Genomic DNA, 69,929 nt, shown 5'->3' with positions numbered 1-69,929 from the left:
TGAGGCGGGGAATCTGAGGCGTGGAATCTGAGGCGGGGAATCTGAGGCAGGGAATCTGAGGCGGGGAATCTGAGGTGGGGAATCTGAGGCGGGGAATCTGAGGCAGGGAATCCGAGGCGGGGATTCTGAGGCATGGAATCTCAGGCAGGGAATCAGAGCCGGGGAATCTGAGGCGGGGAATCAGACGCGGGGAATCAGACACGGGGAAACAGAGGCAGGGAATCAGAGGCGGGGAATCAGAGGCGGGGAATCAGAGGCGGGGAATAAGAGGCGGGTAATCAGAGGCAGGGAATCTGAGGCAAGGAATCTGAGGCAGGGAATCTGAGGCAGGGAATCAGAGGCGGGGAATCAGAGGTGGGAAATCAGAGGCATGGAATCAGAGGTGGGTTATCAGAGGGGGCAATTGAGATGTGGGAAACTAGATGCAGAGGAAGACGCACGGAAATAGAGGCAGGCAAAGAGAGGCAGGGTATCAGAGGCAGGGAATCAGAGGCGGGGAATCAGAGACAAGGTCAGAGAGGCGTGGAATCAGCCGTGCGGAATCAGAGGCAGGGAATCAGAGGCAGGGAATCAGAGGCAGGGAATCAGAGGCAGGGAATCAGAGGGAGGGAATCAGAGGCAGGGAATCAGAGGAAGGCAATCAGAGGCAGGGAATCTGAGGCAGGGAATCAGAGGCGGGGAATCAGAGGCGGGGAATCAGAGGCGGGGAATAGGAGGCGGGGAATCAGAGGCGGGGAATCAGAGGCAGGGAATCTGAGGCAAGGAATCTGAGGCAGGGATTCTGAGGCAGGGAATCAGAGGCGGGGAAGCAGAGGCGGGGAAATCAGAGGCGGGGAATCAGAGGCATGGAATCAGAGGCGGGTTATCAGAGGGGGCAAATGAGATGTGGGAAACTATGTGCAGAGAAAGAGGCACGGAAATAGAGGCAGGCAAAGAGAGGCAGGGTATGTGAGGCAGGGAATCTGAGGCGGGGAATCAGAGACACGGAAAGAGAGGCGGGGAATCAGAGGCGCAGAATCAGAGGCAGGCAATCAGAGGCAGGGATTTAGAGGCGGGGAATCAGAGGCAGGGAATCTGAGGCAGGGAATCTGAGGCAGGCAATCTGAGGCGGGGAATCAGAGGCGGGGAATCAGAGGCAGGGAATCAGAGGCAGGGAATCAGAGGCAGGGAATCAGATGAAGGGAATCAGATGAAGGGAATCTGAGGCAGGGAATCTGAGACAGGGAATCTGAGGCAGGGAATCTGAGGTGGGGAATGTGAGGCGAGGAATCTGAGGTGGGGAATCTGAGGCGGGGAATCTGAGGCGGGAAATCTGAGGCGGTGAATCTGAGGCAGGGAATCTGAGGCAGGGAATCTGAGGCATGGAATCTCAGGCTGGGAATCAGAGCCGGGGAATCTGAGGCGGGGAATCAGACGCGGGGAATCAGAGGTGGGGATACAGAGGCAGGGAATCAGAGGCGGGGAATCAGAGGCGGGGTATCAGAGGCGGGGAATAAGAGGCGGGGAATCAGAGGCGGGGAATCAGAGGCAGGGAATCTGAGGCAAGGAATCTGAGGCAGGGATTCTGAGGCAGGGAATCAGAGGCGGGGAATCAGAGGCGGGGAATCAGAGGCGGGGAATCAGAGGCATGGAATCAGAGGCGGGTTATCAGAGGGGGCAAATGAGATGTGGGAAACTAGCTGCAGAGAAAGAGGCACGGAAATAGAGGCAGGCAAAGAGATGCAGGGTATGTGAGGCAGGGAATCTGAGGCGGGGAATCAGAGACACGGAAAGAGAGGCGGGGAATCAGAGGAGCGGAATCTGAGGCAGTGAATCAGAGGCAGGGATTTAGAGGCAGGGAATCAGAGGCAGGGAATCAGAAGAGGGCAATCAGAGGCAGGGAATCTGAGGCGGGGAATCTGAGGTGGGGAATCTGAGGCGGGGAATCTGAGGCGGGGAATCTGAGGCGGGGAATCTGAGGCGGGGAATCTGAGGCAGGGAATATGAGGCGGGGAATCTGAGGCAGGGAATCTGAGGCGGGGATTCTGAGGCAGGGAATCTCAGGCAGGGAATCAGAGCCGGGGAATCTGACGCGGGGACTCAGAGGCAGGGAATCATAGGCAGGGAATCTGAGGCAGGGAATCTCAGGCAGAGAATCAGAGCCGGGGAATCTGAGGCGTGGAATCAGAGGCGGGGAATCAGAGGCTGGGAAACAGAGGCAGGGAATCAAGAGGCGGGGAATCAGAGGCGGGTAATCAGAGGCGGGGAATAAGAGGCGGGGAATCAGAGGCGAGGAATCAGATGCAGGGAATCTGAGGCAGGGAATGTGAGGCAGGGAATCTGAGGCAGGGAATCAGAGGCGGGGTATCAGAGGCGGGGAATCAGAGGCAGGGAATCAGAGGTGGGGAATCAGAGGCATGGAATCAGAGGCGGGTTATCAGAGGGGGCAAATGAGATGTGGGAAACTAGATGCAGAGAAAGAGGCACCAAAATAGAGGCAGGCAAAGAGAGGCAGGGTATCAGAGGCAGGGAATTAGAGGCGGGGAATCAGAGATACGGAAAGAGAGGCGTGGAATCAGAGGCGCGGAATCAGAGGCAGGGAATCAGAGGCAGGGAATCAGAGGCAGGGAATCAGAGGCAGGGAATCAGAGGCAGGGAATCAGAGGCAGGGAATCAGAGGCAGGCAATCAGAGGCAGGGAATCTGAGGTGGGGAATCTGAGGCGGGGAATCTGAGGCGGGGAATCTGAGGCGGGGAATCTGAGGCGGGGAATCTGAGGCGGGGAATCTGAGGCGGGGAATCTGAGGTGGGGAATCTGAGGCGGGGAATCTGAGGCGGGGAATCTGATGCGGGAAATCTGAGGCGTGGAATCTGAGGCGGGGAATCTGAGGCGGGGAAGCTGAGGCGGGGAATCTGAGGCGGGGAATCTCAGGCGGGGAATCTGAGGCAGGGAATCTGAGGCGGGGAATCTGAGGCGGGGAATCAGAGGCTGGGAATCAGAGGCGGGGAAACAGAGGCAGGTAATCAGAGGCGGGGAATCAGAGGCTGGGATTCAGAGGCGGGGAATAAGAGGCGGGGAATCAAAGGCGGGGAATCAGAAGCAGTGAATCTGAGGCAGGGAGTCTGAGGCAGGGAATCTGAGGCAGGAATCAGAGGCGGGGAATCAGAGGCAGGGAATCAGAGGCGGGGAATCAGAGGCAGGGAATCTAAGGCAGGGAATCTGATGCAGGGAATCAGAGCCGGGGAATCTGAGGCAGGGAATCAGACACGGGGAATCAGAGGCGGGGAATCAGAGGCCTGGAATAAGAGGCGGGGAATCAGAGGCGGGGAATCAGAGGCAGGGAATCTGAGGCAGGGAATCTGAGGCAGGGAATCTGAGGCAGGGAATCAGAGGCGGGGAATCAGAGGCAGGGAATCAGAGGCGGGGAATCAGAGGCGGGGAATCAGCGGGAGGAAAAGCGTTGTGGGGAAGGAGAGGCAGAGAAAGAGGCGCGGAAATAGAGGCAGGGTAAGAGAGGCGGGGAATGAAAGGTGGGGAATCAGAGGTGGGGAAACAGGCGGGAAAACAGAGGCAGGTAAACATAGGTGGATAAATAGAGGCGGGGAAAGAGGCGGGCAAAACATAGTGGTTGGAACTTGTGTGTTTAAAATCAGGTACACAAAACAGATCAAACAGTGTTGTTGAAATTGAGGGAGGGAAAGACAGGCAAGGAAAGAGTGGAGTGGAAAGAGTGGAGGCGAAAGAGAGGCGTCGAGACAGAGGTGGGAATCAGGGGCGGGGAATCAGAGGCGGTGAAACAGGTGTGTAAACAGAGGCGGGTAAACATAGGCAGAAAAATAGAGGCGGGGAAAGTGATGGGTGAAACATAGTGGTTGGAACTTGTGTGTTGAAAATGAGGTACACAGAACAGATCAAACAGTGTTGTTGAAATTGAGGGAGGGAAAGAGAGGCGCGGAAAGAGTGTAGTGGAAAAAGCGGAGGCGAAAGAGAGCCATACAGACAGAGGTGGGGAATCAGAGGCGGGGAATCAGAGGCGGGGAATCAGAGGCGGGCAATCAGTGGCAGGCAATCAGAGGTGGGGAATCAGAGGTGGGGAATAAGAGGCCTGGAATCAGAGGCGGGGAATCAGAGGCGTGGAATCAGAGGAGGGGAATCAGAGGAGGGGAATCAGAGGCGGGGAATCAGAGGCGGGGAATCGGAGGCAGGGAATCTGAGGCAGGGAATCTGAGGCAGGGAATCTGAGGCATGGAATCTGAGGCAGGGAATCTGAGGCGGGGAATCTGAGGCGGTAAATCTGAGTTGGGGAATCTGAGGCACGGAATCTGAGGCAGTGAATCAGAGGCATGGAATCAGAGGCGGGTTATCAGAGGGGGCAAATGAGATGTGGGAAACTAGATGCAGAGAAAGAGGCACGGAAATAGAGGCAGGCAAAGTGAGGCAAGGTATCAGAGGCAGGGAATCAGAGGCGGGGAATCTGAGGCGGGGAATCTGAGGCGGGGAATCTGAGGCAGGGAATCTGAGGCGGGGATTCTGAGGCATGGAATCTCAGGCAGGGAATCAGAGCCGGGGAATCTGAGGCGGGGAATCAGACGCGGGGAATCAGACGCGGGGAAACAGAGGCAGGGAATCAGAGGCGGGGAATCAGAGGTGGGGAATCAGAGGCGGGGAATAAGAGGTGGGGAATCAGAGGCAGGGAATCTGAGGCAAGGAATCTGAGGCAGGGAATCTGAGGCAGGGAATCAGAGGCGGGGAATCGGAGGTGGGGAATCAGAGGCATGGAATCAGAGGTGGGTTATCAGAGGGGGCAATTGAGATGTGGGAAGCTAGATGCAGAGGAAGAGGCACGGAAATAGAGGCAGGCAAAGAGAGCAGGGTGTCAGAGGCAGGGAATCAGAGGCGGGGAATCAGAGACACGGTCAGAGAGGCGTGGAATCAGCCGTGCGGAATCAGAGGCAGGGAATCAGAGGCAGGGAATCAGAGGCAGGGAATCAGAGGCAGGGAATCAGAGGGAGGGAATCAGAGGCAGAGAATCAGAGGAAGGCAATCAGAGGCAGGGAATCTGAGGCAGGGAATCAGAGGCGGGGAATCAGAGGTGGGGAATCAGAGGCGGGGATACAGAGGCAGGGAATCAGAGGCGGGGAATCAGAGGCGGGGTATCAGAGGCGGGGAATAAGAGGCGGGGAATCAGAGGCGGGGAATCAGAGGCAGGGAATCTGAGGCAAGGAATCTGAGGCAGGGATTCTGAGGCAGGGAATCAGAGGCGGGGAATCAGAGGCGGGGAATCAGAGGCGGGGAATCAGAGGGGGCAAATGAGATGTGGGAAACTAGCTGCAGAGAAAGAGGCACGGAAATAGAGGCAGGCAAAGAGAGGCAGGGTATGTGAGGCAGGGAATCTGAGGCGGGGAATCAGAGACACGGAAAGAGAGGCGGGGAATCAGAGGCACGGAATCTGAGGCAGTGAATCAGAGGCAGGGATTTAGAGGCAGGGAATCAGAGGCGGGGAATCAGAGGCAGGGAATCAGAGGCAGAGAATCAGAGGCAGGGAATCAGAGGAGGGGAATCAGAGGCGGGGAATCAGAGGCGGGGAATCAGAGGCAGGGAATTTGAGGCAGGGAATCAGAGGTGGGGAATCAGAGGTGGGGAATCAGAGGCGGGGAATCAGAGGCGGGTTATCAGAGGGGGCAAATGAGATGTGGGAAACTAGCTGCAGAGAAAGAGGCACGGAAATAGAGGCAGGCAAAGAGAGGCAGGGTATGTGAGGCAGGGAATCTGAGGCGGGGAATCAGAGACACGGAAAGAGAGGCGGGGAATCAGAGGCACGGAATCTGAGGCAGTGAATCAGAGGCAGGGATTTAGAGGCAGGGAATCAGAGGCGGGGAATCAGAGGCAGGGAATCAGAGGCAGAGAATCAGAGGCAGGGAATCAGAGGAGGGGAATCAGAGGCGGGGAATCAGAGGCGGGGAATCAGAGGCAGGGAATTTGAGGCAGGGAATCAGAGGTGGGGAATCAGAGGTGGGGAATCAGAGGGAGGAAAAGAGATGTGGGGAAAGAGAGGCAGAGAAAGAGGCGCGGAAATAGAGGCAGGGAAAGAGAGGCGTGGAATGAAATGTGGGGAATCAGAGGCGGGGAATCAGAGGCGTGGAATCTGAGGCGGGGAAAGAGATGTGGGGAAACGGAGGCCGGGAAAGTTGCGCGGAAAGGGAGGCGGGTAATCAGAGGCAGGGAATCAGAGACGGGGAATCAGAGGTGGGGAATCCGAGGCGGGGAAACAGAGGCGGGGAATCAGAGGCGGGGATTCAGAGGCTGGGATTCAGAGGCGGGGAATCAGAGGCGGGGAATCAGAGGCGGGGAATCAGAGGTGGGGAATGGGAGGCAGGGAATCTGAGGCAGGGAATCTGAGGCAGGGAATCAGAGCTGGAGAATCTGATGCGGGGAATCAGAGGCGGGGAATCAGAGGCGTGGAATCAGAGTCGGGGAATCAGAGGCGGCGAATAAGATGCGAGGAATCAGAGGCGGGGAATCAGAGGCGGGGAATCAGATGCGGGGAATCAGAGGCAGGGAATCTGAGGCGGGGAATCTGAGGCAGGGAATCTGAGGCGGGGAATCTGAGGCAGGGAATCTGAGGCGGGGATTCTGAGGCATGGAATCTCAGGCAGGGAATCAGAGCCGGGGAATCTGAGGCGGGGAATCAGACGCGGGGAATCAGACGCGGGGAAACAGAGGCAGGGAATCAGAGGCGGGGAATCAGAGGCGGGGAATCAGAGGCGGGGAATAAGGGGCGGGTAATCAGAGGCAGGGAATCTGAGGCAAGGAATCTGAGGCAGGGAATCTGAGGCAGGGAATCAGAGGCGGGGAATCAGAGGTGGGGAATCAGAGGCATGGAATCAGAGGTGGGTTATCAGAGGGGGCAATTGAGATGTGGGAAACTAGATGCAGAGGAAGAGGCACGGAAATAGAGGCAGGCAAAGAGAGGCAGTGTATCAGAGGCAGGGAATCAGAGGCGGGGAATCAGAGACACGGTCAGAGAGGCGTGGAATCAGCCGTGCGGAATCAGAGGCAGGGAATCAGAGGCAGGGAATCAGAGGCAGGGAATCAGAGGCAGGGAATCAGAGGCAGGGAATCAGAGGGAGGGAATCAGAGGCAGGGAATCAGAGGAAGGCAATCAGAGGCAGGGAATCTGAGGCAGGGAATCAGAGGCGGGGAATCAGAGGCGGGGAATCAGAGGCGGGGAATAGGAGGCGGGGAATCAGAGGCGGGGAATCAGAGGCAAGGAATCTGAGGCAAGGAATCTGAGGCAGGGATTCTGAGGCAGGGAATCAGAGGCGGGGAAGCAGAGGCGGGGAAATCAGAGGCGGGAAATCAGACGCATGGAATCAGAGGCGGGTTATCAGAGGGGGCAAATGAGATGTGGGAAACTAGATGCAGAGAAAGAGGCACGGAAATAGAGGCAGGCAAAGAGAGGCAGGGTATGTGAGGCAGGGAATCTGAGGCGGGGAATCAGAGATACGGAAAGAGAGGCGGGGAATCAGAGGCGCAGAATCAGAGGCAGGCAATCAGAGGCAGGGATTTAGAGGTGGGGAATCAGAGGCAGGGAATCTGAGGCAGGGAATCTGAGGCAGGCAATCTGAGGCGGGGAATCAGAGGCGGGGAATCAGAGGCAGGGAATCAGAGGCAGGGAATCAGAGGCAGGGAATCAGATGATGGGAATCAGATGAAGGGAATCTGAGGCAGCGAATCTGAGACAGGGAATCTGAGGCGGGGAATCTGAGGTGGGGAATGTGAGGTGGGGAATCTGAGGTGGGGAATCTGAGGCGTGGAATCTGAGGCGGGGAATCTGAGGCGGTGAATCTGAGGCAGGGAATCTGAGGCAGGGTATCTGAGGCATGGAATCTCAGGCTGGGAATCAGAGCCGGGGAATCTGAGGCGGGGAATCAGACGCGGCGAATCAGAGGCGGGGATACAGAGGCAGGGAATCAGAGGCGGGGAATCAGAGGCGGGGTATCAGAGGCGGGGAATAAGAGGCGGGGAATCAGAGGCGGGAATCAGAGGCAGGGAATCTGAGGCAAGGAATCTGAGGCAGGGATTCTGAGGCAGGGAATCAGAGGCGGGGAATCAGAGGCGGGGAATCAGAGGCATGGAATCAGAGGCGGGTTATCAGAGGGGGCAAATGAAATGTGGGAAACTAGATGCAGAGAAAGAGGCACGGAAATAGAGGCAGGCAAAGAGAGGCAGGGTATGTGAGTCAGGGAATCTGAGGCGGGGAATCAGAGACACGGAAAGAGAGGCGGGGAATCAGAGGCGCGGAATCTGAGGCAGTGAATCAGAGGCAGGGATTTAGAGGCAGGGAATCAGAGGCAGGGAATCAGAAGCAGGCAATCAGAGGCAGGGAATCTGAGGCGGGGAATCTGAGGTGGGGAATCTGAGGCGGGGAATCTGAGGCGGGGAATTTGAGGCGGGGAATCTGAGGCGGGGAATCTGAGGCGGGGAATCTGAGGCGGGGAATCTGAGGCAGGGAATCTGAGGCGGGGATTCTGAGGCAGGGAATCTCAGGCAGGGAATCAGAGCCGGGGAATCTGACGCGGGGACTCAGAGGCAGGGAATCATAGGCAGGGAATCTGAGGCAGGGAATCTCAGGCAGGGAATCAGAGCCGGGGAATCTGAGGCGGGGAATCAGAGGCGGGGAATCAGAGGCTGGGAAACAGAGGCAGGGAATCAGAGGCGGGGAATCAGAGGCGCGTAATCAGAGGCGGGGAATAAGAGGCGGGGAATCAGAGGCAAGGAATCAGATGCAGGGAATCTGAGGCAGGGAATCTGAGGCAGGGAATCTGAGGCAGGGAATCAGAGGCGGGGTATCAGAGGCGGGGAATCAGAGGCAGGGAATCAGAGGTGGGGAATCAGAGGCATGGAATCAGAGGCGGGTTATCAGAGGGGGCAAATGAGATGTGGGAAACTAGATGCAGAGAAAGAGGCACCAAAATAGAGGCAGGCAAAGAGAGGCAGGGTATCAGAGGCAGGGAATTAGAGGCGGGGAATCAGAGATACGGAAAGAGAGGCGTGGAATCAGAGGTGCGGAAACAGAGGCAGGGAATCAGAGGCAGGGAATCAGAGGCAGGGAATCATAGGCAGGGAATCAGAGGCAGGGAATCAGAGGCAGGCAATCAGAGGCAGGCAATCAGAGGCAGGGAATCTGAGGTGGGGAATCTGAGGCGGGGAATCTGAGGCGGGGAATGTGAGGCGGGGAATCTGAGGCGGGGAATCTGAGGCGGGGAATCTGAGGCGGGGAATCTGAGGCGGGGAATCTGAGGCGGGGAATCTGAGGCGGGGAATCTGATGCGGGAAATCTGAGGCGTGGAATCTGAGGCAGGGAATCTGAGGCGGGGAATCTGAGGCGGGGAATCTGAGGCGGGGAATCTCAGGCGGGGAATCTGAGGCAGGGAATCTGAGGTGGGGAATCTGAGGCAGGGAATCTGAGGCAGGGAATCAGAGGCGGGGAATCAGAGGCAGGGAATCAGAGGCCTGGAATCAGAGGCGGGGAATCAGCGGGAGGAAAAGAGATGTGGGGAAAGAGAGGCAGAGAAAGAGGTGCGGAAATAGAGGCAGGGAAAGAGAGGTGGGGAATGAAAGGTGGGGAATCAGAGGCGGGGAAACAGGCGGGTAAACAGAGGCAGGTAAACATAGGTGGATAAATAGAGGCGGGGAAAGTGATGGCTGAAACATAGTGGTTGGAACTTGTGCGTTGAAAATGAGGTACACAAAACAGATCAAACAGTGTTGTTGAAATTGAGGGAGGGAAAGACAGGCACGTAAAGAGTGTAGGGGAAAAAGCGGAGGCGAAAGAGAGACATACAGACAGAGGTGGGGAATCAGAGGCGGGGAAACAGAGGCGGGGAATCAGAGGCGGGCAATCAGTGGCAGGCAATCAGAGGTGGGGAATCAGTGGCGGGGAATAAGAGGCCTGGAATCAGAGGCGGGGAATCAGAGGCGTGGAATCAGAGGCGGGGAATCAGAGGCGGGGAATCAGAGGCGGGGAAACAGAGGCGGGGAATCAGAGGCGGGGATTCAGAGGCGTGGATTCAGAGGCTGGGAATCAGAGGCGGGGAATCAGAGGCGGGGAATCAGAGGCGGGGAATCGGAGGCAGGGAATCTGAGGCAGGGAATCTGAGGCAGGGAATCTGAGGCAGGGAATCTGAGGCAGGGAATCTGAGGCGGGGAATCTGAGGTGGTAAATCTGAGTCGGGGTATCTGAGGCAGGGGATCTGAGGCAGTGAATCAGAGGCATGGTATCAGAGGCGGGTTATCAGAGGGGGCAAATGAGATGTGGGAAACTAGATGCAGAGAAAGAGGCACGGAAATAGAGGCAGGCAAAGAGAGGCAGGGTATCAGAGGCAGGGAATCAGAGGCAGGGAATCAGAGACAAGGAAAGAGAGGCGTGGAATCAGAGGTGCGGAATCAGAGGCAGGGAATCAGAGGCAGGGAATCAGAGGCAGGGAATCAGAGGCAGGCAATCAGAGGCAGGGAATCAGTGGCAGGGAATCAGAGGCGGGGAATCAGAGGCAGGGAATCAGAGGCAGGGAATCAGAGGCAGGGAATCAGATGAAGGGAATCAGAGGAAGGGAATCTGAGGCTGGGAATCTGAGGCAGGGAATCTGAGGCAGGGAATCTGAGGCGGGGAATCTGAGGCGGGGAATCTGAGGCGTGGAATCTGAGGTGGGGAATCTGAGGCAGGGAATCTGAGGCGGGGAATCTGAGGTGGGGAATCTGAGGCGGGGAATCTGAGGCAGGGAATCTGAGGCGGGGATTCTGAGGCATGGAATCTCAGGCAGGGAATCAGAGCCGGGGAATCTGAGGCGGGGAATCAGACGCGGGGAATCAGACGCGGGGAAACAGAGGCAGGGAATCAGAGGCGGGGAATCAGAGGCGGGGAATCAGAGGCGGGGAATAAGAGGCGGGGAATCAGAGGCGGGGAATCAGAGGCAGGGAATCTGAGGCAAGGAATCTGAGGCAGGGATTCTGAGGCAGGGAATCAGAGGCGGGGAATCAGAGGCGGGGAATCAGAGGCGGGGAATCAGAGGCGGGGAATCAGAGGGGGCAAATGAGATGTGGGAAACTAGCTGCAGAGAAAGAGGCACGGAAATAGAGGCAGGCAAAGAGAGGCAGGGTATGTGAGGCAGGGAATCTGAGGCGGGGAATCAGAGACACGGAAAGAGAGGCGGGGAATCAGAGGCACGGAATCTGAGGCAGTGAATCAGAGGCAGGGATTTAGAGGCAGGGAATCAGAGGCGGGGAATCAGAGGCAGGGAATCAGAGGCAGAGAATCAGAGGCAGGGAATCAGAGGAGGGGAATCAGAGGCGGGGAATCAGAGGCGGGGAATCAGAGGCAGGGAATTTGAGGCAGGGAATCAGAGGTGGGGAATCAGAGGTGGGGAATCAGAGGCGGGGAATCAGAGGCGGGTTATCAGAGGGGGCAAATGAGATGTGGGAAACTAGCTGCAGAGAAAGAGGCACGGAAATAGAGGCAGGCAAAGAGAGGCAGGGTATGTGAGGCAGGGAATCTGAGGCGGGGAATCAGAGACACGGAAAGAGAGGCGGGGAATCAGAGGCACGGAATCTGAGGCAGTGAATCAGAGGCAGGGATTTAGAGGCAGGGAATCAGAGGCGGGGAATCAGAGGCAGGGAATCAGAGGCAGATAATCAGAGGCAGGGAATCAGAGGAGGGGAATCAGAGGCGGGGAATCAGAGGCGGGGAATCAGAGGCAGGGAATTTGAGGCAGGGAATCAGAGGTGGGGAATCAGAGGTGGGGAATCAGAGGGAGGAAAAGAGATGTGGGGAAAGAGAGGCAGAGAAAGAGGCGCGGAAATAGAGGCAGGGAAAGAGAGGCGTGGAATGAAATGTGGGGAATCAGAGGCGGGGAATCAGAGGCGTGGAATCTGAGGCGGGGAAAGAGATGTGGGGAAACGGAGGCCGGGAAAGTTGCGCGGAAAGGGAGGCGGGTAATCAGAGGCAGGGAATCAGAGACGGGGAATCAGAGGCGGGGAATCCGAGGCGGGGAAACAGAGGCGGGGAATCAGAGGCGGGGATTCAGAGGCTGGGATTCAGAGGCGGGGAATCAGAGGCGGGGAATCAGAGGCGGGGAATCAGAGGTGGGGAATGGGAGGCAGGGAATCTGAGGCAGGGAATCTGAGGCAGGGAATCAGAGCTGGAGAATCTGATGCGGGGAATCAGAGGCGGGGAATCAGAGGCGTGGAATCAGAGTCGGGGAATCAGAGGCGGGGAATAAGATGCGAGGAATCAGAGGCGGGGAATCAGAGGCGGGGAATCAGATGCGGGGAATCAGAGGCAGGGAATCTGAGGCGGGGAATCTGAGGCGGGGAATCTGAGGCGGGGAATCTGAGGCAGGGAATCTGAGGCGGGGATTCTGAGGCATGGAATCTCAGGCAGGGAATCAGAGCCGGGGAATCTGAGGCGGGGAATCAGACGCGGGGAATCAGACGCGGGGAAACAGAGGCAGGGAATCAGAGGCGGGGAATCAGAGGCGGGGAATCAGAGGCGGGGAATAAGGGGCGGGTAATCAGAGGCAGGGAATCTGAGGCAAGGAATCTGAGGTAGGGAATCTGAGGCAGGGAATCAGAGGCGGGGAATCAGAGGTGGGGAATCAGAGGCATGGAATCAGAGGTGGGTTATCAGAGGGGGCAATTGAGATGTGGGAAACTAGATGCAGAGGAAGAGGCACGGAAATAGAGGCAGGCAAAGAGAGGCAGGGTATCAGAGGCAGGGAATCAGAGGCGGGGAATCAGAGACACGGTCAGAGAGGCGTGGAATCAGCCGTGCGGAATCAGAGGCAGGGAATCAGAGGCAGGGAATCAGAGGCAGGGAATCAGAGGCAGGGAATCAGAGGCAGGGAATCAGAGGGAGGGAATCAGAGGCAGGGAATCAGAGGAAGGCAATCAGAGGCAGGGAATCTGAGGCAGGGAATCAGAGGCGGGGAATCAGAGGCGGGGAATCAGAGGCGGGGAATAGGAGGCGGGGAATCAGAGGCGGGGAATCAGAGGCAAGGAATCTGAGGCAAGGAATCTGAGGCAGGGATTCTGAGGCAGGGAATCAGAGGCGGGGAAGCAGAGGCGGGGAAATCAGAGGCGGGGAATCAGACGCATGGAATCAGAGGCGGGTTATCAGAGGGGGCAAATGAGATGTGGGAAACTAGATGCAGAGAAAGAGGCACGGAAATAGAGGCAGGCAAAGAGAGGCAGGGTATGTGAGGCAGGGAATCTGAGGCGGGGAATCAGAGATACGGAAAGAGAGGCGGGGAATCAGAGGCGCAGAATCAGAGGCAGGCAATCAGAGGCAGGGATTTAGAGGTGGGGAATCAGAGGCAGGGAATCTGAGGCAGGGAATCTGAGGCAGGCAATCTGAGGCGGGGAATCAGAGGCGGGGAATCAGAGGCAGGGAATCAGAGGCAGGGAATCAGAGGCAGGGAATCAGATGATGGGAATCAGATGAAGGGAATCTGAGGCAGCGAATCTGAGACAGGGAATCTGAGGCGGGGAATCTGAGGTGGGGAATGTGAGGTGGGGAATCTGAGGTGGGGAATCTGAGGCGTGGAATCTGAGGCGGGGAATCTGAGGCGGTGAATCTGAGGCAGGGAATCTGAGGCAGGGAATCTGAGGCATGGAATCTCAGGCTGGGAATCAGAGCCGGGGAATCTGAGGCGGGGAATCAGACGCGGGGAATCAGAGGCGGGGATACAGAGGCAGGGAATCAGAGGCGGGGAATCAGAGGCGGGGTATCAGAGGCGGGGAATAAGAGGCGGGGAATCAGAGGCGGGAATCAGAGGCAGGGAATCTGAGGCAAGGAATCTGAGGCAGGGATTCTGAGGCAGGGAATCAGAGGCGGGGAATCAGAGGCGGGGAATCAGAGGCGGGGAATCAGAGGCATGGAATCAGAGGCGGGTTATCAGAGGGGGCAAATGAAATGTGGGAAACTAGATGCAGAGAAAGAGGCACGGAAATAGAGGCAGGCAAAGAGAGGCAGGGTATGTGAGTCAGGGAATCTGAGGCGGGGAATCAGAGACACGGAAAGAGAGGCGGGGAATCAGAGGCGCGGAATCTGAGGCAGTGAATCAGAGGCAGGGATTTAGAGGCAGGGAATCAGAGGCAGGGAATCAGAAGCAGGCAATCAGAGGCAGGGAATCTGAGGCGGGGAATCTGAGGTGGGGAATCTGAGGCGGGGAATCTGAGGCGGGGAATTTGAGGCGGGGAATCTGAGGCGGGGAATCTGAGGCGGGGAATCTGAGGCGGGGAATCTGAGGCAGGGAATCTGAGGCGGGGATTCTGAGGCAGGGAATCTCAGGCAGGGAATCAGAGCCGGGGAATCTGACGCGGGGACTCAGAGGCAGGGAATCATAGGCAGGGAATCTGAGGCAGGGAATCTCAGGCAGGGAATCAGAGCCGGGGAATCTGAGGCGGGGAATCAGAGGCGGGGAATCAGAGGCTGGGAAACAGAGGCAGGGAATCAGAGGCGGGGAATCAGAGGCGCGTAATCAGAGGCGGGGAATAAGAGGCGGGGAATCAGAGGCAAGGAATCAGATGCAGGGAATCTGAGGCAGGGAATCTGAGGCAGGGAATCTGAGGCAGGGAATCAGAGGCGGGGTATCAGAGGCGGGGAATCAGAGGCAGGGAATCAGAGGTGGGGAATCAGAGGCATGGAATCAGAGGCGGGTTATCAGAGGGGGCAAATGAGATGTGGGAAACTAGATGCAGAGAAAGAGGCACCAAAATAGAGGCAGGCAAAGAGAGGCAGTGTATCAGAGGCAGGGAATTAGAGGTGGGGAATCAGAGATACGGAAAGAGAGGCGTGGAATCAGAGGTGCGGAATCAGAGGCAGGGAATCAGAGGCAGGGAATCAGAGGCAGGGAATCATAGGCAGGGAATCAGAGGCAGGGAATCAGAGGCAGGCAATCAGAGGCAGGCAATCAGAGGCAGGGAATCTGAGGTGGGGAATCTGAGGCGGGGAATCTGAGGCGGGGAATCTGAGGCGGGGAATCTGAGGCGGGGAATCTGAGGCGGGGAATCTGAGGCGGGGAATCTGAGGCGGGGAATCTGAGGCGGGGAATCTGAGGCGGGGAATCTGATGCGGGAAATCTGAGGCGTGGAATCTGAGGCAGGGAATCTGAGGCGGGGAATCTGAGGCGGGGAATCTGAGGCGGGGAATCTCAGGCGGGGAATCTGAGGCAGGGAATCTGAGGTGGGGAATCTGAGGCAGGGAATCTGAGGCAGGCAATCAGAGGCGGGGAATCAGAGGCAGGGAATCAGAGGCCTGGAATCAGAGGCGGGGAATCAGCGGGAGGAAAAGAGATGTGGGGAAAGAGAGGCAGAGAAAGAGGTGCGGAAATAGAGGCAGGGAAAGAGAGGTGGGGAATGAAAGGTGGGGAATCAGAGGCGGGGAAACAGGCGGGTAAACAGAGGCAGGTAAACATAGGTGGATAAATAGAGGCGGGGAAAGTGATGGCTGAAACATAGTGGTTGGAACTTGTGCGTTGAAAATGAGGTACACAAAACAGATCAAACAGTGTTGTTGAAATTGAGGGAGGGAAAGACAGGCACGGAAAGAGTGGAGGGGAAAGAGTGGAGGCGACAGAGAGGCGTCGAGACAGAGGTGGGGAATCAGAGGCGGGGAATCAGAGGCAGTGAAACAGGTGGGTAAACAGAGGCGGGTAAACATAGGCGGAAAAATAGAGGCGGGGAAAGTGATGGGTGAAACATAGTGGTTGGAACATGTGTGTTGAAAATGACGTACACAGAACAGATCAAACAGAGTTGTTGAAATTGAGGGAGGGAAAGAGAGGCGCGGAAAGTGTGTAGGGGAAAAAGCGGAGGCGAAAGAGAGACATACAGACAGAGGTGGGGAATCAGAGGCGGGGAAACAGAGACGGGGAATCAGAGGCGGGCAATCAGTGGCAGGCAATCAGAGGTGGGGAATCATTGGCGGGGAATAAGAGGCCTGGAATCAGAGGCGGGGAATCAGAGGCGTGGAATCAGAGGCGGGGAATCAGAGGCGGGGAATCAGAGGCGGGGAAACAGAGGCGGGGAATCAGAGGCGGGGATTCAGAGGCGTGGATTCAGAGGCTGGGAATCAGAGGCGGGGAATCAGAGGCGGGGAATCAGAGGCGGGGAATCGGAGGCAGGGAATCTGAGGCAGGGAATCTGAGGCAGGGAATCTGAGGCAGGGAATCTGAGGCAGGGAATCTGAGGCGGGGAATCTGAGGTGGTAAATCTGAGTCGGGGTATCTGAGGCAGGGGATCTGAGGCAGTGAATCAGAGGCATGGTATCAGAGGCGGGTTATCAGAGGGGGCAAATGAGATGTGGGAAACTAGATGCAGAGAAAGAGGCACGGAAATAGAGGCAGGCAAAGAGAGGCAGGGTATCAGAGGCAGGGAATCAGAGGCAGGGAATCAGAGACAAGGAAAGAGAGGCGTGGAATCAGAGGTGCGGAATCAGAGGCAGGGAATCAGAGGCAGGGAATCAGAGGCAGGGAATCAGAGGCAGGCAATCAGAGGCAGGGAATCAGTGGCAGGGAATCAGAGGCGGGGAATCAGAGGCAGGGAATCAGAGGCAGGGAATCAGAGGCAGGGAATCAGATGAAGGGAATCAGATGAAGGGAATCTGAGGCTGGGAATCTGAGGCAGGGAATCTGAGGCAGGGAATCTGAGGCGGGGAATCTGAGGCGGGGAATCTGAGGCGTGGAATCTGAGGCGGGGAATCTGAGGCAGGGAATCTGAGGCGGGGAATCTGAGGTGGGGAATCTGAGGCGGGGAATCTGAGGCAGGGAATCTGAGGCGGGGATTCTGAGGCATGGAATCTCAGGCAGGGAATCAGAGCCGGGGAATCTGAGGCGGGGAATCAGACGCGGGGAATCAGACGCGGGGAAACAGAGGCAGGGAATCAGAGGCGGGGAATCAGAGGCGGGGAATCAGAGGCGGGGAATAAGAGGCGGGTAATCAGAGGCAGGGAATCTGAGGCAAGGAATCTGAGGCAGGGAATCTGAGGCAGGGAATCAGAGGCGGGGAATCAGAGGTGGGAAATCAGAGGCGGGGAATCAGAGGCATGGAATCAGAGGCGGGTTATCAGAGGGGGCAAATGAAATGTGGGAAACTAGATGCAGAGAAAGAGGCACGGAAATAGAGGCAGGCAAAGAGAGGCAGGGTATGTGAGTCAGGGAATCTGAGGCGGGGAATCAGAGACACGGAAAGAGAGGCGGGGAATCAGAGGCGCGGAATCTGAGGCAGTGAATCAGAGGCAGGGATTTAGAGGCAGGGAATCAGAGGCAGGGAATCAGAAGCAGGCAATCAGAGGCAGGGAATCTGAGGCGGGGAATCTGAGGTGGGGAATCTGAGGCGGGGAATCTGAGGCGGGGAATTTGAGGCGGGGAATCTGAGGCGGGGAATCTGAGGCGGGGAATCTGAGGCGGGGAATCTGAGGCAGGGAATCTGAGGCGGGGATTCTGAGGCAGGGAATCTCAGGCAGGGAATCAGAGCCGGGGAATCTGACGCGGGGACTCAGAGGCAGGGAATCATAGGCAGGGAATCTGAGGCAGGGAATCTCAGGCAGGGAATCAGAGCCGGGGAATCTGAGGCGGGGAATCAGAGGCGGGGAATCAGAGGCTGGGAAACAGAGGCAGGGAATCAGAGGCGGGGAATCAGAGGCGCGTAATCAGAGGCGGGGAATAAGAGGCGGGGAATCAGAGGCAAGGAATCAGATGCAGGGAATCTGAGGCAGGGAATCTGAGGCAGGGAATCTGAGGCAGGGAATCAGAGGCGGGGTATCAGAGGCGGGGAATCAGAGGCAGGGAATCAGAGGTGGGGAATCAGAGGCATGGAATCAGAGGCGGGTTATCAGAGGGGGCAAATGAGATGTGGGAAACTAGATGCAGAGAAAGAGGCACCAAAATAGAGGCAGGCAAAGAGAGGCAGTGTATCAGAGGCAGGGAATTAGAGGCGGGGAATCAGAGATACGGAAAGAGAGGCGTGGAATCAGAGGTGCGGAATCAGAGGCAGGGAATCAGAGGCAGGGAATCAGAGGCAGGGAATCATAGGCAGGGAATCAGAGGCAGGGAATCAGAGGCAGGCAATCAGAGGCAGGCAATCAGAGGCAGGGAATCTGAGGTGGGGAATCTGAGGCGGGGAATCTGAGGCGGGGAATCTGAGGCGGGGAATCTGAGGCGGGGAATCTGAGGCGGGGAATCTGAGGCGGGGAATCTGAGGCGGGGAATCTGAGGCGGGGAATCTGAGGCGGGGAATCTGATGCGGGAAATCTGAGGCGTGGAATCTGAGGCAGGGAATCTGAGGCGGGGAATCTGAGGCGGGGAATCTGAGGCGGGGAATCTCAGGCGGGGAATCTGAGGCAGGGAATCTGAGGTGGGGAATCTGAGGCAGGGAATCTGAGGCAGGCAATCAGAGGCGGGGAATCAGAGGCAGGGAATCAGAGGCCTGGAATCAGAGGCGGGGAATCAGCGGGAGGAAAAGAGATGTGGGGAAAGAGAGGCAGAGAAAGAGGTGCGGAAATAGAGGCAGGGAAAGAGAGGTGGGGAATGAAAGGTGGGGAATCAGAGGCGGGGAAACAGGCGGGTAAACAGAGGCAGGTAAACATAGGTGGATAAATAGAGGCGGGGAAAGTGATGGCTGAAACATAGTGGTTGGAACTTGTGCGTTGAAAATGAGGTACACAAAACAGATCAAACAGTGTTGTTGAAATTGAGGGAGGGAAAGACAGGCACGGAAAGAGTGGAGGGGAAAGAGTGGAGGCGACAGAGAGGCGTCGAGACAGAGGTGGGGAATCAGAGGCGGGGAATCAGAGGCAGTGAAACAGGTGGGTAAACAGAGGCGGGTAAACATAGGCGGAAAAATAGAGGCGGGGAAAGTGATGGGTGAAACATAGTGGTTGGAACATGTGTGTTGAAAATGACGTACACAGAACAGATCAAACAGAGTTGTTGAAATTGAGGGAGGGAAAGAGAGGCGCGGAAAGTGTGTAGGGGAAAAAGCGGAGGCGAAAGAGAGACATACAGACAGAGGTGGGGAATCAGAGGCGGGGAAACAGAGGCGGGGAATCAGAGGCGGGCAATCAGTGGCAGGCAATCAGAGGTGGGGAATCATTGGCGGGGAATAAGAGGCCTGGAATCAGAGGCGGGGAATCAGAGGCGTGGAATCAGAGGCGGGGAATCAGAGGCGGGGAATCAGAGGCGGGGAAACAGAGGCGGGGAATCAGAGGCGGGGATTCAGAGGCGTGGATTCAGAGGCTGGGAATCAGAGGCGGGGAATCAGAGGCGGGGAATCAGAGGCGGGGAATCGGAGGCAGGGAATCTGAGGCAGGGAATCTGAGGCAGGGAATCTGAGGCAGGGAATCTGAGGCAGGGAATCTGAGGCGGGGAATCTGAGGTGGTAAATCTGAGTCGGGGTATCTGAGGCAGGGGATCTGAGGCAGTGAATCAGAGGCATGGTATCAGAGGCGGGTTATCAGAGGGGGCAAATGAGATGTGGGAAACTAGATGCAGAGAAAGAGGCACGGAAATAGAGGCAGGCAAAGAGAGGCAGGGTATCAGAGGCAGGGAATCAGAGGCAGGGAATCAGAGGCAGGGAATCAGAGGCAGGGAATCAGAGGGAGGGAATCAGAGGCAGGGAATCAGAGGAAGGCAATCAGAGGCAGGGAATCTGAGGCAGGGAATCAGAGGCGGGGAATCAGAGGCGGGGAATCAGAGGCGGGGAATAGGAGGCGGGGAATCAGAGGCGGGGAATCAGAGGCAAGGAATCTGAGGCAAGGAATCTGAGGCAGGGATTCTGAGGCAGGGAATCAGAGGCGGGGAAGCAGAGGCGGGGAAATCAGAGGCGGGGAATCAGACGCATGGAATCAGAGGCGGGTTATCAGAGGGGGCAAATGAGATGTGGGAAACTAGATGCAGAGAAAGAGGCACGGAAATAGAGGCAGGCAAAGAGAGGCAGGGTATGTGAGGCAGGGAATCTGAGGCGGGGAATCAGAGATACGGAAAGAGAGGCGGGGAATCAGAGGCGCAGAATCAGAGGCAGGCAATCAGAGGCAGGGATTTAGAGGTGGGGAATCAGAGGCAGGGAATCTGAGGCAGGGAATCTGAGGCAGGCAATCTGAGGCGGGGAATCAGAGGCGGGGAATCAGAGGCAGGGAATCAGAGGCAGGGAATCAGAGGCAGGGAATCAGATGATGGGAATCAGATGAAGGGAATCTGAGGCAGCGAATCTGAGACAGGGAATCTGAGGCGGGGAATCTGAGGTGGGGAATGTGAGGTGGGGAATCTGAGGTGGGGAATCTGAGGCGTGGAATCTGAGGCGGGGAATCTGAGGCGGTGAATCTGAGGCAGGGAATCTGAGGCAGGGAATCTGAGGCATGGAATCTCAGGCTGGGAATCAGAGCCGGGGAATCTGAGGCGGGGAATCAGACGCGGGGAATCAGAGGCGGGGATACAGAGGCAGGGAATCAGAGGCGGGGAATCAGAGGCGGGGTATCAGAGGCGGGGAATAAGAGGCGGGGAATCAGAGGCGGGAATCAGAGGCAGGGAATCTGAGGCAAGGAATCTGAGGCAGGGATTCTGAGGCAGGGAATCAGAGGCGGGGAATCAGAGGCGGGGAATCAGAGGCGGGGAATCAGAGGCATGGAATCAGAGGCGGGTTATCAGAGGGGGCAAATGAAATGTGGGAAACTAGATGCAGAGAAAGAGGCACGGAAATAGAGGCAGGCAAAGAGAGGCAGGGTATGTGAGTCAGGGAATCTGAGGCGGGGAATCAGAGACACGGAAAGAGAGGCGGGGAATCAGAGGCGCGGAATCTGAGGCAGTGAATCAGAGGCAGGGATTTAGAGGCAGGGAATCAGAGGCAGGGAATCAGAAGCAGGCAATCAGAGGCAGGGAATCTGAGGCGGGGAATCTGAGGTGGGGAATCTGAGGCGGGGAATCTGAGGCGGGGAATTTGAGGCGGGGAATCTGAGGCGGGGAATCTGAGGCGGGGAATCTGAGGCGGGGAATCTGAGGCAGGGAATCTGAGGCGGGGATTCTGAGGCAGGGAATCTCAGGCAGGGAATCAGAGCCGGGGAATCTGACGCGGGGACTCAGAGGCAGGGAATCATAGGCAGGGAATCTGAGGCAGGGAATCTCAGGCAGGGAATCAGAGCCGGGGAATCTGAGGCGGGGAATCAGAGGCGGGGAATCAGAGGCTGGGAAACAGAGGCAGGGAATCAGAGGCGGGGAATCAGAGGCGCGTAATCAGAGGCGGGGAATAAGAGGCGGGGAATCAGAGGCAAGGAATCAGATGCAGGGAATCTGAGGCAGGGAATCTGAGGCAGGGAATCTGAGGCAGGGAATCAGAGGCGGGGTATCAGAGGCGGGGAATCAGAGGCAGGGAATCAGAGGTGGGGAATCAGAGGCATGGAATCAGAGGCGGGTTATCAGAGGGGGCAAATGAGATGTGGGAAACTAGATGCAGAGAAAGAGGCACCAAAATAGAGGCAGGCAAAGAGAGGCAGTGTATCAGAGGCAGGGAATTAGAGGTGGGGAATCAGAGATACGGAAAGAGAGGCGTGGAATCAGAGGTGCGGAATCAGAGGCAGGGAATCAGAGGCAGGGAATCAGAGGCAGGGAATCATAGGCAGGGAATCAGAGGCAGGGAATCAGAGGCAGGCAATCAGAGGCAGGCAATCAGAGGCAGGGAATCTGAGGTGGGGAATCTGAGGCGGGGAATCTGAGGCGGGGAATCTGAGGCGGGGAATCTGAGGCGGGGAATCTGAGGCGGGGAATCTGAGGCGGGGAATCTGAGGCGGGGAATCTGAGGCGGGGAATCTGAGGCGGGGAATCTGATGCGGGAAATCTGAGGCGTGGAATCTGAGGCAGGGAATCTGAGGCGGGGAATCTGAGGCGGGGAATCTGAGGCGGGGAATCTCAGGCGGGGAATCTGAGGCAGGGAATCTGAGGTGGGGAATCTGAGGCAGGGAATCTGAGGCAGGCAATCAGAGGCGGGGAATCAGAGGCAGGGAATCAGAGGCCTGGAATCAGAGGCGGGGAATCAGCGGGAGGAAAAGAGATGTGGGGAAAGAGAGGCAGAGAAAGAGGTGCGGAAATAGAGGCAGGGAAAGAGAGGTGGGGAATGAAAGGTGGGGAATCAGAGGCGGGGAAACAGGCGGGTAAACAGAGGCAGGTAAACATAGGTGGATAAATAGAGGCGGGGAAAGTGATGGCTGAAACATAGTGGTTGGAACTTGTGCGTTGAAAATGAGGTACACAAAACAGATCAAACAGTGTTGTTGAAATTGAGGGAGGGAAAGACAGGCACGGAAAGAGTGGAGGGGAAAGAGTGGAGGCGACAGAGAGGCGTCGAGACAGAGGTGGGGAATCAGAGGCGGGGAATCAGAGGCAGTGAAACAGGTGGGTAAACAGAGGCGGGTAAACATAGGCGGAAAAATAGAGGCGGGGAAAGTGATGGGTGAAACATAGTGGTTGGAACATGTGTGTTGAAAATGACGTACACAGAACAGATCAAACAGAGTTGTTGAAATTGAGGGAGGGAAAGAGAGGCGCGGAAAGTGTGTAGGGGAAAAAGCGGAGGCGAAAGAGAGACATACAGACAGAGGTGGGGAATCAGAGGCGGGGAAACAGAGACGGGGAATCAGAGGCGGGCAATCAGTGGCAGGCAATCAGAGGTGGGGAATCATTGGCGGGGAATAAGAGGCCTGGAATCAGAGGCGGGGAATCAGAGGCGTGGAATCAGAGGCGGGGAATCAGAGGCGGGGAATCAGAGGCGGGGAAACAGAGGCGGGGAATCAGAGGCGGGGATTCAGAGGCGTGGATTCAGAGGCTGGGAATCAGAGGCGGGGAATCAGAGGCGGGGAATCAGAGGCGGGGAATCGGAGGCAGGGAATCTGAGGCAGGGAATCTGAGGCAGGGAATCTGAGGCAGGGAATCTGAGGCAGGGAATCTGAGGCGGGGAATCTGAGGTGGTAAATCTGAGTCGGGGTATCTGAGGCAGGGGATCTGAGGCAGTGAATCAGAGGCATGGTATCAGAGGCGGGTTATCAGAGGGGGCAAATGAGATGTGGGAAACTAGATGCAGAGAAAGAGGCACGGAAATAGAGGCAGGCAAAGAGAGGCAGGGTATCAGAGGCAGGGAATCAGAGGCAGGGAATCAGAGACAAGGAAAGAGAGGCGTGGAATCAGAGGTGCGGAATCAGAGGCAGGGAATCAGAGGCAGGGAATCAGAGGCAGGGAATCAGAGGCAGGCAATCAGAGGCAGGGAATCAGTGGCAGGGAATCAGAGGCGGGGAATCAGAGGCAGGGAATCAGAGGCAGGGAATCAGAGGCAGGGAATCAGATGAAGGGAATCAGATGAAGGGAATCTGAGGCTGGGAATCTGAGGCAGGGAATCTGAGGCAGGGAATCTGAGGCGGGGAATCTGAGGCGGGGAATCTGAGGCGTGGAATCTGAGGCGGGGAATCTGAGGCAGGGAATCTGAGGCGGGGAATCTGAGGTGGGGAATCTGAGGCGGGGAATCTGAGGCAGGGAATCTGAGGCGGGGATTCTGAGGCATGGAATCTCAGGCAGGGAATCAGAGCCGGGGAATCTGAGGCGGGGAATCAGACGCGGGGAATCAGACGCGGGGAAACAGAGGCAGGGAATCAGAGGCGGGGAATCAGAGGCGGGGAATCAGAGGCGGGGAATAAGAGGCGGGTAATCAGAGGCAGGGAATCTGAGGCAAGGAATCTGAGGCAGGGAATCTGAGGCAGGGAATCAGAGGCGGGGAATCAGAGGTGGGAAATCAGAGGCGGGGAATCAGAGGCATGGAATCAGAGGCGGGTTATCAGAGGGGGCAAATGAAATGTGGGAAACTAGATGCAGAGAAAGAGGCACGGAAATAGAGGCAGGCAAAGAGAGGCAGGGTATGTGAGTCAGGGAATCTGAGGCGGGGAATCAGAGACACGGAAAGAGAGGCGGGGAATCAGAGGCGCGGAATCTGAGGCAGTGAATCAGAGGCAGGGATTTAGAGGCAGGGAATCAGAGGCAGGGAATCAGAAGCAGGCAATCAGAGGCAGGGAATCTGAGGCGGGGAATCTGAGGTGGGGAATCTGAGGCGGGGAATCTGAGGCGGGGAATTTGAGGCGGGGAATCTGAGGCGGGGAATCTGAGGCGGGGAATCTGAGGCGGGGAATCTGAGGCAGGGAATCTGAGGCGGGGATTCTGAGGCAGGGAATCTCAGGCAGGGAATCAGAGCCGGGGAATCTGACGCGGGGACTCAGAGGCAGGGAATCATAGGCAGGGAATCTGAGGCAGGGAATCTCAGGCAGGGAATCAGAGCCGGGGAATCTGAGGCGGGGAATCAGAGGCGGGGAATCAGAGGCTGGGAAACAGAGGCAGGGAATCAGAGGCGGGGAATCAGAGGCGCGTAATCAGAGGCGGGGAATAAGAGGCGGGGAATCAGAGGCAAGGAATCAGATGCAGGGAATCTGAGGCAGGGAATCTGAGGCAGGGAATCTGAGGCAGGGAATCAGAGGCGGGGTATCAGAGGCGGGGAATCAGAGGCAGGGAATCAGAGGTGGGGAATCAGAGGCATGGAATCAGAGGCGGGTTATCAGAGGGGGCAAATGAGATGTGGGAAACTAGATGCAGAGAAAGAGGCACCAAAATAGAGGCAGGCAAAGAGAGGCAGTGTATCAGAGGCAGGGAATTAGAGGCGGGGAATCAGAGATACGGAAAGAGAGGCGTGGAATCAGAGGTGCGGAATCAGAGGCAGGGAATCAGAGGCAGGGAATCAGAGGCAGGGAATCATAGGCAGGGAATCAGAGGCAGGGAATCAGAGGCAGGCAATCAGAGGCAGGCAATCAGAGGCAGGGAATCTGAGGTGGGGAATCTGAGGCGGGGAATCTGAGGCGGGGAATCTGAGGCGGGGAATCTGAGGCGGGGAATCTGAGGCGGGGAATCTGAGGCGGGGAATCTGAGGCGGGGAATCTGAGGCGGGGAATCTGAGGCGGGGAATCTGATGCGGGAAATCTGAGGCGTGGAATCTGAGGCAGGGAATCTGAGGCGGGGAATCTGAGGCGGGGAATCTGAGGCGGGGAATCTCAGGCGGGGAATCTGAGGCAGGGAATCTGAGGTGGGGAATCTGAGGCAGGGAATCTGAGGCAGGCAATCAGAGGCGGGGAATCAGAGGCAGGGAATCAGAGGCCTGGAATCAGAGGCGGGGAATCAGCGGGAGGAAAAGAGATGTGGGGAAAGAGAGGCAGAGAAAGAGGTGCGGAAATAGAGGCAGGGAAAGAGAGGTGGGGAATGAAAGGTGGGGAATCAGAGGCGGGGAAACAGGCGGGTAAACAGAGGCAGGTAAACATAGGTGGATAAATAGAGGCGGGGAAAGTGATGGCTGAAACATAGTGGTTGGAACTTGTGCGTTGAAAATGAGGTACACAAAACAGATCAAACAGTGTTGTTGAAATTGAGGGAGGGAAAGACAGGCACGGAAAGAGTGGAGGGGAAAGAGTGGAGGCGACAGAGAGGCGTCGAGACAGAGGTGGGGAATCAGAGGCGGGGAATCAGAGGCAGTGAAACAGGTGGGTAAACAGAGGCGGGTAAACATAGGCGGAAAAATAGAGGCGGGGAAAGTGATGGGTGAAACATAGTGGTTGGAACATGTGTGTTGAAAATGACGTACACAGAACAGATCAAACAGAGTTGTTGAAATTGAGGGAGGGAAAGAGAGGCGCGGAAAGTGTGTAGGGGAAAAAGCGGAGGCGAAAGAGAGACATACAGACAGAGGTGGGGAATCAGAGGCGGGGAAACAGAGGCGGGGAATCAGAGGCGGGCAATCAGTGGCAGGCAATCAGAGGTGGGGAATCATTGGCGGGGAATAAGAGGCCTGGAATCAGAGGCGGGGAATCAGAGGCGTGGAATCAGAGGCGGGGAATCAGAGGCGGGGAATCAGAGGCGGGGAAACAGAGGCGGGGAATCAGAGGCGGGGATTCAGAGGCGTGGATTCAGAGGCTGGGAATCAGAGGCGGGGAATCAGAGGCGGGGAATCAGAGGCGGGGAATCGGAGGCAGGGAATCTGAGGCAGGGAATCTGAGGCAGGGAATCTGAGGCAGGGAATCTGAGGCAGGGAATCTGAGGCGGGGAATCTGAGGTGGTAAATCTGAGTCGGGGTATCTGAGGCAGGGGATCTGAGGCAGTGAATCAGAGGCATGGTATCAGAGGCGGGTTATCAGAGGGGGCAAATGAGATGTGGGAAACTAGATGCAGAGAAAGAGGCACGGAAATAGAGGCAGGCAAAGAGAGGCAGGGTATCAGAGGCAGGGAATCAGAGGCAGGGAATCAGAGACAAGGAAAGAGAGGCGTGGAATCAGAGGTGCGGAATCAGAGGCAGGGAATCAGAGGCAGGGAATCAGAGGCAGGGAATCAGAGGCAGGCAATCAGAGGCAGGGAATCAGTGGCAGGGAATCAGAGGCGGGGAATCAGAGGCAGGGAATCAGAGGCAGGGAATCAGAGGCAGGGAATCAGATGAAGGGAATCAGATGAAGGGAATCTGAGGCTGGGAATCTGAGGCAGGGAATCTGAGGCAGGGAATCTGAGGCGGGGAATCTGAGGCGGGGAATCTGAGGCGTGGAATCTGAGGCGGGGAATCTGAGGCAGGGAATCTGAGGCGGGGAATCTGAGGTGGGGAATCTGAGGCGGGGAATCTGAGGCAGGGAATCTGAGGCGGGGATTCTGAGGCATGGAATCTCAGGCAGGGAATCAGAGCCGGGGAATCTGAGGCGGGGAATCAGACGCGGGGAATCAGACGCGGGGAAACAGAGGCAGGGAATCAGAGGCGGGGAATCAGAGGCGGGGAATCAGAGGCGGGGAATAAGAGGCGGGTAATCAGAGGCAGGGAATCTGAGGCAAGGAATCTGAGGCAGGGAATCTGAGGCAGGGAATCAGAGGCGGGGAATCAGAGGTGGGAAATCAGAGGCATGGAATCAGAGGTGGGTTATCAGAGGGGGCAATTGAGATGTGGGAAACTAGATGCAGAGGAAGACGCACGGAAATAGAGGCAGGCAAAGAGAGGCAGGGTATCAGAGGCAGGGAATCAGAGGCGGGGAATCAGAGACAAGGTCAGAGAGGCGTGGAATCAGCCGTGTGGAATCAGAGGCAGGGAATCAGAGGCAGGGAATCAGAGGCAGGGAATCAGAGGCAGGGAATCAGAGGGAGGGAATCAGAGGCAGGGAATCAGAGGAAGGCAATCAGAGGCAGGGAATCTGAGGCAGGGAATCAGAGGCGGGGAATCAGAGGCGGGGAATCAGAGGCGGGGAATAGGAGGCGGGGAATCAGAGGCGGGGAATCAGAGGCAGGGAATCTGAGGCAAGGAATCTGAGGCAGGGATTCTGAGGCAGGGAATCAGAGGCGGGGAAGCAGAGGCGGGGAAATCAGAGGCGGGGAATCAGAGGCATGGAATCAGAGGCGGGTTATCAGAGGGGGCAAATGAGATGTGGGAAACTATGTGCAGAGAAAGAGGCACGGAAATAGAGGCAGGCAAAGAGAGGCAGGGTATGTGAGGCAGGGAATCTGAGGCGGGGAATCAGAGACACGGAAAGAGAGGCGGGGAATCAGAGGCGCAGAATCAGAGGCAGGCAATCAGAGGCAGGGATTTAGAGGTGGGGAATCAGAGGCAGGGAATCTGAGGCAGGGAATCTGAGGCAGGCAATCTGAGGCGGGGAATCAGAGGCGGGGAATCAGAGGCAGGGAATCAGAGGCAGGGAATCAGAGGCAGGGAATCAGATGAAGGGAATCAGATGAAGGGAATCTGAGGCAGGGAATCTGAGACAGGGAATCTGAGGCAGGGAATCTGAGGTGGGGAATGTGAGGCGGGGAATCTGAGGTGGGGAATCTGAGGCGGGGAATCTGAGGCGGGGAATCTGAGGCGGTGAATCTGAGGCAGGGAATCTGAGGCAGGGAATCTGAGGCATGGAATCTCAGGCTGGGAATCAGAGCCGGGGAATCTGAGGCGGGGAATCAGACGCGGGGAATCAGAGGTGGGGATACAGAGGCAGGGAATCAGAGGCGGGGAATCAGAGGCGGGGTATCAGAGGCGGGGAATAAGAGGCGGGGAATCAGAGGCGGGGAATCAGAGGCAGGGAATCTGAGGCAAGGAATCTGAGGCAGGGATTCTGAGGCAGGGAATCAGAGGCGGGGAATCAGAGGCGGGGAATCAGAGGCGGGGAATCAGAGGCATGGAATGAGAGGCGGGTTATCAGAGGGGGCAAATGAGATGTGGGAAACTAGCTGCAGAGAAAGAGGCACGGAAATAGAGGCAGGCAAAGAGATGCAGGGTATGTGAGGCAGGGAATCTGAGGCGGGGAATCAGAGACACGGAAAGAGAGGCGGGGAATCAGAGGAGCGGAATCTGAGGCAGTGAATCAGAGGCAGGGATTTAGAGGCAGGGAATCAGAGGCAGGGAATCAGAAGCAGGCAATCAGAGGCAGGGAATCTGAGGCGGGGAATCTGAGGTGGGGAATCTGAGGCGGGGAATCTGAGGCGGGGAATCTGAGGCGGGGAATCTGAGGCGGGGAATCTGAGGCAGGGAATATGAGGCGGGGAATCTGAGGCAGGGAATCTGAGGCGGGGATTCTGAGGCAGGGAATCTCAGGCAGGGAATCAGAGCCGGGGAATCTGACGCGGGGACTCAGAGGCAGGGAATCATAGGCAGGGAATCTGAGGCAGGGAATCTCAGGCAGAGAATCAGAGCCGGGGAATCTGAGGCGTGGAATCAGAGGCGGGGAATCAGAGGCTGGGAAACAGAGGCAGGGAATCAAGAGGCGGGGAATCAGAGGCGGGTAATCAGAGGCGGGGAATAAGAGGCGGGGAATCAGAGGCGGGGAATCAGATGCAGGGAATCTGAGGCAGGGAATGTGAGGCAGGGAATCTGAGGCAGGGAATCAGAGGCGGGGTATCAGAGGCGGGGAATCAGAGGCAGGGAATCAGAGGTGGGGAATCAGAGGCATGGAATCAGAGGCGGGTTATCAGAGGGGGCAAATGAGATGTGGGAAACTAGATGCAGAGAAAGAGGCACCAAAATAGAGGCAGGCAAAGAGAGGCAGGGTATCAGAGGCAGGGAATTAGAGGCGGGGAATCAGAGATACGGAAAGAGAGGCGTGGAATCAGAGGCACGGAATCAGAGGCAGGGAATCAGAGGCAGGGAATCAGAGGCAGGGAATCAGAGGCAGGGAATCAGAGGCAGGGAATCAGAGGCAGGGAATCTGAGGTGGGGAATCTGAGGCGGGGAATCTGAGGCGGGGAATCTGAGGCGGGGAATCTGAGGCGGGGAATCTGAGGCGGGGAATCTGAGGCGGGGAATCTGAGGTGGGGAATCTGAGGCGGGGAATCTGAGGCGGGGAATCTGATGCGGGAAATCTGAGGCGTGGAATCTGAGGCGGGGAATCTGAGGCGGGGAAGCTGAGGCGGGGAATCTGAGGCGGGGAATCTCAGGCGGGGAATCTGAGGCAGGGAATCTGAGGCGGGGAATCTGAGGCGGGGAATCAGAGGCTGGGAATCAGAGGCGGGGAAACAGAGGCAGGTAATCAGAGGCGGGGAATCAGAGGCTGGGATTCAGAGGCGGGGAATAAGAGGCGGGGAATCAAAGGCGGGGAATCAGAAGCAGTGAATCTGAGGCAGGGAATCTGAGGCAGGGAATCTGAGGCAGGAATCAGAGGCGGGGAATCAGAGGCAGGGAATCAGAGGCGGGGAATCAGAGGCAGGGAATCTGAGGCAGGGAATCTGATGCAGGGAATCAGAGCCGGGGAATCTGAGGCAGGGAATCAGACACGGGGAATCAGAGGCGGGGAATCAGAGGCCTGGAATAAGAGGCGGGGAATCAGAGGCGGGGAATCAGAGGCAGGGAATCTGAGGCAGGGAATCTGAGGCAGGGAATCTGAGGCAGGGAATCAGAGGCGGGGAATCAGAGGCAGGGAATCAGAGGCGGGGAATCAGAGGCGGGGAATCAGCGGGAGGAAAAGCGTTGTGGGGAAAGAGAGGCAGAGAAAGAGGCGCGGAAATAGAGGCAGGGTAAGAGAGGCGGGGAATGAAAGGTGGAGAATCAGAGGTGGGGAAACAGGCGGGAAAACAGAGGCAGGTAAACATAGGTGGATAAATAGAGGCGGGGAAAGAGGCGGGCAAAACATAGTGGTTGGAACTTGTGTGTTTAAAATCAGGTACACAAAACAGATCAAACAGTGTTGTTGAAATTGAGGGAGGGAAAGACAGGCAAGGAAAGAGTGGAGTGGAAAGAGTGGAGGCGAAAGAGAGGCGTCGAGACAGAGGTGGGAATCAGGGGCGGGGAATCAGAGGCGGTGAAACAGGTGTGTAAACAGAGGCGGGTAAACATAGGCAGAAAAATAGAGGCGGGGAAAGTGATGGGTGAAACATAGTGGTTGGAACTTGTGTGTTGAAAATGAGGTACACAGAACAGATCAAACAGTGTTGTTGAAATTGAGGGAGGGAAAGAGAGGCGCGGAAAGAGTGTAGTGGAAAAAGCGGAGGCGAAAGAGAGCCATACAGACAGAGGTGGGGAATCAGAGGCGGGGAATCAGAGGCGGGGAATCAGAGGCGGGCAATCAGTGGCAGGCAATCAGAGGTGGGGAATCAGAGGTGGGGAATAAGAGGCCTGGAATCAGAGGCGGGGAATCAGAGGCGTGGAATCAGAGGAGGGGAATCAGAGGAGGGGAATCAGAGGCGGGGAATCAGAGGCGGGGAATCGGAGGCAGGGAATCTGAGGCAGGGAATCTGAGGCAGGGAATCTGAGGCATGGAATCTGAGGCAGGGAATCTGAGGCGGGGAATCTGAGGCGGTAAATCTGAGTTGGGGAATCTGAGGCACGGAATCTGAGGCAGTGAATCAGAGGCATGGAATCAGAGGCGGGTTATCAGAGGGGGCAAATGAGATGTGGGAAACTAGATGCAGAGAAAGAGGCACGGAAATAGAGGCAGGCAAAGTGAGGCAAGGTATCAGAGGCAGGGAATCAGAGGCGGGGAATCTGAGGCGGGGAATCTGAGGCGGGGAATCTGAGGCAGGGAATCTGAGGCGGGGATTCTGAGGCATGGAATCTCAGGCAGGGAATCAGAGCCGGGGAATCTGAGGCGGGGAATCAGACGCGGGGAATCAGACGCGGGGAAACAGAGGCAGGGAATGAGAGGCGGGGAATCAGAGGTGGGGAATCAGAGGCGGGGAATAAGAGGCGGGGAATCAGAGGCAGGGAATCTGAGGCAAGGAATTTGAGGCAGGGAATCTGAGGCAGGGAATCAGAGGCGGGGAATCGGAGGTGGGGAATCAGAGGCATGGAATCAGAGGTGGGTTATCAGAGGGGGCAATTGAGATGTGGGAAACTAGATGCAGAGGAAGAGGCACGGAAATAGAGGCAGGCAAAGAGAGCAGGGTGTCAGAGGCAGGGAATCAGAGGCGGGGAATCAGAGACACGGTCAGAGAGGCGTGGAATCAGCCGTGCGGAATCAGAGGCAGGGAATCAGAGGCAGGGAATCAGAGGCAGGGAATCAGAGGCAGGGAATCAGAGGGAGGGAATCAGAGGCAGGGAATCTGAGGCAGAGAATCAGAGGAAGGCAATCAGAGGCAGGGAATCTGAGGCAGGGAATCAGAGGCGGGGAATCAGAGGCGGGGAATCAGAGGCGGGGATACAGAGGCAGGGAATCAGAGGCGGGGAATCAGAGGCGGGGTATCAGAGGCGGGGAATAAGAGGCGGGGAATCAGAGGCGGGGAATCAGAGGCAGGGAATCTGAGGCAAGGAATCTGAGGCAGGGATTCTGAGGCAGGGAATCAGAGGCGGGGAATCAGAGGCGGGGAATCAGAGGCGGGGAATCAGAGGGGGCAAATGAGATGTGGGAAACTAGCTGCAGAGAAAGAGGCACGGAAATAGAGGCAGGCAAAGAGAGGCAGGGTATGTGAGGCAGGGAATCTGAGGCGGGGAATCAGAGACACGGAAAGAGAGGCGGGGAATCAGAGGCACGGAATCTGAGGCAGTGAATCAGAGGCAGGGATTTAGAGGCAGGGAATCAGAGGCGGGGAATCAGAGGCAGGGAATCAGAGGCAGAGAATCAGAGGCAGGGAATCAGAGGAGGGGAATCAGAGGCGGGGAATCAGAGGCGGGGAATCAGAGGCAGGGAATTTGAGGCAGGGAATCAGAGGTGGGGAATCAGAGGTGGGGAATCAGAGGCGGGGAATCAGAGGCGGGTTATCAGAGGGGGCAAATGAGATGTGGGAAACTAGCTGCAGAGAAAGAGGCACAGAAATAGAGGCAGGCAAAGAGAGGCAGGGTATGTGAGGCAGGGAATCTGAGGCGGGGAATCAGAGACACGGAAAGAGAGGCGGGGAATCAGAGGCACGGAATCTGAGGCAGTGAATCAGAGGCAGGGATTTAGAGGCAGGGAATCAGAGGCGGGGAATCAGAGGCAGGGAATCAGAGGCAGAGAATCAGAGGCAGGGAATCAGAGGAGGGGAATCAGAGGCGGGGAATCAGAGGCGGGGAATCAGAGGCAGGGAATTTGAGGCAGGGAATCAGAGGTGGGGAATCAGAGGTGGGGAATCAGAGGGAGGAAAAGAGATGTGGGGAAAGAGAGGCAGAGAAAGAGGCGCGGAAATAGAGGCAGGGAAAGAGAGGCGTGGAATGAAATGTGGGGAATCAGAGGCGGGGAATCAGAGGCGTGGAATCTGAGGCGGGGAAAGAGATGTGGGGAATCAGAGGCGGGGAATCAGAGGTGGGGAATGGGAGGCAGGGAATCTGAGGCAGGGAATCTGAGGCAGGGAATCAGAGCTGAAGAATCTGATGCGGGGAATCAGAGGCGGGGAATCAGAGGCGTGGAATCAGAGTCGGGGAATCAGAGGCGGGGAATAAGATGCGAGGAATCAGAGGCGGGGAATCAGAGGCGGGGAATCAGATGCGGGGAATCAGAGGCAGGGAATTTGAGGCAGGGAATCTGAGGCAGGGAATCAGAGCCAGGGAATCTGAGGCAGGGAATAAGAGGCGGGGAATAAGAGGCGGGGAATCAGAGGCAGGGAATCTGAGGCACGGAATCTGTCACAGGGAATCTGAGGCAGGGAATCAGAGCCGGGGAATCTGAGGCGGGGAATCAGAGGCGGGGAATCAGAGGCGGGGAATCAGAGGTGGGGAATCAGAGGTGGGGAATCAGAGGCGGGGAATCAGAGGCGGGGAATCCGAGGTGGGGAATCTGAGGCAGGGAATCAGAGCCGGGGAATCTGAGGCGGGGAATCAGAGGCGGGGAATCAGAGGCGGGTTATCAGAGGGGGGAAATGAGATGTGGTAAACGAGATGCAGAGAAAGAGGCACGGAAATAGAGGCAGGCAAAGAGAGGCAGGGTATCAGAGGCAGGGAATCAGAGGCGCGGAATCAGAGACACGGAAAGAGAGGCGTGGAATCAGAGGCAGGGAATCAGAGTCAGGGAATCAGAGGCAGGGAATCAGAGGCAGGGAATCAGAGGCAGGGAATCATAGGCAGGGAATCTGATGCAGGGAATCAGAGGCAGGGAATCTGAGGCAGGGAATCTGATGCAGGGAATCAGAGCCGGGGAATCTGAGGCGGGGAATCAGAGGCGGGGAATCAGAGGCGGGCAATCAGAGACACGGAAAGAGAAGCGTGGAATCAGAGGCGCGGAATCAGAGCCGGCGAATCTGAGCCGGGAAATAAGAGGCAGAGAAACAGAGGCGGTGAAACATTGGTGTGGAATCGGAGGCGGGGTATCAGTGGCCGGGAATCAGAGGCAGGGAATCAGAGGCAGGGAATCAGAGGCAGGGAATCAGAGGCAGGGAATCAGTGGCAGGGAATCTGAGGCGGGGAATCTGAGGTGGGGAATCAGAGGTGGTGAAACAGGCGGGTAAACAGAGGTGGGTAAACATAGGCAGATAAATAGAGGCGGGGAAAGAGATGGGTGAAACATAGTGGTTGGAAATTGTGTGTTGAAAATGAGGTACACAGAAAAGATCAAACAGAGTTGTTGAAATTGAGGGAGGGAAAGAGAGGCGCGGAAAGAGTGGAGGTGAAAGAACAGAGGTGAAAGAGAGGCATAGAGACAGAGTTGGGGAATCAGAGGCGGGGAATCAGAGGCGGGGAATCAGAGGCGGGCAATCAGAGGCAGGAAATCAGAGACGGGGAATCTGAGGCAGGGAATCTGACGCAGGGAATCAGAGCCGAGGAATCTGAGGCGGGGAATTAGAGGTGGGGAAAGAGATGTGGGGAAACGGAGGCTGGGAAAGTTGTGCAGATAGGGAGGCGAGGAATCAGAGGCGGGGAATCAGAGGCAGGGAATCAGAGGCCGGGAATCAGAGGCGGGGAATTAGAGGCAGGGAATCAGAGCAGGGGATTCTGAGGCGGGGAATCTGAGGCGGGGAATCAGAGGCGGGGAATCAGAGGCGGGGAATCAGAGGCGGGGAATCAGAGGTGGGTAATTAGAAGTGGGAAATCAGAGGCAGGGAATCTGAGGCAGGGAATCTGAGGCAGGGAATCAGAGCCGGGGAATCTGAGGCGGGGAATCAGAGGTTGGTCATCAGAGGCAGGGAATCAGAGGTGGGGAATCAGAGGAGAGGAATCAGAGGCGGCGAATCAGAGGCGGGGAATCAGAGGCAGGGAATCTGAGGCAGGGAAACCAAGGCAGGGAATCTGAGGTGGGGAATCAGAGGCGGGGAATCAGAGGCAGGGAATCAGAGGCGGGGAATCAGATGCGGGGAATCAGAGGCAGGGAATCAGATGAAGGGAATAAGATGAAGGGAATCTGAGGCAGGGAATCTGAGGCAGGGAATCTGAGGCGGGGAATCTGAGGCGGGGAATCTGAGGCGGGTTATCAGAGGGGGGAAATGAGATGTGGGAAACGAGATGCAGAGAAAGATGCACGGAAATAGAGGCAGGGAATGAGAGGCAGTGTATCAGAGGCAGGGAATCAGAGGCGGGGAATCAGAGACACGGAAAGAGAGGCGTGGAATCAGAGGCGCGGAATCAGAGGCAGGGAATCAGAGGCAGGGAATCAGAGGCGGGGAATCAGAGGCGGGGAATCAGAGGCAGGGAATCAGAGGCAGGGAATCAGAGGCAGGGAATCAGAGGAGGGGAATCAGAGGCGGGAAATCAGAGGCGGGGAATCAGAGGCAGGGAATCAGAGGCAGGGAATCAGAGGAGGGGAATCAGAGGCAGGGAATCAGGGGGAGGAAAAGAGATGTGGGGAAAGAGAGGCAGAGAAAGAGGCGCGGAAATAGAGGCAGGGAAAGAGAGGCAGGGAATGAAAGGTGTGGAATCAGAGGCGGGGAATCAGAGGCGTGGAATCTGAGGCGGGGAAAGAGATGTGGGGAAACGGAGGCCGGGAAAGTTGCGCGGAAAGGGAGGCGGGTAATCAGAGGCAGGGAATCTGAGGCGTGGAATCAGAGGCGTGGAATCAGAGGAGTGGAATCAGATGCGGGGAATCAGAGGCAGGGAATTTTAGGCAGGGAATCTGAGGCAGGGAATCAGAGCCGGGGAATCTGAGGCAGGCAATAAGAGGCAGGGAATCAGAGCCGGGGAATCTGAGGTGGGGAATCAGAGGCGCGGAATCAGAGGCGGGGAATCAGATGTGGTGAATCAAAGGTGGGGAATCATAGGCGGGGAATCAGAGGCGGGGAATCAGAGGTGGGGAATCTGAGGCAGGGAATCAAGGCCGGGGAATCTGAGGTGGGGAATCAGAGGCGGGGATCAGAGGCGGGTTATCAGAGGGGGGAAATGAGATGTGGTAAACGAGATGCAGAGAAAGAGGCACGGAAATAGAGGCAGGCAAAGAGAGGCAGGGTATCAGAGGCAGGGTATCAGAGGCGCGGAATCAGAGACACGGAAAGAGAGGCGTGGAATCAGAGGCAGGGAATCAGAGGCGGGGAATCAGAGGCAGGGAATCTGAGGCAAGGAATCTGAGGCAGGGATTCTGAGGCAGGGAATCAGAGGCGGGGAATCAGAGGCGGGGAATCAGAGGCGGGGAATCAGAGGCATGGAATCAGAGGCGGGTTATCAGAGGGGGCAAATGAGATGTGGGAAACTAGCTGCAGAGAAAGAGGCACGGAAATAGAGGCAGGCAAAGAGAGGCAGGGTATGTGAGGCAGGGAATCTGAGGCGGGGAATCAGAGACACGGAAAGAGAGGCGGGGAATCAGAGGCACGGAATCTGAGGCAGTGAATCAGAGGCAGGGATTTAGAGGCAGGGAATCAGAGGCGGGGAATCAGAGGCAGGGAATCAGAGGCAGAGAATCAGAGGCAGGGAATCAGAGGAGGGGAATCAGAGGCGGGGAATCAGAGGCGGGGAATCAGAGGCAGGGAATTTGAGGCAGGGAATCAGAGGTGGGGAATCAGAGGTGGGGAATCAGAGGGAGGAAAAGAGATGTGGGGAAAGAGAGGCAGAGAAAGAGGCGCGGAAATAGAGGCAGGGAAAGAGAGGCGTGGAATGAAATGTGGGGAATCAGAGGCGGGGAATCAGAGGCGTGGAATCTGAGGCGGGGAAAGAGATGTGGGGAAACGGAGGCCGGGAAAGTTGCACGGAAAGGGAGGCGGGTAATCAGAGGCAGGGAATCAGAGACGGGGAATCAGAGGCGGGGAATCCGAGGCGGGGAAACAGAGGCGGGGAATCAGAGGCGGGGATTCAGAGGCTGGGATTCAGAGGCGGGGAATCAGAGGCGGGGAATCAGAGGCGGGGAATCAGAGGTGGGGAATGGGAGGCAGGGAATCTGAGGCAGGGAATCTGAGGCAGGGAATCAGAGCTGGAGAATCTGATGCGGGGAATGAGAGGCGGGGAATCAGAGGCGTGGAATCAGAGTCGGGGAATCAGAGGCGGGGAATAAGATGCGAGGAATCAGAGGCGGGGAATCAGAGGCGGGGAATCAGATGCGGGGAATCAGAGGCAGGGAATTTGAGGCAGGGAATCTGAGGCAGGGAATCAGAGCCGGGGAATCTGAGGCAGGGAATAAGAGGCGGGGAATAAGAGGCGGGGAATCAGAGGCAGGGAATCTGAGGCACGGAATCTGTCGCAGGGAATCTGAGGCAGGGAATCAGAGCCGGGGAATCTGAGGCGGGTTATCAGAGGCGGGTTATCAGAGGGGGGAAATGAGATGTGGTAAACGAGATGCAGAGAAAGAGGCACGGAAATAGAGGCAGGCAAAGAGAGGCAGGGTATCAGAGGTGGGGAATCAGAGGTGGGGAATCAGAGGCGGGGAATCAGAGGCGGGGAATCAGAGGCGGGTTATCAGAGGGGGGAAATGAGATGTGGTAAACGAGATGCAGAGAAAGAGGCACGGAAATAGAGGCAGGCAAAGAGAGGCAGGGTATCAGAGGCAGGGAATCAGAGGCGCGGAATCAGAGACACGGAAAGAGAGGCGTGGAATCAGAGGCAGGGAATCAGAGTCAGGGAATCAGAGGCAGGGAATCAGAGGCAGGGAATCAGAGGCAGGGAATCATAGGCAGGGAATCTGATGCAGGGAATCAGAGGCAGGGAATCTGAGGCAGGGAATCTGATGCAGGGAATCTGAGGCGGGGAATCAGAGACACGGAAAGAGAGGCGGGGAATCAGAGGCGCGGAATCAGAGGCAGGGAATCAGAGGCAGGGAATCAGAGGCAGGGATTTAGAGGCAGGGAATCAGAGGCAGGGAATCAGAGGCAGGGAATCAGAGGCAGGGAATCAGAGGAAGGCAATCAGAGGCAGGGAATCTGAGGCAGGGAATCTGAAGTGGGGAATCTGAGGCGGGGAATCTGAGGCGGGGAATCTGAGGCGGGGAATCTGAGGCGGAGAATCTGAGGCGGGGAATCTGAGGCGGGGAATCTGAGGCGGGGAATCTGAGACGGGGAATCTGAGGCGGGGAATCTGAGGCGGGGATTCTGAGGCGGGGTAACTGAGGCGGGGATTCTGAGGCGGGGAATCTGAGGCGGGGTATCTGAGGCAGGGAATCTCAGGCAGGGAATCAGAGCCGGGGAATCTGAGGCGAGGAATTAGAGGCGGGGATTCAGAGGCGGGGAAACAGAGGCTGGGAATAAGAGGCAGGAATTCAAAGGCGGGGAATCAGAAGCAGGAAATCTGAGGCAGGGAATCTGAGGCATGGAATCTGAGGCAGGTATCAGAGGTGGGGAATCAGAGGCAGGGAATCAGGGGCGGGGAATCAGAGGCAGGGAATCTGAGGCAGGGAATCTGATGCAGGGAATCAGAGCCGTGGAATCTGAGGCAGGGTATCAGACACGGGGAATCAGAGGCGTGGAATCAGAGGCGGGGAATAAGAGGCGGGGAATCAGAGGCGGGGAATCAGAGGCAGGGAATTTGAGGCAGGGAATCTGAGGCAGGGAATCTGAGGCAGGGAATCAGAGGCGGGGAATCAGAGGCAGGGAATCAGAGGCGGGGAATCAGAGGCGGGGAATCAGCGGGAGGAAAAGTGTTGTGGGGAAAGAGAGGCAGAGAAAGAGGCGCGGAAATAGAGGCAGGGAAAGAGAGGCGGGTAATGAAAGGTGGGGAATCAGAGGTGGGGAAACAGGCGGGTAAACAGAGGCGGGTAAACATAGGTGGATAAATAGCGGCGGGGAAAGAGGCGGGCAAAACATAGTGGTTGGAACTTGTGTGTTTAAAATCAGGTACACAAAACAGATCAAACAGTGTTGTTGAAATTGAGGGAGGGAAAGACAGGCACGGAAAGCGTGGAGTGGAAAGAGTGGAGGCGAAAGAGAGGCGTCGAGACAGAGGTGGGGAATCAGAGGCGGGGAATCAGAGGCGGTGAAACAGGTGGGTAAACAGAGGCGGGTAAACATAGGCGGAAAAATAGAGGCGGGGAAAGTGATGGGTGAAACATAGTGGTTGGAACTTGTGTGTTGAAAATGAGGTACACAGAACAGATCAAACAGAGTTGTTGAAATTGAGGGAGGGAAAGAGAGGCGCGGAAAGAGTGTAGGGGAAAAAGCGGAGGCGAAAGAGAGGCATACAGACAGAGGTGGGGAATCAGAGGCGGGGAATCAGAGGCGGGCTATCAGAGACACGGAAAGAGAAGCGTGGAATCAGAGGCGCGGAATCAGAGCCGGCGAATCTGAGCCGGGAAATAAGAGGCAGAGAAACAGAGGCTGTGAAACATTGGTGTGGAATCGGAGGCGGGGTATCAGTGGCAGGGAATCAGAGGCGGGGAACCAGAGGCGGGGAATCGGAGACAGGGAATCTGAGGCAGGGAATCTGAGGCAGGGAATCTGAGGCAGGGAATCTGAGGCAGGGAATCTGAGGCGGGAAATCTGAGGCGGTAAATCTGAGTCGGGGAATCTGAGGCACAGAATCTGAGGCAGTGAATCAGAGGCATGGAATCAGAGGCGGGTTATCAGAGGGGGCAAATGAGATGTGGGAAACTAGATGCAGAGAAAGAGGCACGGAAATAGAGGCAGGCAAAGAGAGGCATGGTATCAGAGGCAGGGAATCAGAGGCGTGGAATCAGAGACAAGGAAAGAGAGGCGTGGAATCAGAGGTGCGGAATCAGAGGCAGAGAATCAGAGGCAGGGAATCAGAGGCAGGGAATCAGAGGCAGGCAATCAGAGGCAGAGAATCTGAGGCAGGATATCTGAGGCAGGGAATCTGAGGCAGGGAATCTGAGGCAGGGAATCTGAGGCGGGGAATCAGAGGCGGGGAATCAGAGGCAGGGAATCAGAGGCAGGGAATCAGAGGCAGGGAATCAGATGAAGGGAATCAGATGAAGGGAAGCTGAGGCAGTGAATCTGAGGCAGGGAATCTGAGGCAGGGAATCTGAGGCGGGGAATCTGAGGCGGAGAAACTGAGGCGGGGAATCTGAGGTGGGGAATCTGAGGTGGGGAATCTGAGGCGGGGCATCTGAGGTGGGGAATCTGAAGCGGGGAATCTGAGGCAGGGAATCTGAGGCGGGGAATCTGAGGCATGGAATCTCAGGCAGGGAATCAGAGCCGGGGAATCTGAGGTGGGGAATCAGATGTGGGGAATCAGAGGCGGGGAAACAGAGGCAGGGAATCTGAGGAAAGGAATCTGAGGCAGGGAATCTGAGGCAGGGAATCAGAGGCGGGGAATCAGAGGCGGGGAATCAGAGGCGGGGAATCAGAGGCATGGAATCAGAGGCGGGTAATCAGAGGGGGCAAATGAGATATGGGAAACTAGATGCAGAGAAAGAGGCACGGAAATAGAGGCAGGCAAAGAGAGGCAGGGTATCTGAGGCAGGGAATCTGAGGCGGGGAATCAGAGACACGGAAAGAGAGGCGGGGAATCAGAGGCGCGGAATCAGAGGCAGGGAATCAGAGGCAGGGAATCAGAGGCAAGGATTTAGAGGCAGGGAATCAGAGGCAGGGAATCAGAGGCAGGGAATCAGAGGCAGGGAATCAGAGGCAGGGAATCAAAGGCAGGGAATCAGAGGCAGGGAATCAGAGGCAGGGAATCTGAGGCAGGGAATCTGAGGCGGGGAATCTGAGGCGGGGAATCTGAGGCGGGGAATCTGAGGCGGGGAATCTGAGGCGGGGAATCTGAGGTGGGGAATCTGAGGCGGGGAAACTGAGGCGGGGAATCTGAGGTGGGGATTCTGAGGAGGGGTATCTGAGGCGGGGAATCTGAAGCGCGGAATCTGAGGCGGGGTATCTGAGGCAGGGAATCTCAGGCAGGGAATCAGAGGCGGGCAATCAGAGACACGGAAAGAGAAGAGTGGAATCAGAGGCGCGGAATCAGAGCCGGCGAATCTGAGCCGGGAAATAAGAGGCAGAGAAACAGAGGCGGTGAAACATTGGTGTGGAATCGGAGGCGGGGTATCAGTGCCCGGGAATCAGAGGCAGGGAATCAGAGGCAGGGAATCAGAGGCAGGGAATCAGAGGCAGGGAATCAGAGGCAGGGAATCTGAGGCGGGGAATCTGAGGTGGGGAATCAGAGGTGGTGAAACAGGCGGGTAAACAGAGGTGGGTAAACATAGGCAGATAAATAGAGGCGGGGAAAGAGATGGGTGAAACATAGTGGTTGGAAATTGTGTGTTGAAAATGAGGTACACAGAAAAGATCAAACAGAGTTGTTGAAATTGAGGGAGGTAAAGAGAGGCGCGGAAAGAGTGGAGGTGAAAGAACAGAGGTGAAAGAGAGGCATAGAGACAGAGTTGGGGAATCAGAGGCGGGGAATCAGAGGCGGGGAATCAGAGGCGGGCAATCAGAGGCAGGAAATCAGAGACGGGGAATCTGAGGCAGGGAATCTGACGCAGGGAATCAGAGCCGAGGAATCTGAGGCGGGGAATTAGAGGTGGGGAAAGAGATGTGGGGAAACGGAGGCTGGGAATGTTGTGCGGATAGGGAGGCGAGGAATCAGAGGCGGGGAATCAGAGGCAGGGAATCAGAGGCCGGGAATCAGAGGCGGGGAATTAGATGCGGGGAATCAGAGGTGGGTAATCAGAAGTGGGAAATCAGAGGCAAGGAATCTGAGGCAGGGAATCTGAGGCAGGGAATCAGAGCCGGGGAATCTGAGGCGGGGAATCAGAGGTTGGTCATCAGAGGGAGGGAATCAGAGGTGGGGAATCAGAGGAGAGGGATCAGAGGCGGCGAATCAGAGGCGGGGAATCAGAGGCAGGGAATCTGAGGCAGGGAAACCAAGGCAGGGAATCTGAGGTGGGGAATCAGAGGCGGGGAATCAGAGGCAGGGAATCAGAGGCGGGGAATCAGATGCGGGGAATCAGAGGCAGGGAATCAGATGAAGGGAATAAGATGAAGGGAATCTGAGGCAGGGAATCTGAGGCAGGGAATCTGAGGCGGGGAATCTGAGGCGGGGAATCTGAGGCGGGTTATCAGAGGGGGGAAATGAGATGTGGGAAACGAGATGCAGAGAAAGATGCACGGAAATAGAGGCAGGGAATGAGAGGCAGTGTATCAGAGGCAGGGAATCAGAGGTGGGGAATCAGAAGCGCGGAATCAGAGGCAGGGAATCAGAGGCAGGGAATCAGAGGCGGGGAATCAGAGGCGGGGAATCAGAGGCAGGGAATCAGAGGCAGGGAATCAGAGGCAGGGAATCAGAGGAGGGGAATCAGAGGCGGGAAATCAGAGGCGGGGAATCAGAGGCAGGGAATCAGAGGCAGGGAATCAGAGGAGGGGAATCAGAGGCAGGGAATCAGAGGGAGGAAAAGAGATGTGGGGAAAGAGAGGCAGAGAAAGAGGCGCGGAAATAGAGGCAGGGAAAGAGAGGCGGGGAATGAAAGGTGTGGAATCAGAGGCGGGGAATCAGAGGCGTGGAATCTGAGGCGGGGAAAGAGATGTGGGGAAACGGAGGCCGGGAAAGTTGCGCGGAAAGGGAGGCGGGTAATCAGAGGCAGGGAATCTGAGGCGGGGAATCAGAGGCGTGGAATCAGAGGAGTGGAATCAGAGGCGGGGATTCAGAGGCAGGGAATCAGATGCGAGGCATCAGAGGCGGGGAATCAGAGGCGGGGAATCATATGCGGGGAATCAGAGGCAGGGAATTTTAGGCAGGGAATCTGAGGCAGGGAATCAGAGCCGGGGAATCTGATGCAGGGAATTAGAGGCAGGGAATCAGAGCCGGGGAATCTGAGGTGGGGAATCAGAGGCGCGGAATCAGAGGCGGGGAATCAGATGTGGTGAATCAAAGGTGGGGAATCATAGGCGGGGAATCAGAGGCGGGGAATCAGAGGTGGGGAATCTGAGGCAGGGATTCAAGGCCGGGGAATCTGAGGTGGGGAATCAGAGGCGGGGAATCAGAGGCGGGTTATCAGAGGGGGGAAATGAGATGTGGTAAACGAGATGCAGAGAAAGAGGCACGGAAATAGAGGCAGGCAAAGAGAGGCAGGGTATCAGAGGCAGGGAATCAGAGGCGCAGAATCAGAGACACGGAAAGAGAGGCGTGGAATCAGAGGCGCGGAATCAGAGGCAGAGAATCAGAGGCAGGGAATCAGAGGCAGGGAATCAGAGGCAGGCAATCAGAGGCAGAGAATCTGAGGCAGGATATCTGAGGCAGGGAATCTGAGGCAGGGAATCTGAGGCAGGGAATCTGAGGCGGGGAATCAGAGGCGGGGAATCAGAGGCAGGGAATCAGAGGCAGGGAATCAGAGGCAGGGAATCAGATGAAGGGAATCAGATGAAGGGAAGCTGAGGCAGTGAATCTGAGGCAGGGAATCTGAGGCAGGGAATCTGAGGCGGGGAATCTGAGGCGGAGAAACTGAGGCGGGGAATCTGAGGTGGGGAATCTGAGGTGGGGAATCTGAGGCGGGGCATCTGAGGTGGGGAATCTGAGGCGGGGAATCTGAGGCAGGGAATCTGAGGCGGGGAATCTGAGGCGGGGAATCAGATGTGGGGAATCAGAGGCGGGGAAACAGAGGCAGGGAATCTGAGGAAAGGAATCTGAGGCAGGGAATCTGAGGCAGGGAATCAGAGGCGGGGAATCAGAGGCGGGGAATCAGAGGCGGGGAATCAGAGGCATGGAATCAGAGGCGGGTAATCAGAGGGGGCAAATGAGATATGGGAAACTAGATGCAGAGAAAGAGGCACGGAAATGGAGGCAGGCAAAGAGAGGCAGGGTATCTGAGGCAGGGAATCTGAGGCGGGGAATCAGAGACACGGAAAGAGAGGCAGGGAATCAGAGGCGCGGAATCAGAGGCAGGGAATCAGAGGCAGGGAATCAGAGGCAAGGATTTAGAGGCAGGGAATCAGAGGCAGGGAATCAGAGGCAGGGAATCAGAGGCAGGGAATCAGAGGCAGGGAATCAGAGGCAGGGAATCAGAGGCCGGGAATCAGAGGCAGGGAATCTGAGGCAGGGAATCTGAGGCGGGGAATCTGAGGCGGGGAATCTGAGGCGGGGAATCTGAGGCGGGGAATCTGAGGCGGGGAATCTGAGGCGGGGAAACTGAGGCGGGGAATCTGAGGCGGGGATTCTGAGGAGGAGTATCTGAGGCGTGGAATCTGAAGCGCGGAATCTGAGGCGGGGTATCTGAGGCAGGGAATCTCAGGCAGGGAATCAGAGCCGGGGAATCTGAGGCGGGGAATCAGAGGCGGGGATTCAGAGGCGGGGAAACAGAGGCACGGAATCAGAGGCGGGGAATCAGAGGCGGGGAATCAGAGGCGGGGAATAAGAGGCGGGGAATCAAATGCGGGGAATCAGAGGCAGGGAATCTGAGGCAGGGAATCTGAGGCAGGGAATCTGAGGCAGGGAATCAGAGGCGGGGAATCAGAGGCAGGGAATCAGAGGCGGGGAATCAGAGGCAGGGAATCTGAGGCAGGGAATCTGATGCAGGGAATCAGAGCCGGGGAATCTGAGGCAGGGAATCAGAGGCGGGGAATCAGAGGCGGGGAATCAGAGGCGGGGAATAAGTGGCGGGGAATCAGAGGCGGGGAATCAGAGGCTGGGATTCAGAGGCTGGGATTCAGAGGCGGGGAATCAGAGGCGGGGAATCAGAGGCGGGGAATCAGAGGCGGGGAATGGGAGGCAGGGAATCTGAGGCAGGGAATCTGAGGCAGGGAATCAGAGCTGGAGAATCTGATGCGGGGAATCAGAGGCGGGGAATCAGAGGCGTGGAATCAGAGTCGGGGAATCAGAGGCGGGGAATCAGATGCGAGGAATCAGAGGCGGGGAATCAGAGGCGGGGAATCAGATGCGGGGAATCAGAGGCAGGGAATTTGAGGCAGGGAATCTGAGGCAGGGAATCAGAGCCGGGGAATCTGAGGCAGTGAATCAGAGGCGGGGAATCAGAGGCAGGGAATCTGAGGCAGGGAATCTGATGCAGGGAATCAGAGCCGTGGAATCTGAGGCAGGGTATCAGACACGGGGAATCAGAGGCGTGGAATCAGAGGCGGGGAATAAGAGGCGGGGAATCAGAGGCGGGGAATCAGAGGCAGGGAATTTGAGGCAGGGAATCTGAGGCAGGGAATCTGAGGCAGGGAATCAGAGGCGGGGAATCAGAGGCAGGGAATCAGAGGCGGGGAATCAGAGGCGGGGAATCAGCGGGAGGAAAAGCGTTGTGGGGAAAGAGAGGCAGAGAAAGAGGCGCGGAAATAGAGGCAGGGAAAGAGAGGCGGGTAATGAAAGGTGGGGAATCAGAGGTGGGGAAACAGGCGGGTAAACAGAGGCGGGTAAACATAGGTGGATAAATAGCGGCGGGGAAAGAGGCGGGCAAAACATAGTGGTTGGAACTTGTGTGTTTAAAATCAGGTACACAAAACAGATCAAACAGTGTTGTTGAAATTGAGGGAGGGAAAGACAGGCACGGAAAGCGTGGAGTGGAAAGAGAGGAGGCGAAAGAGAGGCGTCGAGACAGAGGTGGGGAATCAGAGGCGGGGAATCAGAGGCGGTGAAACAGGTGGGTAAACAGAGGCGGGTAAACATAGGCGGAAAAATAGAGGCGGGGAAAGTGATGGGTGAAACATAGTGGTTGGAACTTGTGTGTTGAAAATGAGGTACACAGAACAGATCAAACAGAGTTGTTGAAATTGAGGGAGGGAAAGAGAGGCGCGGAAAGAGTGTAGGGGAAAAAGCGGAGGCGAAAGAGAGGCATACAGACAGAGGTGGGGAATCAGAGGCGGGGAAACAGAGGCGGGGAATCAGAGACGGGCAATCAGTGGCAGGCAATCAGAGGTGGGGAATCAGAGGCGGGGAATAAGAGGCCTGGAATCAGAGGCAGGGAATCAGAGGCGGGGAATCAGAGGCGGGGAATCAGCGGGAGGAAAAGAGATGTGGGGAAAGAGAGGCAGAGAAAGAGGCGCGGAAATAGAGGCAGGGAAAGAGAGGCGGGGAATGAAAGGTGGGGAATCAGAGGCGGGGAATCAGAGGCGGGCTATCAGAGACACGGAAAGAGAAGCGTGGAATCAGAGGCGCGGAATCAGAGCCGGCGAATCTGAGCCGGGAAATAAGAGGCAGAGAAACAGAGGCTGTGAATCATTGGTGTGGAATCGGAGGCGGGGTATCAGTGGCAGGGAATCAGAGGCGGGGAACCAGAGGCGGGGAATCGGAGACAGGGAATCTGAGGCAGGGAATCTGAGGCAGGGAATCTGAGGCAGGGAATCTGAGGCAGGGAATCTGAGGCGGGAAATCTGAGGCGGTAAATCTGAGTCGGGGAATCTGAGGCACAGAATCTGAGGCAGTGAATCAGAGGCATGGAATCAGAGGCGGGTTATCAGAGGGGGCAAATGAGATGTGGGAAACTAGATGCAGAGAAAGAGGCACGGAAATAGAGGCAGGCAAAGAGAGGCATGGTATCAGAGGCAGGGAATCAGAGGCGTGGAATCAGAGACAAGGAAAGAGAGGCGTGGAATCAGAGGTGCGGAATCAGAGGCAGAGAATCAGAGGCAGGGAATCAGAGGCAGGGAATCAGAGGCAGGCAATCAGAGGCAGAGAATCTGAGGCAGGATATCTGAGGCAGGGAATCTGAGGCAGGGAATCTGAGGCAGGGAATCTGAGGCGGGGAATCAGAGGCGGGGAATCAGAGGCAGGGAATCAGAGGCAGGGAATCAGAGGCAGGGAATCAGATGAAGGGAATCAGATGAAGGGAAGCTGAGGCAGTGAATCTGAGGCAGGGAATCTGAGGCAGGGAATCTGAGGCGGGGAATCTGAGGCGGAGAAACTGAGGCGGGGAATCTGAGGTGGGGAATCTGAGTTGGGGAAACTGAGGCGGGGCATCTGAGGTGGGGAATCTGAAGCGGGGAATCTGAGGCAGGGAATCTGAGGCGGGGAATCTGAGGCATGGAATCTCAGGCAGGGAATCAGAGCCGGGGAATCTGAGGTGGGGAATCAGATATGGGGAATCAGAGGCGGGGAAACAGAGGCAGGGAATCTGAGGAAAGGAATCTGAGGCAGGGAATCTGAGGCAGGGAATCAGAGGCGGGGAATCAGAGGCGGGGAATCAGAGGCGGGGAATCAGAGGCATGGAATCAGAGGCGGGTAATCAGAGGGGGCAAATGAGATATGGGAAACTAGATGCAGAGAAAGAGGCACGGAAATAGAGGCAGGCAAAGAGAGGCAGGGTATCTGAGGCAGGGAATCTGAGGCGGGGAATCAGAGACACGGAAAGAGAGGCGGGGAATCAGAGGCGCGGAATCAGAGGCAGGGAATCAGAGGCAGGGAATCAGAGGCAAGGATTTAGAGGCAGGGAATCAGAGGCAGGGAATCAGAGGCAGGGAATCAGAGGCAGGGAATCAGAGGCAGGGAATCAGAGGCAGGGAATCAGAGGCAGAGAATCAGAGGCAGGGAATCTGAGGCAGGGAATCTGAGGCGGGGAATCTGAGGCGGGGAATCTGAGGCGGGGAATCTGAGGCGGGGAATCTGAGGCGGGGAATCTGAGGCGGGGAATCTGAGGCGGGGAAACTGAGGCGGGGAATCTGAGGCGGGGATTCTGAGGAGGGGTATCTGAGGCGGGGAATCTGAAGCACGGAATCTGAGGCGGGGTATCTGAGGCAGGGAATCTCAGGCAGGGAATCAGAGCCGGGGAATCTGAGGCGGGGAATCAGAGGCGGGGATTCAGAGGCGGGGATACAGAGGCGGGGAATAAGAGGCAGGGAATCTGAGGCAGGGAATCTGAGGCAGGGAATCTGAGGCAGGGAATCAGAGGCGGGGAATCAGAGGCAGGGAATCTGAGGCAGGGAATCTGAGGCAGGGAATCTGAGGCAGGGAATCAGAGGCGGGGAATCAGAGTCAGGGAATCAGAGGTGGGGAATCAGAGGCAGGGAATCTGAGGCAGGGAATCTGATGCAGGGAATCAGAGCCGGGGAATCTGAGGCAGGGAATCAGAGGCGGGGAATCAGAGGCGGGGAATCAGAGGCGGGGAATAAGTGGCGGGGAATCAGAGGCGGGGAATCAGAGGCTGGGATTCAGAGGCTGGGATTCAGAGGAGGGGAATCAGAGGCGGGGAATCAGAGGCGGGGAATCAGAGGCGGGGAATGGGAGGCAGGGAATCTGAGGCAGGGAATCTGAGGCAGGGAATCTGAGGCAGGGAATCAGAGCTGGAGAAGCTGATGCGGGGAATCAGAGGCGGGGAATCAGAGGCGTGGAATCAGAGTCGGGGAATCAGAGGCGGGGAATCAGATGCGAGGAATCAGAGGCGGGGAATCAGAGGCGGGGAATCAGATGCGGGGAATCAGAGGCAGGGAATTTGAGGCAGGGAATCTGAGGCAGGGAATCAGAGCCGGGGAATCTGAGGCAGGGAATAAGAGGCGGGGAATAAGAGGCGGGGAATCAGAGGCAGGGAATCTGAGGCACGGAATCTGTCGCAGGGAATCTGAGGCAGGGAATCAGAGCCCGGGAATCTGAGGCAGGGAATCTGAGGCAGGGAATCAGAGGCGGGGAATCAGAGGCAGGGAATCAGAGGCGGGGAATCAGAGGCGGGGAATCAGCGGGAGGAAAAGCGTTGTGGGGAAAGAGAGGCAGAGAAAGAGGCGCGGAAATAGAGGCAGGGAAAGAGAGGCGGGTAATGAAAGGTGGGGAATCAGAGGTGGGGAAACAGGCGGGTAAACAGAGGCGGGTAAACATAGGTGGATAAATAGCGGCGGGGAAAGAGGCGGGCAAAACATAGTGGTTGGAACTTGTGTGTTTAAAATCAGGTACACAAAACAGATCAAACAGTGTTGTTGAAATTGAGGGAGGGAAAGACAGGCACGGAAAGCGTGGAGTGGAAAGAGAGGAGGCGAAAGAGAGGCGTCGAGACAGAGGTGGGGAATCAGAGGCGGGGAATCAGAGGCGGTGAAACAGGTGGGTAAACAGAGGCGGGTAAACATAGGCGGAAAAATAGAGGCGGGGAAAGTGATGGGTGAAACATAGTGGTTGGAACTTGTGTGTTGAAAATGAGGTACACAGAACAGATCAAACAGAGTTGTTGAAATTGAGGGAGGGAAAGAGAGGCGCGGAAAGAGTGTAGGGGAAAAAGCGGAGGCGAAAGAGAGGCATACAGACAGAGGTGGGGAATCAGAGGCGGGGAAACAGAGGCGGGGAATCAGAGACGGGCAATCAGTGGCAGGCAATCAGAGGTGGGGAATCAGAGGCGGGGAATAAGAGGCCTGGAATCAGAGGCAGGGAATCAGAGGCGGGGAATCAGAGGCGGGGAATCAGCGGGAGGAAAAGAGATGTGGGGAAAGAGAGGCAGAGAAAGAGGCGCGGAAATAGAGGCAGGGAAAGAGAGGCGGGGAATGAAAGGTGGGGAATCAGAGGCGGGGAATCAGAGGCGGGCTATCAGAGACACGGAAAGAGAAGCGTGGAATCAGAGGCGCGGAATCAGAGCCGGCGAATCTGAGCCGGGAAATAAGAGGCAGAGAAACAGAGGCTGTGAAACATTGGTGTGGAATCGGAGGCGGGGTATCAGTGGCAGGGAATCAGAGGCGGGGAACCAGAGGCGGGGAATCGGAGACAGGGAATCTGAGGCAGGGAATCTGAGGCAGGGAATCTGAGGCAGGGAATCTGAGGCAGGGAATCTGAGGCGGGAAATCTGAGGCGGTAAATCTGAGTCGGGGAATCTGAGGCACAGAATCTGAGGCAGTGAATCAGAGGCATGGAATCAGAGGCGGGTTATCAGAGGGGGCAAATGAGATGTGGGAAACTAGATGCAGAGAAAGAGGCACGGAAATAGAGGCAGGCAAAGAGAGGCATGGTATCAGAGGCAGGGAATCAGAGGCGTGGAATCAGAGACAAGGAAAGAGAGGCGTGGAATCAGAGGTGCGGAATCAGAGACAGAGAATCAGAGGCAGGGAATCAGAGGCAGGGAATCAGAGGCAGGCAATCAGAGGCAGAGAATCTGAGGAAGGATATCTGAGGCAGGGAATCTGAGGCAGGGAATCTGAGGCAGGGAATCTGAGGCGGGGAATCAGAGGCGGGGAATCAGAGGCAGGGAATCAGAGGCAGGGAATCAGAGGCAGGGAATCAGATGAAGGGAATCAGATGAAGGGAAGCTGAGGCAGTGAATCTGAGGCAGGGAATCTGAGGCGGGGAAAGAGATGTGGGGAAACGGAGGCCGGGAAAGTTGCACGGAAATGGAGGCGGGTAATCAGAGGCAGGGAATCAGAGGCGGGGAATCAGAGGCGTGGAATCTGAGGCGGGGAAAGAGATGTGGGGAAACGGAGGCCGGGAAAGTTGCACGGAAATGGAGGCGGGTAATCAGAGGCAGGGAATCAGAGACGGGGAATCGGAGGCGGGGAATCCGAGGCGGGGAAACAGAGGCGGGGAATCAGAGGCGGGGATTCAGAGGCTGGGATTCAGAGGCGGGGAATCAGAGGCGGGGAATCAGAGGCGGGGAATCAGAGGCGGGGAATGGGAGGCAGGGAATCTGAGGCAGGGAATCTGAGGCAGGGAATCAGAGCTGGAGAATCTGATGCGGGGAATCAGAGGCGGGGAATCAGAGGCGTGGAATCAGAGGCGGGGAATCAGAGGCGGGGAATCAGATGCGAGGAATCAGAGGCGGGGAATCAGAGGCGGGGAATCAGATGCGGGGAATCAGAGGCAGGGAATTTGAGGCAGGGAATCTGAGGCAGGGAATCAGAGCCGTGGAATCTGAGGCAGGGAATAAGAGGCGGGGAATAAGAGGCGGGGAATCAGAGGCAGGGAATCTGAGGCACGGAATCTGTCGCAGTGAATCTGAGGCAGGGAATCAGAGCCAGGGAATCTGAGGCGGGGAATCAGATGCGGGGAATTAGAGGTGGGGAATCAGAGGTGGGGAATCAGAGGTGGGGAATCAGAGGCGGGGATTCAGAGGCGGGGAATCCGAGGCGGGGAATCTGAGGCAGGGAATCAGAGCCGGGGAATCTGAGGCAGGGAATCAGAGGCGGGGAATCAGAGGCGGGTTATCAGAGGGGGGAAATGAGATGTGGTAAACGAGATGCAGAGAAAGAGGCACGGAAATAGGGGCAGGCAAAGAGAGGCAGGGTATCAGAGGCAGGGAATCAGAGGCGTGGAATCAGAGACAAGGAAAGAGAGGCGTGGAATCAGAGGTGCGGAATCAGAGGCGGGGAAACAGAGGCAGGGAATCTGAGGAAAGGAATCTGAGGCAGGGAATCTGAGGCAGGGAATCAGAGGCGGGGAATCAGAGGCGGGGAATCAGAGGCGGGGAATCAGAGGCATGGAATCAGAGGCGGGTAATCAGAGGGGGCAAATGAGATATGGGAAACTAGATGCAGAGAAAGAGGCACGGAAATAGAGGCAGGCAAAGAGAGGCAGGGTATCTGAGGCAGGGAATCTGAGGCGGGGAATCAGAGACACGGAAAGAGAGGCGGGGAATCAGAGGCGCGGAATCAGAGGCAGGGAATCAGAGGCAGGGAATCAGAGGCAAGGATTTAGAGGCAGGGAATCAGAGGCAGGGAATCAGAGGCAGGGAATCAGAGGCAGGGAATCAGAGGCAGGGAATCAAAGGCAGGGAATCAGAGGCAGGGAATCAGAGGCAGGGAATCTGAGGCAGGGAATCTGAGGCGGGGAATCTGAGGCGGGGAATCTGAGGCGGGGAATCTGAGGCGGGGAATCTGAGGCGGGGAATCTGAGGTGGGGAATCTGAGGCGGGGAAACTGAGGCGGGGAATCTGAGGTGGGGATTCTGAGGAGGGGTATCTGAGGCGGGGAATCTGAAGCGCGGAATCTGAGGCGGGGTATCTGAGGCAGGGAATCTCAGGCAGGGAATCAGAGGCGGGCAATCAGAGACACGGAAAGAGAAGAGTGGAATCAGAGGCGCGGAATCAGAGCCGGCGAATCTGAGCCGGGAAATAAGAGGCAGAGAAACAGAGGCGGTGAAACATTGGTGTGGAATCGGAGGCGGGGTATCAGTGCCCGGGAATCAGAGGCAGGGAATCAGAGGCAGGGAATCAGAGGCAGGGAATCAGAGGCAGGGAATCAGAGGCAGGGAATCTGAGGCGGGGAATCTGAGGTGGGGAATCAGAGGTGGTGAAACAGGCGGGTAAACAGAGGTGGGTAAACATAGGCAGATAAATAGAGGCGGGGAAAGAGATGGGTGAAACATAGTGGTTGGAAATTGTGTGTTGAAAATGAGGTACACAGAAAAGATCAAACAGAGTTGTTGAAATTGAGGGAGGTAAAGAGAGGCGCGGAAAGAGTGGAGGTGAAAGAACAGAGGTGAAAGAGAGGCATAGAGACAGAGTTGGGGAATCAGAGGCGGGGAATCAGAGGCGGGGAATCAGAGGCGGGCAATCAGAGGCAGGAAATCAGAGACGGGGAATCTGAGGCAGGGAATCTGACGCAGGGAATCAGAGCCGAGGAATCTGAGGCGGGGAATTAGAGGTGGGGAAAGAGATGTGGGGAAACGGAGGCTGGGAATGTTGTGCGGATAGGGAGGCGAGGAATCAGAGGCGGGGAATCAGAGGCAGGGAATCAGAGGCCGGGAATCAGAGGCGGGGAATTAGATGCGGGGAATCAGAGGTGGGTAATCAGAAGTGGGAAATCAGAGGCAAGGAATCTGAGGCAGGGAATCTGAGGCAGGGAATCAGAGCCGGGGAATCTGAGGCGGGGAATCAGAGGTTGGTCATCAGAGGGAGGGAATCAGAGGTGGGGAATCAGAGGAGAGGGATCAGAGGCGGCGAATCAGAGGCGGGGAATCAGAGGCAGGGAATCTGAGGCAGGGAAACCAAGGCAGGGAATCTGAGGTGGGGAATCAGAGGCGGGGAATCAGAGGCAGGGAATCAGAGGCGGGGAATCAGATGCGGGGAATCAGAGGCAGGGAATCAGATGAAGGGAATAAGATGAAGGGAATCTGAGGCAGGGAATCTGAGGCAGGGAATCTGAGGCGGGGAATCTGAGGCGGGGAATCTGAGGCGGGTTATCAGAGGGGGGAAATGAGATGTGGGAAACGAGATGCAGAGAAAGATGCACGGAAATAGAGGCAGGGAATGAGAGGCAGTGTATCAGAGGCAGGGAATCAGAGGTGGGGAATCAGAAGCGCGGAATCAGAGGCAGGGAATCAGAGGCAGGGAATCAGAGGCGGGGAATCAGAGGCGGGGAATCAGAGGCAGGGAATCAGAGGCAGGGAATCAGAGGCAGGGAATCAGAGGAGGGGAATCAGAGGCGGGAAATCAGAGGCGGGGAATCAGAGGCAGGGAATCAGAGGCAGGGAATCAGAGGAGGGGAATCAGAGGCAGGGAATCAGAGGGAGGAAAAGAGATGTGGGGAAAGAGAGGCAGAGAAAGAGGCGCGGAAATAGAGGCAGGGAAAGAGAGGCGGGGAATGAAAGGTGTGGAATCAGAGGCGGGGAATCAGAGGCGTGGAATCTGAGGCGGGGAAAGAGATGTGGGGAAACGGAGGCCGGGAAAGTTGCGCGGAAAGGGAGGCGGGTAATCAGAGGCAGGGAATCTGAGGCGGGGAATCAGAGGCGTGGAATCAGAGGAGTGGAATCAGAGGCGGGGATTCAGAGGCAGGGAATCAGATGCGAGGCATCAGAGGCGGGGAATCAGAGGCGGGGAATCATATGCGGGGAATCAGAGGCAGGGAATTTTAGGCAGGGAATCTGAGGCAGGGAATCAGAGCCGGGGAATCTGATGCAGGGAATTAGAGGCAGGGAATCAGAGCCGGGGAATCTGAGGTGGGGAATCAGAGGCGCGGAATCAGAGGCGGGGAATCAGATGTGGTGAATCAAAGGTGGGGAATCATAGGCGGGGAATCAGAGGCGGGGAATCAGAGGTGGGGAATCTGAGGCAGGGATTCAAGGCCGGGGAATCTGAGGTGGGGAATCAGAGGCGGGGAATCAGAGGCGGGTTATCAGAGGGGGGAAATGAGATGTGGTAAACGAGATGCAGAGAAAGAGGCACGGAAATAGAGGCAGGCAAAGAGAGGCAGGGTATCAGAGGCAGGGAATCAGAGGCGCAGAATCAGAGACACGGAAAGAGAGGCGTGGAATCAGAGGCGCGGAATCAGAGGCAGAGAATCAGAGGCAGGGAATCAGAGGCAGGGAATCAGAGGCAGGCAATCAGAGGCAGAGAATCTGAGGCAGGATATCTGAGGCAGGGAATCTGAGGCAGGGAATCTGAGGCAGGGAATCTGAGGCGGGGAATCAGAGGCGGGGAATCAGAGGCAGGGAATCAGAGGCAGGGAATCAGAGGCAGGGAATCAGATGAAGGGAATCAGATGAAGGGAAGCTGAGGCAGTGAATCTGAGGCAGGGAATCTGAGGCAGGGAATCTGAGGCGGGGAATCTGAGGCGGAGAAACTGAGGCGGGGAATCTGAGGTGGGGAATCTGAGGTGGGGAATCTGAGGCGGGGCATCTGAGGTGGGGAATCTGAGGCGGGGAATCTGAGGCAGGGAATCTGAGGCGGGGAATCTGAGGCGGGGAATCAGATGTGGGGAATCAGAGGCGGGGAAACAGAGGCAGGGAATCTGAGGAAAGGAATCTGAGGCAGGGAATCTGAGGCAGGGAATCAGAGGCGGGGAATCAGAGGCGGGGAATCAGAGGCGGGGAATCAGAGGCATGGAATCAGAGGCGGGTAATCAGAGGGGGCAAATGAGATATGGGAAACTAGATGCAGAGAAAGAGGCACGGAAATGGAGGCAGGCAAAGAGAGGCAGGGTATCTGAGGCAGGGAATCTGAGGCGGGGAATCAGAGACACGGAAAGAGAGGCAGGGAATCAGAGGCGCGGAATCAGAGGCAGGGAATCAGAGGCAGGGAATCAGAGGCAAGGATTTAGAGGCAGGGAATCAGAGGCAGGGAATCAGAGGCAGGGAATCAGAGGCAGGGAATCAGAGGCAGGGAATCAGAGGCAGGGAATCAGAGGCCGGGAATCAGAGGCAGGGAATCTGAGGCAGGGAATCTGAGGCGGGGAATCTGAGGCGGGGAATCTGAGGCGGGGAATCTGAGGCGGGGAATCTGAGGCGGGGAATCTGAGGCGGGGAAACTGAGGCGGGGAATCTGAGGCGGGGATTCTGAGGAGGGGTATCTGAGGCGTGGAATCTGAAGCGCGGAATCTGAGGCGGGGTATCTGAGGCAGGGAATCTCAGGCAGGGAATCAGAGCCGGGGAATCTGAGGCGGGGAATCAGAGGCGGGGATTCAGAGGCGGGGAAACAGAGGCACGGAATCAGAGGCGGGGAATCAGAGGCGGGGAATCAGAGGCGGGGAATAAGAGGCGGGGAATCAAAGGCGGGGAATCAGAGGCAGGGAATCTGAGGCAGGGAATCTGAGGCAGGGAATCTGAGGCAGGGAATCAGAGGCGGGGAATCAGAGGCAGGGAATCAGAGGCGGGGAATCAGAGGCAGGGAATCTGAGGCAGGGAATCTGATGCAGGGAATCAGAGCCGGGGAATCTGAGGCAGGGAATCAGAGGCGGGGAATCAGAGGCGGGGAATCAGAGGCGGGGAATAAGTGGCGGGGAATCAGAGGCGGGGAATCAGAGGCTGGGATTCAGAGGCTGGGATTCAGAGGCGGGGAATCAGAGGCGGGGAATCAGAGGCGGGGAATCAGAGGCGGGGAATGGGAGGCAGGGAATCTGAGGCAGGGAATCTGAGGCAGGGAATCAGAGCTGGAGAATCTGATGCGGGGAATCAGAGGCGGGGAATCAGAGGCGTGGAATCAGAGTCGGGGAATCAGAGGCGGGGAATCAGATGCGAGGAATCAGAGGCGGGGAATCAGAGGCGGGGAATCAGATGCGGGGAATCAGAGGCAGGGAATTTGAGGCAGGGAATCTGAGGCAGGGAATCAGAGCCGGGGAATCTGAGGCAGTGAATCAGAGGCGGGGAATCAGAGGCAGGGAATCTGAGGCAGGGAATCTGATGCAGGGAATCAGAGCCGTGGAATCTGAGGCAGGGTATCAGACACGGGGAATCAGAGGCGTGGAATCAGAGGCGGGGAATAAGAGGCGGGGAATCAGAGGCGGGGAATCAGAGGCAGGGAATTTGAGGCAGGGAATCTGAGGCAGGGAATCTGAGGCAGGGAATCAGAGGCGGGGAATCAGAGGCAGGGAATCAGAGGCGGGGAATCAGAGGCGGGGAATCAGCGGGAGGAAAAGCGTTGTGGGGAAAGAGAGGCAGAGAAAGAGGCGCGGAAATAGAGGCAGGGAAAGAGAGGCGGGTAATGAAAGGTGGGGAATCAGAGGTGGGGAAACAGGCGGGTAAACAGAGGCGGGTAAACATAGGTGGATAAATAGCGGCGGGGAAAGAGGCGGGCAAAACATAGTGGTTGGAACTTGTGTGTTTAAAATCAGGTACACAAAACAGATCAAACAGTGTTGTTGAAATTGAGGGAGGGAAAGACAGGCACGGAAAGCGTGGAGTGGAAAGAGAGGAGGCGAAAGAGAGGCGTCGAGACAGAGGTGGGGAATCAGAGGCGGGGAATCAGAGGCGGTGAAACAGGTGGGTAAACAGAGGCGGGTAAACATAGGCGGAAAAATAGAGGCGGGGAAAGTGATGGGTGAAACATAGTGGTTGGAACTTGTGTGTTGAAAATGAGGTACACAGAACAGATCAAACAGAGTTGTTGAAATTGAGGGAGGGAAAGAGAGGCGCGGAAAGAGTGTAGGGGAAAAAGCGGAGGCGAAAGAGAGGCATACAGACAGAGGTGGGGAATCAGAGGCGGGGAAACAGAGGCGGGGAATCAGAGACGGGCAATCAGTGGCAGGCAATCAGAGGTGGGGAATCAGAGGCGGGGAATAAGAGGCCTGGAATCAGAGGCAGGGAATCAGAGGCGGGGAATCAGAGGCGGGGAATCAGCGGGAGGAAAAGAGATGTGGGGAAAGAGAGGCAGAGAAAGAGGCGCGGAAATAGAGGCAGGGAAAGAGAGGCGGGGAATGAAAGGTGGGGAATCAGAGGCGGGGAATCAGAGGCGGGCTATCAGAGACACGGAAAGAGAAGCGTGGAATCAGAGGCGCGGAATCAGAGCCGGCGAATCTGAGCCGGGAAATAAGAGGCAGAGAAACAGAGGCTGTGAATCATTGGTGTGGAATCGGAGGCGGGGTATCAGTGGCAGGGAATCAGAGGCGGGGAACCAGAGGCGGGGAATCGGAGACAGGGAATCTGAGGCAGGGAATCTGAGGCAGGGAATCTGAGGCAGGGAATCTGAGGCAGGGAATCTGAGGCGGGAAATCTGAGGCGGTAAATCTGAGTCGGGGAATCTGAGGCACAGAATCTGAGGCAGTGAATCAGAGGCATGGAATCAGAGGCGGGTTATCAGAGGGGGCAAATGAGATGTGGGAAACTAGATGCAGAGAAAGAGGCACGGAAATAGAGGCAGGCAAAGAGAGGCATGGTATCAGAGGCAGGGAATCAGAGGCGTGGAATCAGAGACAAGGAAAGAGAGGCGTGGAATCAGAGGTGCGGAATCAGAGGCAGAGAATCAGAGGCAGGGAATCAGAGGCAGGGAATCAGAGGCAGGCAATCAGAGGCAGAGAATCTGAGGCAGGATATCTGAGGCAGGGAATCTGAGGCAGGGAATCTGAGGCAGGGAATCTGAGGCGGGGAATCAGAGGCGGGGAATCAGAGGCAGGGAATCAGAGGCAGGGAATCAGAGGCAGGGAATCAGATGAAGGGAATCAGATGAAGGGAAGCTGAGGCAGTGAATCTGAGGCAGGGAATCTGAGGCAGGGAATCTGAGGCGGGGAATCTGAGGCGGAGAAACTGAGGCGGGGAATCTGAGGTGGGGAATCTGAGTTGGGGAATCTGAGGCGGGGCATCTGAGGTGGGGAATCTGAAGCGGGGAATCTGAGGCAGGGAATCTGAGGCGGGGAATCTGAGGCATGGAATCTCAGGCAGGGAATCAGAGCCGGGGAATCTGAGGTGGGGAATCAGATATGGGGAATCAGAGGCGGGGAAACAGAGGCAGGGAATCTGAGGAAAGGAATCTGAGGCAGGGAATCTGAGGCAGGGAATCAGAGGCGGGGAATCAGAGGCGGGGAATCAGAGGCGGGGAATCAGAGGCATGGAATCAGAGGCGGGTAATCAGAGGGGGCAAATGAGATATGGGAAACTAGATGCAGAGAAAGAGGCACGGAAATAGAGGCAGGCAAAGAGAGGCAGGGTATCTGAGGCAGGGAATCTGAGGCGGGGAATCAGAGACACGGAAAGAGAGGCGGGGAATCAGAGGCGCGGAATCAGAGGCAGGGAATCAGAGGCAGGGAATCAGAGGCAAGGATTTAGAGGCAGGGAATCAGAGGCAGGGAATCAGAGGCAGGGAATCAGAGGCAGGGAATCAGAGGCAGGGAATCAGAGGCAGGGAATCAGAGGCAGAGAATCAGAGGCAGGGAATCTGAGGCAGGGAATCTGAGGCGGGGAATCTGAGGCGGGGAATCTGAGGCGGGGAATCTGAGGCGGGGAATCTGAGGCGGGGAATCTGAGGCGGGGAATCTGAGGCGGGGAAACTGAGGCGGGGAATCTGAGGCGGGGATTCTGAGGAGGGGTATCTGAGGCGGGGAATCTGAAGCGCGGAATCTGAGGCGGGGTATCTGAGGCAGGGAATCTCAGGCAGGGAATCAGAGCCGGGGAATCTGAGGCGGGGAATCAGAGGCGGGGATTCAGAGGCGGGGATACAGAGGCGGGGAATAAGAGGCAGGGAATCTGAGGCAGGGAATCTGAGGCAGGGAATCTGAGGCAGGGAATCAGAGGCGGGGAATCAGAGGCAGGGAATCTGAGGCAGGGAATCTGAGGCAGGGAATCTGAGGCAGGGAATCAGAGGCGGGGAATCAGAGTCAGGGAATCAGAGGTGGGGAATCAGAGGCAGGGAATCTGAGGCAGGGAATCTGATGCAGGGAATCAGAGCCGGGGAATCTGAGGCAGGGAATCAGAGGCGGGGAATCAGAGGCGGGGAATCAGAGGCGGGGAATAAGTGGCGGGGAATCAGAGGCGGGGAATCAGAGGCTGGGATTCAGAGGCTGGGATTCAGAGGAGGGGAATCAGAGGCGGGGAATCAGAGGCGGGGAATCAGAGGCGGGGAATGGGAGGCAGGGAATCTGAGGCAGGGAATCTGAGGCAGGGAATCAGAGCTGGAGAAGCTGATGCGGGGAATCAGAGGCGGGGAATCAGAGGCGTGGAATCAGAGTCGGGGAATCAGAGGCGGGGAATCAGATGCGAGGAATCAGAGGCGGGGAATCAGAGGCGGGGAATCAGATGCGGGGAATCAGAGGCAGGGAATTTGAGGCAGGGAATCTGAGGCAGGGAATCAGAGCCGGGGAATCTGAGGCAGGGAATAAGAGGCGGGGAATAAGAGGCGGGGAATCAGAGGCAGGGAATCTGAGGCACGGAATCTGTCGCAGGGAATCTGAGGCAGGGAATCAGAGCCCGGGAATCTGAGGCAGGGAATCTGAGGCAGGGAATCAGAGGCGGGGAATCAGAGGCAGGGAATCAGAGGCGGGGAATCAGAGGCGGGGAATCAGCGGGAGGAAAAGCGTTGTGGGGAAAGAGAGGCAGAGAAAGAGGCGCGGAAATAGAGGCAGGGAAAGAGAGGCGGGTAATGAAAGGTGGGGAATCAGAGGTGGGGAAACAGGCGGGTAAACAGAGGCGGGTAAACATAGGTGGATAAATAGCGGCGGGGAAAGAGGCGGGCAAAACATAGTGGTTGGAACTTGTGTGTTTAAAATCAGGTACACAAAACAGATCAAACAGTGTTGTTGAAATTGAGGGAGGGAAAGACAGGCACGGAAAGCGTGGAGTGGAAAGAGAGGAGGCGAAAGAGAGGCGTCGAGACAGAGGTGGGGAATCAGAGGCGGGGAATCAGAGGCGGTGAAACAGGTGGGTAAACAGAGGCGGGTAAACATAGGCGGAAAAATAGAGGCGGGGAAAGTGATGGGTGAAACATAGTGGTTGGAACTTGTGTGTTGAAAATGAGGTACACAGAACAGATCAAACAGAGTTGTTGAAATTGAGGGAGGGAAAGAGAGGCGCGGAAAGAGTGTAGGGGAAAAAGCGGAGGCGAAAGAGAGGCATACAGACAGAGGTGGGGAATCAGAGGCGGGGAAACAGAGGCGGGGAATCAGAGACGGGCAATCAGTGGCAGGCAATCAGAGGTGGGGAATCAGAGGCGGGGAATAAGAGGCCTGGAATCAGAGGCAGGGAATCAGAGGCGGGGAATCAGAGGCGGGGAATCAGCGGGAGGAAAAGAGATGTGGGGAAAGAGAGGCAGAGAAAGAGGCGCGGAAATAGAGGCAGGGAAAGAGAGGCGGGGAATGAAAGGTGGGGAATCAGAGGCGGGGAATCAGAGGCGGGCTATCAGAGACACGGAAAGAGAAGCGTGGAATCAGAGGCGCGGAATCAGAGCCGGCGAATCTGAGCCGGGAAATAAGAGGCAGAGAAACAGAGGCTGTGAAACATTGGTGTGGAATCGGAGGCGGGGTATCAGTGGCAGGGAATCAGAGGCGGGGAACCAGAGGCGGGGAATCGGAGACAGGGAATCTGAGGCAGGGAATCTGAGGCAGGGAATCTGAGGCAGGGAATCTGAGGCAGGGAATCTGAGGCGGGAAATCTGAGGCGGTAAATCTGAGTCGGGGAATCTGAGGCACAGAATCTGAGGCAGTGAATCAGAGGCATGGAATCAGAGGCGGGTTATCAGAGGGGGCAAATGAGATGTGGGAAACTAGATGCAGAGAAAGAGGCACGGAAATAGAGGCAGGCAAAGAGAGGCATGGTATCAGAGGCAGGGAATCAGAGGCGTGGAATCAGAGACAAGGAAAGAGAGGCGTGGAATCAGAGGTGCGGAATCAGAGACAGAGAATCAGAGGCAGGGAATCAGAGGCAGGGAATCAGAGGCAGGCAATCAGAGGCAGAGAATCTGAGGAAGGATATCTGAGGCAGGGAATCTGAGGCAGGGAATCTGAGGCAGGGAATCTGAGGCGGGGAATCAGAGGCGGGGAATCAGAGGCAGGGAATCAGAGGCAGGGAATCAGAGGCAGGGAATCAGATGAAGGGAATCAGATGAAGGGAAGCTGAGGCAGTGAATCTGAGGCAGGGAATCTGAGGCAGGGAATCTGAGGCGGGGAATCTGAGGCGGAGAAACTGAGGCGGGGAATCTGAGGTGGGGAATCTGAGGTGGGGAATCTGAGGCGGGGCATCTGAGGTGGGGAATCTGAAGCGGGGAATCTGAGGCAGGGAATCTGAGGCGGGGAATCTGAGGCATGGAATCTCAGGCAGGGAATCAGAGCCGGGGAATCTGAGGTGGGGAATCAGATGTGGGGAATCAGAGGCGGGGAAACAGAGGCAGGGAATCTGAGGAAAGGAATCTGAGGCAGGGAATCTGAGGCAGGGAATCAGAGGCGGGGAATCAGAGGCGGGGAATCAGAGGCGGGGAATCAGAGGCATGGAATCAGAGGCGGGTAATCAGAGGGGGCAAATGAGATATGGGAAACTAGATGCAGAGAAAGAGGCACGGAAATAGAGGCAGGCAAAGAGAGGCAGGGTATCTGAGGCAGGGAATCTGAGGCGGGGAATCAGAGACACGGAAAGAGAGGCGGGGAATCAGAGGCGCGGAATCAGAGGCAGGGAATCAGAGGCAGGGAATCAGAGGCAAGGATTTAGAGGCAGGGAATCAGAGGCAGGGAATCAGAGGCAGGGAATCAGAGGCAGGGAATCAGAGGCAGGGAATCAGAGGCAGGGAATCAGAGGCAGAGAATCAGAGGCAGGGAATCTGAGGCAGGGAATCTGAGGCGGGGAATCTGAGGCGGGGAATCTGAGGCGGGGAATCTGAGGCGGGGAATCTGAGGCAGGGAATCTGAGGCGGGGAATCTGAGGCGGGGAAACTGAGGCGGGGAATCTGAGGCGGGGATTCTGAGGAGGGGTATCTGAGGCGGGGAATCTGAAGCGCGGAATCTGAGGCGGGGTATCTGAGGCAGGGAATCTCAGGCAGGGAATCAGAGCCGGGGAATCTGAGGCGGGGAATCAGAGGCGGGGATTCAGAGGCGGGGATACAGAGGCGGGGAATAAGAGGCAGGGAATCTGAGGCAGGGAATCTGAGGCAGGGAATCTGAGGCAGGGAATCAGAGGCGGGGAATCAGAGGCAGGGAATCTGAGGCAGGGAATCTGAGGCAGGGAATCTGAGGCAGGGAATCAGAGGCGGGGAATCAGAGGCAGGGAATCAGAGGCGGGGAATCAGAGGCAGGGAATCTGAGGCAGGGAATCTGATGCAGGGAATCAGAGCCGGGGAATCTGAGGCAGGGAATCAGAGGCGGGGAATCAGAGGCGGGGAATCAGAGGCGGGGAATAAGTGGCGGGGAATCAGAGGCGGGGAATCAGAGGCTGGGATTCAGAGGCTGGGATTCAGAGGAGGGGAATCAGAGGCGGGGAATCAGAGGCGGGGAATCAGAGGCGGGGAATGGGAGGCAGGGAATCTGAGGCAGGGAATCTGAGGCAGGGAATCAGAGCTGGAGAAGCTGATGCGGGGAATCAGAGGCGGGGAATCAGAGGCGTGGAATCAGAGTCGGGGAATCAGAGGCGGGGAATCAGATGCGAGGAATCAGAGGCGGGGAATCAGAGGCGGGGAATCAGATGCGGGGAATCAGAGGCAGGGAATTTGAGGCAGGGAATCTGAGGCAGGGAATCAGAGCCGGGGAATCTGAGGCAGGGAATAAGAGGCGGGGAATAAGAGGCGGGGAATCAGAGGCAGGGAATCTGAGGCACGGAATCTGTCGCAGGGAATCTGAGGCAGGGAATCAGAGCCCGGGAATCTGAGGCGGGGAATCAGAGGCGGGGAATCAGAGGCGGGGAATCAGAGGTGGGGAATCAGAGGTGGGGAATCAGAGGTGGGGAATCAGAGGCGGGGAATCCGAGGCGGGGAATCTGAGGCAGGGAATCAGAGCAGGGGAATCTGAGGCGGGGAATCAGAGGCGGGGAATCAGAGGCGGGTTATCAGAGGGGGGAAATGAGATGTGGTAAACGAGATGCAGAGAAAGAGGCACGGAAATAGAGGCAGGCAAAGAGAGGCAGGGTATCAGAGGCAGGGAATCAGAGGCGCGGAATCAGAGACACAGAAAGAGAGGCGTGGAATCAGAGGCAGGGAATCAGAGGCAGGGAATCATAGGCGGGGAATCAGAGGCGGGGAATCAGAAGTGGGGAATCAGAGGCGGGGAATCAGAGGCAGGGAATCAGAGGCAGGGAACCAGAGGCAGGGAATCAGAGGCAGGGAATCTGATGCAGGGAATCAGAGCCGCGGAATCTGAGGCGGGGAATCAGAGGCGGGGAATCAGAGGCGGGCAATCAGAGACACGGAAAGAGTAGCGTGGAATCAGAGGCGCGGAATCAGAGCCGGCGAATCTGAGCCGGGAAATAAGAGGCAGAGAAACAGAGGCGGTGAAACATTGGTGTGGAATCGGAGGCGGGGTATCAGTGGCCGGGAATCAGAGGCAGGGAATCAGAGGCAGGGAATCAGAGGCAGGGAACCAGAGGCAGGGAATCAGAGGCGGGGAATCTGAGGTGGGGAATCAGAGGTGGTGAAACAGAGGTGGTGAAACAGGCGGGTAAACAGAGGTGGGTAAACATAGGCAGATAAATAGAGGCGGGGAAAGAGATGGGTGAAACATAGTGGTTGGAAATTGTGTGTTGAAAATGAGGTACACAGAAAAGATCAAACAGAGTTGTTGAAATTGAGGGAGGTAAAGAGAGGCGCGGAAAGAGTGGAGGTGAAAGAACAGAGGTGAAAGAGAGGCATAGAGACAGAGTTGGGGAATCAGAGGCGGGGAATCAGAGGCGGGGAATCAGAGGCGGGCAATCAGAGGCAGGAAATCAGAGACGGGGAATCTGAGGCAGGGAATCTGACGCAGGGAATCAGAGCCGAGGAATCTGAGGCGGGGAATTAGAGGTGGGGAAAGAGATGTGGGGAAACGGAGGCTGGGAAAGTTGTGCGGATAGGGAGGCGAGGAATCAGAGGCGGGGAATCTGAGGCGGGGAATCTGAGGCGGGGAATCTGAGGCAGGGAATCTGAGGCGGGGAATCAGAGGCAGGGAATCAGAGGCCGGGAATCAGAGGCGGGGAATTAGATGCGGGGAATCAGAGGTGGGTAATCAGAAGTGGGAAATCAGAGGCAAGGAATCTGAGGCAGGGAATCTGAGGCAGGGAATCAGAGCCGGGGAATCTGAGGCGGGGAATCAGAGGTTGGTCATCAGAGGGAGGGAATCAGAGGTGGGGAATCAGAGGCAGGGAATCTGAGGCAGGGAAACCAAGGCAGGGAATCTGAGGTGGGGAATCAGAGGCGGGGAATCAGAGGCAGGGAATCAGAGGCGGGGAATCAGATGCGGGGAATCAGAGGCAGGGAATCAGATGAAGGGAATAAGATGAAGGGAATCTGAGGCAGGGAATCTGAGGCAGGGAATCTGAGGCGGGGAATCTGAGGCGGGGAATCTGAGGCAGGGAATCTGAGGCAGGGAAACCAAGGCAGGGAATCTGAGGTGGGGAATCAGAGGCGGGGAATCAGAGGCAGGGAATCAGAGGCGGGGAATCAGATGCGGGGAATCAGAGGCAGGGAATCAGATGAAGGGAATAAGATGAAGGGAATCTGAGGCAGGGAATCTGAGGCAGGGAATCTGAGGCGGGGAATCTGAGGCGGGGAATCTGAGGCGGGTTATCAGAGGGGGGAAATGAGATGTGGGAAACGAGATGCAGAGAAAGATGCACGGAAATAGAGGCAGGGAATGAGAGGCAGTGTATCAGAGGCAGGGAATCAGAGGTGGGGATTCAGAGGCGCGGAATCAGAGGCAGGGAATCAGAGGCAGGGAATCAGAGGCGGGGAATCAGAGGCGGGGAATCAGAGGCAGGGAATCAGAGGCAGGGAATCAGAGGCAGGGAATCAGAGGAGGGGAATCAGAGGCGGGAAATCAGAGGCGGGGAATCAGAGGCAGGGAATCAGAGGCAGGGAATCAGAGGAGGGGAATCAGAGGCAGGGAATCAGAGGGAGGAAAAGAGATGTGGGGAAAGAGAGGCAGAGAAAGAGGCGCGGAAATAGAGGCAGGGAAAGAGAGGCGGGGAATGAAAGGTGTGGAATCAGAGGCGGGGAATCAGAGGCGTGGAATCTGAGGCGGGGAAAGAGATGTGGGGAAACGGAGGCCGGGAAAGTTGCGCGGAAAGGGAGGCGGGTAATCAGAGGCAGGGAATCAGAGGCGGGGAATCAGAGGCGTGGAATCAGAGGAGTGGAATCAGAGGCGGGGATTCAGAGGCAGGGAATCAGATGCGAGGCATCAGAGGCGGGGAATCAGAGGCGGGGAATCATATGCGGGGAATCAGAGGCAGGGAATTTTAGGCAGGGAATCTGAGGCAGGGAATCAGAGCCGGGGAATCTGATGCAGGGAATTAGAGGCAGGGAATCAGAGCCGGGGAATCTGAGGTGGGGAATCAGAGGCGCGGAATCTGAGGCAGGGACTCAAGGCCGGGGAATCTGAGGTGGGGAATCAGAGGCGGGGAATCAGAGGCGGGTTATCAGAGGGGGGAAATGAGATGTGGTAAACGAGATGCAGAGAAAGAGGCACGGAAATAGAGGCAGGCAAAGAGAGGCAGGGTATCAGAGGCAGGGAATCAGAGGCGCGGAATCAGAGACACGGAAAGAGAGGCGTGGAATCAGAGGCGCGGAATTAGAGGCAGAGAATCAGAGGCAGGGAATCAGAGGCAGGGAATCAGAGACAGGCAATCAGAGGCAGAGAATCTGAGGCAGGATATCTGAGGCAGGGAATCTGAGGCAGGGAATCTGAGGCAGGGAATCTGAGGCGGGGAATCAGAGGCGGGGAATCAGAGGCAGGGAATCAGAGGCAGGGAATCAGAGGCAGGGAATCAGATGAAGGGAATCAGATGAAGGGAAGCTGAGGCAGTGAATCTGAGGCAGGGAATCTGAGGCAGGGAATCTGAGGCGGGGAATCTGAGGCGGAGAAACTGAGGCGGGGAATCTGAGGTGGGGAATCTGAGGTGGGGAATCTGAGGCGGGGCATCTGAGGTAAGGAATCTGAGGCGGGGAATCTGAGGCAGGGAATCTGAGGCGGGGAATCTGAGGCATGGAATCTCAGGCAGGGAATCAGAGCCGGGGAATCTGAGGTGGGGAATCAGATGTGGGGAATCAGAGGCGGGGAAACAGAGGCAGGGAATCTGAGGAAAGGAATCTGAGGCAGGGAATCTGAGGCAGGGAATCAGAGGCGGGGAATCAGAGGCGGGGAATCAGAGGCGGGGAATCAGAGGCATGGAAAGAGAGGCGGGGAATCAGAGGCGCGGAATCAGAGGCAGGGAATCAGAGGCAGGGAATCAGAGGCAAGGATTTAGAGGCAGGGAATCAGAGGCAGGGAATCAGAGGCAGGGAATCAGAGGCAGGGAATCAGAGGCAGGGAATCAGAGGCAGGGAATCAGAGGCAGGGAATCAGAGGCAGGGAATCTGAGGCAGGGAATCTGAGGCGGGGAATCTGAGGCGGGGAATCTGAGGCGGGGAATCTGAGGCGGGGAATCTGAGGCGGGGAAACTGAGGCGGGGAATCTGAGGCGGGGATTCTGAGGAGGGGTATCTGAGGCGTGGAATCTGAAGCGCGGAATCTGAGGCGGGGTATCTGAGGCAGGGAATCTCAGGCAGGGAATCAGAGCCGGGGAATCTGAGGCGGGGAATCAGAGGCGGGGATTCAGAGGCGGGGAAACAGTGGCACGGAATCAGAGGCGGGGAATCAGAGGCGGGGAATCAGAGGCGGGGAATAAGAGGCGGGGAATCAAAGGCGGGGAATCAGAGGCAGGGAATCTGAGGCAGGGAATCTGAGGCAGGGAATCTGAGGCAGGGAATCAGAGGCGGGGAATCAGAGGCAGGGAATCAGAGGCGGGGAATCAGAGGCAGGGATTCTGAGGCAGGGAATCTGATGCAGGGAATCAGAGCCGGGGAATCTGAGGCAGGGAATCAGAGGCGGGGAATCAGAGGTGGGGAATCAGAGGCGGGGAATAAGTGGCGGGGAATCAGAGGCGGGGAATCAGAGGCTGGGATTCAGAGGCTGGGATTCAGAGGCGGGGAATCAGAGGCGGGGAATCAGAGGCGGGGAATCAGAGGCGGGGAATGGGAGGCAGGGAATCTGAGGCAGGGAATCTGAGGCAGGGAATCAGAGCTGGAGAATCTGATGCGGGGAATCAGAGGCGGGGAATCAGAGGCGTGGAATCAGAGTCGGGGAATCAGAGGCGGGGAATCAGATGCGAGGAATCAGAGGCGGGGAATCAGAGGCGGGGAATCAGATGCGGGGAATCAGAGGCAGGGAATTTGAGGCAGGGAATCTGAGGCAGGGAATCAGAGCCGGGGAATCTGAGGCAGGGAATAAGAGGCGGGAAATAAGAGGCGGGGAATCAGAGGCAGGGAATCTGAGGCACGGAATCTGTCGCAGGGAATCTGAGGCAGGGAATCAGAGCCCGGGAATCTGAGGCGGGGAATCAGAGGCGGGGAATCAGAGGCGGGGAATCAGAGGTGGGGAATCAGAGGTGGGGAATCAGAGGTGGGGAATCAGAGGCGGGGAATCCGAGGCGGGGAATCTGAGGCAGGGAATCAGAGCCGGGGAATCTGAGGCGGGGAATCAGAGGCGGGGAATCAGAGGCGGGTTATCAGAGGGGGGAAATGAGATGTGGTAAACGAGATGCAGAGAAAGAGGCACGGAAATAGAGGCAGGCAAAGAGAGGCAGGGTATCAGAGGCAGCGAATCAGAGGCGCGGAATCAGAGACACGGAAAGAGAGGCGTGGAATCAGAGGCAGGGAATCAGAGTCAGGGAATCAGAGGCAGGGAATCAGAGGCAGGGAATCAGAGGCAGGGAATCATAGGCGGGGAATCAGAGGCGGGGAATCAGAAGTGGGGAATCAGAGGCGGGGAATCAGAGGCAGGGAATCTGATGCAGGGAATCAGAGGCAGGGAATCTGAGGCAGGGAATCTGATGCAGGGAATCAGAGCCGGGGAATCTGAGGCGGGGAATCAGAGGCGGGGAATCAGAGGCGGGCAATCAGAGACACGGAAAGAGAAGCGTGGAATCAGAGGCGCGGAATCAGAGCCGGCGAATCTGAGCCGGGAAATAAGAGGCAGAGAAACAGAGGCGGTGAAACATTGGTGTGGAATCGGAGGCGGGGTATCAGTGGCCGGGAATCAGAGGCAGGGAATCAGAGGCAGGGAATCAGAGGCAGGGAATCAGAGGCAGGGAATCTGAGGCGGGGAATCTGAGGTGGGGAATCAGAGGTGGTGAAACAGGCGGGTAAACAGAGGTGGGTAAACATAGGCAGATAAATAGAGGCGGGGAAAGAGATGGGTGAAACATAGTGGTTGGAAATTGTGTGTTGAAAATGAGGTACACAGAAAAGATCAAACAGAGTTGTTGAAATTGAGGGAGGTAAAGAGAGGCGCGGAAAGAGTGGAGGTGAAAGAACAGAGGTGAAAGAGAGGCATAGAGACAGAGTTGGGGAATCAGAGGCGGGGAATCAGAGGCGGGGAATCAGAGGCGGGCAATCAGAGGCAGGAAATCAGAGACGGGGAATCTGAGGCAGGGAATCTGACGCAGGGAATCAGAGCCGAGGAATCTGAGGCGGGGAATTAGAGGTGGGGAAAGAGATGTGGGGAAACGGAGGCTGGGAAAGTTGTGCGGATAGGGAGGCGAGGAATCAGAGACGGGGAATCAGAGGCAGGGAATCAGAGGCCGGGAATCAGAGGCGGGGAATTAGAGGCAGGGAATCAGAGCCAGGGATTCTGAGGCGGGGAATCTGAGGCGGGGAATCAGAGGCGGGGAATCAGAGGCGGGGAATCAGAGGCGGGGAATCAGAAGTGGGTAATCAGAAGTGGGAAATCAGAGGCAAGGAATCTGAGGCAGGGAATCTGAGGCAGGGAATCAGAGCCGGGGAATCTGAGGCGGGGAATCAGAGACACGGAAAGAGAGGCGTGGAATCAGAGGCGCGGAATCAGAGGCAGAGAATCAGAGGCAGGGAATCAGAGGCAGGGAATCAGAGGCAGGCAATCAGAGGCAGAGAATCTGAGGCAGGATATCTGAGGCAGGGAATCTGAGGCAGGGAATCTGAGGCAGGGAATCTGAGGCGGGGAATCAGAGGCGGGGAATCAGAGGCAGGGAATCAGAGGCAGGGAATCAGAGGCAGGGAATCAGATGAAGGGAATCAGATGAAGGGAAGCTGAGGCAGTGAATCTGAGGCAGGGAATCTGAGGCAGGGAATCTGAGGCGGGGAATCTGAGGCGGAGAAACTGAGGCGGGGAATCTGAGGTGGGGAATCTGAGGTGGGGAATCTGAGGCGGGGCATCTGAGGTGGGGAATCTGAGGCGGGGAATCTGAGGCAGGGAATCTGAGGCGGGGAATCTGAGGCATGGAATCTCAGGCAGGGAATCAGAGCCGGGGAATCTGAGGTGGGGAATCAGATGTGGGGAATCAGAGGCGGGGAAACAGAGGCAGGGAATCTGAGGAAAGGAATCTGAGGCAGGGAATCTGAGGCAGGGAATCAGAGGCGGGGAATCAGAGGCGGGGAATCAGAGGCGGGGAATCAGAGGCATGGAATCAGAGGCGGGTAATCAGAGGGGGCAAATGAGATATGGGAAACTAGATGCAGAGAAAGAGGCACGGAAATAGAGGCAGGCAAAGAGAGGCAGGGTATCTGAGGCAGGGAATCTGAGGCGGGGAATCAGAGACACGGAAAGAGAGGCGGGGAATCAGAGGCGCGGAATCAGAGGCAGGGAATCAGAGGCAGGGAATCAGAGGCAAGGATTTAGAGGCAGGGAATCAGAGGCAGGGAATCAGAGGCAGGGAATCAGCGGCAGGGAATCAGAGGCAGGGAATCAGAGGCAGGGAATCAGAGGCAGGGAATCAGAGGCAGGGAATCTGAGGCAGGGAATCTGAGGCGGGGAATCTGAGGCGGGGAATCTGAGGCGGGGAATCTGAGGCGGGGAATCTGAGGCGGGGAATCTGAGGCGGGGAAACTGAGGCGGGGAATCTGAGGCGGGGATTCTGAGGAGGGGTATCTGAGGCGTGGAATCTGAAGCGCGGAATCTGAGGCGGGGTATCTGAGGCAGGGAATCTCAGGCAGGGAATCAGAGCCGGGGAATCTGAGGCGGGGAATCA

Source organism: Narcine bancroftii, chromosome 3 (genome assembly GCF_036971445.1).
Source record: "Narcine bancroftii isolate sNarBan1 chromosome 3, sNarBan1.hap1, whole genome shotgun sequence".
NCBI classification, from domain to species: domain Eukaryota; kingdom Metazoa; phylum Chordata; class Chondrichthyes; order Torpediniformes; family Narcinidae; genus Narcine; species Narcine bancroftii.
This window is presented reverse-complemented; position numbering follows the sequence as displayed.